The sequence below is a fragment of the Mytilus trossulus genome, chromosome 8 (assembly GCF_036588685.1).
Source record: "Mytilus trossulus isolate FHL-02 chromosome 8, PNRI_Mtr1.1.1.hap1, whole genome shotgun sequence".
In the NCBI taxonomy this organism is placed as follows: Eukaryota; Metazoa; Mollusca; class Bivalvia; order Mytilida; family Mytilidae; genus Mytilus; species Mytilus trossulus.
In genome coordinates, this window is record NC_086380.1 from 7,837,543 (window position 1) to 7,909,631 (window position 72,089).

Consider the following 72,089-nt stretch of genomic DNA (forward strand, 5'->3'; position numbering starts at 1 on the left):
ACAGCTTTTTCAAAAGCAATCATGTTAAACCCCGCCTCATTTTTTATATGAGAAATCAGTAATATAATGGTTGGAGTAGATTGCTGCGTGTCTCATATTTGTTTTTCGTTTATTGTTTTGTATATAAATCGCTTGAATTCTTTGATACTTATTATTTTGATTCCTTTGTCGAAGTGGCTAAACGTCTGCGTCAGTGGGTCTCTGGTGGGCAATTGTTTGGTCCGTATTCATAATATGCAAGACAACACTTCTTAAAACCAAATAGGGTAATAAAAAAACAATGACTTAAGTTGGAGACAAGGTTTTAGAACTCGTATTATCATAAACTGTTTCAACAACAAAATTTTTTATTTCAGTTATACACTTACAAAAATAACGAACTCCAAAGCAAATTAGAAAAGTCCATAAAGCCTGAACCACTTTATCAACCAATGATAAAAAGTAGAATCACAAAAATACCAAACTCGTAGGAAAATCCAAAATGGAAAGTCCATAATCAAAAGTAAAAATTTGAAAGATAAAACATATCAAACGAATGCATAACAACTTTCATATTCATGACTTGGTACATGTCTTTTATTAAGACGAAAATGGTGGATTAAACCTGGTTTTATAGGTAGCTAAACTTCTTACTTGTATTACAGTAGCACTAAATTCCATTATTTTGACAACGAAGTGTAAACAAAACGAACATACATAATAGGTAAAAATGTGACAAAAATAGAGATACAACATTCAACATTGTGTTATAATGTTAATCACTATAAAAACAAAGAGATGTGTGTATGAACGTTGCTTTACAACAAAAACTTGAATCTTGAATCTTCTAACAAAGAAACACAAAAAACAAAAAGACAAGGCACATTAGCAAGAATGAAAGACAAGGATACAATACTTTATCATAGCACAATAACACAATGACGGGATGTATAAGTACAGAGCTATGTGTAAAATAGACTTAACAGTAAAATAATTTTCAAATGGTAGACTAAAAATCAACTGGTTGAATAAAAAATCAGATGGTAGATGGAACATGTGGAAAATCAAATGATAGACGAACATCAAATGTTGATTATGAAAGATACATGACGTCTATATACTACATGAACTATGTTCTAACAGAACAGCCTTGCAAAAAAGAAGTAATGCCCTGATGTTACCTTATGTTCTTACGACGAAAACAACACCATATGTTATTCATGTAATTCATTTAGTTTAAACATATTTTTGTATAGTGGATTGGTAAACAAGTTTTTTCAACTTTTCGGGTGCGAGTGCTGCCTTGTAGCGGCATTAGCCTGCTCTTTTTAGAAATCTATAAGCTTGGGGTGTCTTTATCGTGCAAGAGATATGGCTCTCTCCTAACACGGGTCAGCCATTTATTGCGTAATTCAATTGTCGTTTTACATAAGACATTCACCTCTGACTCAGTAAATCATTAACTGTTGTTCAAATATATTTGTTTTGTATAATTTTGTATAAATCTCAAATACATATGTAGTTGAACGTTTTAGGCTTTGTCAATCACATAATTTACGTTGTCAATATGTTAATATTTAAAATTTTCATCAGTAGGGATAAATTGATTTAAATCACCTTTGACTATGTTGTTCTATCAACTAATAAACCTATTTGAAATAAACTCGCCTTCCTTGTCTACAATCGCTTCACACGTTTATAAACAAAAACAATTTTGAACATAAGCAATGGATTACAAGGAATATTGAACAAGCATACTTCGAAGAAAAACAGACAATGCCATTATCAAAGAACAACGTCGAAAAGAAAACCTGTCCATACAGCATTTAACACGACACTAAAGGTTGAAAGGTTGAGCAACATTATCCAAATCAAAAACCGGAAGTGATCGTATGTTTCAGAAGGTTCCGCAGTACCGGTTCTTTTAGTGATACTGGCCGGGTTGGTCATTCAAATTCGCTGATAATAGATATAGGAAGATGTGGTGTGAGTGCCAATGAGACAACTCTCCATCCAAATAACAATTTATAAACAAGTAAACCATTATAGGTCAATGTACGGCCTTCAACATTGAGCCCTGGATCACACCGAACAACAAGCTATAAAGGGCACCAAGATTACTAGTGTAAAACCATTCAAACGAGAAAACCAACGGTCTAATCTATATAAAAAAAAAGAGAAACTAGAAACGCGTATATATTACATAAACAAACGACTACTACTGTTCATCAGATTCCTGACTTAGGACAGGTGCAAACATTTGCAGCGGGATTAAACGTTTTAATGGGTCCAAACCTTCTCCCTTTTTCTGAAACAATAGCATAACATCACAACATAGAAAACACACGATAAAATATCAATTGGCAGACTTAACTCAATCAAAAATGTAATTTAACACTCTTTTGTATATGTCACAATTGATTTTGATCCTGGTATCTATGATGAGTTTACTCAGAAAATGAAAGTCGTATATGGTTAGAGTAAGTGTAACATATCCGAGGTCATATATGGCACTAATATTTCATTATTCATGTAATGGTAAATCAAAAAAATTTATGCGTCTGTTAAACTTTCAAAGGGATGTCCATTAGGTTCTCGGAAGCCCTGGAATATTAAATAAACTTGGAGATATATACATAGCATACAGACACTGCGTATATTTTGCTACACAAAATTTAACGTTGTAACGTTTGCAATGAGAAAATTGAAATCATTTCGTGTCTCCTAATGCTGAAGATCTCAACCTACTTCAATAACATGTCAATTTATTTACTCTGTTGGTTTTTATGGGCTGTCTTTGCCTAATATTACCGTATGTTGGTGTCAGATGATGTTACATCATTGGTAGTTACAGTGGTATCAAGGCATGTAAATGTGTCAGCATGCCGTATTTGTTTCCATTCGGTTAGCTCATCCTGAGCTGTTTATATTTACCGTCATGATACTAGTTTTCTATGTGTTGATTTTCAGTCAAATGTGTTCTGTATAGTTTTGTAGCTTTGTGTACTGAACTTAAATATGTTTAGTGTGTGGAACATTGATGCTAAATTAATTCATGTGCTGTAGATATCCAAATATCACAGCAGATGTGTGTCTCATTACCCGGGCTATGCATTGTTGTGATAAAAAGTGTCAATGACATGGTAAATTCTTGCCTTATGGTGCTGCGTGTCTCATATTCATTTTTCGTTTATTGTTTTGTTTATAAGTTGGGTCGTTAGTTTTTTTGCTTGAATTGTTTGGCATTTGTTATATCGATGCCTCTGTTTAAATATATGCGGTAAGAGTTTTGCTTAATAATAAAGGCCTTATTGTAAGGTTGTGTTAACCTTCTGCGTCATTTGGTCACTGGTGGACAATTGTGTCATTGGAAATCGTACCTCATTGTTTTTATGTAAGACGTTAATCTCATAAAATCAAACCTTAAACCCCAAACAGACTTTTGTTTAGTCGGTAAACATAGTATGCAATACATTACTTCTTAAAACCTAATAGGGTAAAAATAACGAAAGAACAATGACTTAAGATTGAGACAAAGTTTTAGAACTAGTGTAATACTATACTGTTTCAGAAAAACTTTTCAATTAAATATTTACAAAAATAACGATAGAAAAAAACCAAACTCAAGAGAAAATTAGAAAATGGGGACGTCCTTAAAACCTGATTTAGGCAACCACTGATAAGAAGTAGAATCACAAAAATACTGAACTCCTAGGAAAATTCAAAAAGAAAAGTCCATAATCATATGTAAAATTCAACAGCTTAAACACATCAAACGAATGAATGGATAACAATTGTCACATTGCTGACATAATAGTTATCAAAAGTACCAGGATTATAATTTCATACGCCAGACGCGCGTTTCGTCTACATAAGACTCATCAGTGACGCTCAGATCAAAATAGTGAAAAAGCCAAAACATATACAAAGTTGAAGAGCATTGAGGACCAAAAATTCCAAAAAGTTGTGCCAAATACATAAAAGAGGCATTTTCTGATGTAGAAAAGAACATGATGGATTAAACCTGGTTTTATATCTAGCTAGACTTCTCATTTGTATGACCGTCGCATCAATTTCCATTATTTTGACAACGAAGTGTAAACAAAACAAACATATGCAAACAACAGTCAACATTGTGTTATAATCTTCATCTCTATAAAAACAAACAAATGTGTGCCTGAGCATTGCTATACAATAAAGCTTGAATCTTGAAACACAAAAAGCCATACAGCCAAGGCACTTAAGCAAAATGAAAGACAAGAAAAAAACCGGGATGTATAAGTATAGAGCCGCTTCAAATGAAAACAACCAAATTTAGACTAAACTGTAAAAATTATATTCAAATGGTAGATGAAAAATGTAATGTTGATTATGAAAGATGGATGAAGTCTATACTACATGAAATATGCGTTACATGTAACAGAACAGCCTTGCAAAGAGTAAGTAATGCCCTGATGTTACCTAAATTTTTAACAACAAGGAAGTACACCATATGTTATATATGTATTTCAATTGTCGTTTTACAGACGACATTCACCTCTAACTCAGTGAATCAATTAATGATGTTCAAATATATTTTTTTGTATAATTTTATTAATCGCAAATACATGTGTAGTATATAACCTTGAGGCTTCTACAATATGTCAATATCTAAATTTTTCTTCAGTTGAAATAAACTGATTTAAATAATCTTTGACTATGTTGTTCTATCAACTAATGAACGTATTTGAAATATAGTCATTTCACAAGTTCAAAACAACAAACTATTGTGAACAGAGGGGATATATTCAAAGTTAATATTGAACACTCATACTTCGGAAAAAAGCAGACATCACCATTGTCAAAGAACAACGTCGAAAAGAAAACCCGTCCATGTTTCACTTAACATGACACTAAAGGTTGAGCAACATTATGTCAATCAAAAACCGGAAGTGAGTGTGCTTCAGAAGGTAACACATTACCAGCTATTTTAGTGATACTCAGGTCGCGTTGGTCTCTTTTATATGTGTTGCAACTAATTTAAATCCTAACATATAAATATATTATGAGTTTACTCAGGTAATTAAAGTCGTATATGTTTAGAGTCAGTGCAACTTATCCGTGATCATATCTGGCACAAATATTTCATTATGCATGTTATCGTGAGTCAAATAATGAATGGGTGGGTCTGTTCAACTTTCAAAGGGGGCCCGAAAGATACCAAAGGGACAGTCAAACTCACAGATCGAAAATAAACTAATAACGCTATGGCTAAAAGAAAAGACAAAGAGTCAAATAACAGTACACAAGACACAACATAGAAAACTAATGACTAAGCCACACGAACCCCACCAAAATATTGGGGTGATATCATGTGCTCCGGAAGGGTAAGCAGATCCTGCGCCACATGTGCTATCCGTCGTGTTGCTTATGTTATTACAAATCCCGTAAATATTCTAATTCGGTAGGTCACATTCGTAAAAAGAGAAGGGGATTGAAAATATCCGATATCATCTTTGAAACGGTTCTTTCATCACGGTCAACCAAATCGTGATAGCATCCGTAAAATGTAGGGAGGGATGATTTCAAATTCACCATTTGGAACTCTTGGTTTAATAGCTTCCTTGTGAGCAGCGACCCTCTATCAAGGAAAGCATGATAGGAAATAGAAGTTCGGAAATATCGTATCAATTTGGAGTTATATACTCCGTATGCAGGCGCTGCTGGAGTGTTGCTACATAGAAATGGAAAGTTCACAATTGGGAAGCTGCCATCATCTCTTTTATCGGGATGTATAAACTTTACCATAAGGTTCTCAGTAGCCCTGTCATATTAAATTAAATAGGAGATATACACATCGCATACAAGTACTGCTGATATTTTGCTACACATCAATTGAACGTTCCAATGAGAAAATTGAAATCATCTTGTATGTCGTAATGCTAATGTCTCAACCTACCTCAATTAACAATATATTTACTGCATAATTCAAGATATGAAGACTTTACTCAATATGTGACCATTTATTTTATGCTTGATGTGAAAACGTTCAAATAATCACAAAACTTTGCATTATTAATTGAGAGGACATCATCTATACAAAGCGGGAAGGTTTTTTTTTTATTACTTTTAGACTCATTCTCAAAAACAAATGGGACTGTTTAATGGAAACACTTCAAATAAACGTAACCATTGTCTTTCGTCTTTACTCAAACGAAAATCCGCTTCATACTGATTGTTTGTCTCTTTGGTAATCATTCCACATTTTCTTTGTTTTATATCAAATAGTTTTTGTATATCAAATGAAAACAAAAGCGGGTTTCAAGTAAAAGCATATGCAGCTAGAATGCCTACTTCGGAGAATGAATAGTTTAATGAATTTCAGACATTTCGTTTGGTGGAAATAATAAACGTCCGTCAATGTTGGTATCTTTAAATGTATATATATGTGTCCAAGTAATTTACATCCATCTGTTCAAATTTTCTTATTTCCTTACTTTTCTGCTCACTTACTTAAATGTTATGGATGTAGAAGTGAGATGTTGAACTCTTTAAAACCAGGTTCAATCTATCGAGGGTTATGGTTTGAGATTTATTGAGGATAGAAGATATAGGAGAATCCTTCTGATGCTTATTGGTATGGAATACAGACCAATCGGTCATTCTCCATACTTCACCTGTATACAAAAGTACAGGCAAGAAAAAGCTGCTGTTAAGTTTGTGTTTGGTTTAGATCGAATTTTGTCCAGATCTCATGATAGCCTGTTGGTTTTTATGAGCTGTCCTTGCCTAATATAACTGTCTTTTGGTATCAGATTCTGCTCCACCATTTGTAGTTACAGTGGTACCAAGGTATGTGAAAGTTTTAGCACACAGTATTTTTCCATCAAGTGAAATGTATCTTGAGCTGTTTACATTGAGCTATTTATCATGATACTAGTTTTCCAGATGTTGATTTTAACTCTAATTTGTTCTGTATTTTTTTAGCTCTGTGGTCTGAGCTTCACTTTGTTTTGTGTGTGAGACATTGGTGCGGAATCAGCAAAATATATGTCTTCCTACGTGGTGTAGATATCCCCATTTATGCCTCTTGCGTGGTGCATGTATCAGTAGTTGTGTGTCTCATTGTCCAAGCTATGCATTGACATGAGAAATCCGTGTCTTACCCCTGTTTTAACTAGGAAATATATACTACTAAACCCAATTTTGCACTTGAAGCTGTTGTAAAATGTTCTTATGAGTTTTATAAGATGTTGTGGAATGCAACATGATCGTAATACTTTCCAAGGACAATCCTTGTGGATACTGCTTAACGCTTTCTAAAAGTCGTTGCCGTTCTAAATATTGTTCTACAATATTTCTTTATATAAAGATTTGTTCAATGCAATCTCTCCTTGTTCTTTACGTAGGAGGTCATCAGTTGATTCTACAATTCGTCTTATAATAATGTTTGCCGTGATCTTACTTTGGATGGAAAGTAGTGAAATGCCTCGCCAGTTGTTACGGTTTCAGTGCTTATACATCCTAAAATTTCAAATGTTTGGCTTTAAGCGTTCCTGATGAAGGTAAATCTAGAAAAGCGCTTCGGAAGCATGAAATTGTTTAACGTGTTGTTTTCAATTTTTACATCACTGGGTCGATACCTCTGCTGGTGGACTATCAGTCCCAGAGGGTATTATCAGCTCAGTAGCTGACTACTGAGCTGAACAAACTTTACTAAAATTTTCCGTTGATAAATTTTGAAATTACTAAGAAACTATGGTTTCAACTGCCTCAGCCAAAGTTTACTTAAGATGAATTTGGCTATTTATTTTATGTATTTTTGTCATATAGCTCTGCAACGGTTTCGGTGCTTATACATCCTCGGATTTCATTTTTTCTGGCTATCTAGAAATCTAGAAAATCGCTTCAGACGCATGAAATTACTAAACGTGTTGTTTTCGATTTGTTACAATCATTTAATGTTCGCATCTTTCATAGTACTATTATGTCCGTGGCATGGCATTCGATCTTTCTTCTCGGTGTTTTTAAGATACAAAAGAGCAGGGTGGTAGATAACATTGATAAATCCAAGTCCGTTCCAAAAAGTACGGCATTTAGATTGTCATGTCCATGTGTTTTTCCATGTTTACACTTTAATTTTCCGACATTATCCCATGCTTTTAATGTATGTCTATGTTGATTTATGGTTCATTGTTATTCTCTTCTATGAAAGGCATTTCAGTTGATTTAGTAGAATACTGAAATGATCTGTTAACATAATCACTAGTTTGTCTTTTACAAAGTTATGAGATGGTGCTGTGTTTTTGCCACAACACATTTTGGTCAGTTAATAGAGGTTGCTTTGTTCGTGTTTGCCAGTCGCTTCTTCTGTATTCAGCAGGAATGTCCATGTATGTATTTTGTCATGACATACCGCTATGATCACATTTCTGTGTAAAGTATTTGGCTGTATTCATGTTGGTATCTCTCCTTCAGACGTTGTGATTTATATCATCATTCGATTTCTTCCAACGATAAAATTGCACAAGGTTCCTGGTGTAATTCAAACAATTTCTAGTTTTTTTTGTTTTGTTTTCTTTACTCCATTAGTTTCTTCAGCACTTTTAGTGAATTTTTCAAAAACAAAAGATGCAATCCCGTTGTATATTTATGTCCCTGTCCCACGTCAATACCCATGAAAACCTTAGTGTAGTGCTATAAATCAAATTGCTGTTAAAAACTGTGTTTTGCAATAAAGTTATTTATAAATGTTTATTGAAATCCTTAAATTGTATGATTATGATACACTAACAGGTTTATTTTTAATTGTTATACAATGACTAAGCTTACAAGTATAAAGTTAGTCTCCAATAAAAAAAAAATATAATGAATTTTCTTTATTGTAACAAATAGACTAGCACAATATGTATGAACAAGGGTATAAAGAATGGCATTTTCACACAAAAGAAGTATTAAATAATAAAACAACAATTGAATATATATGATGGTGCAATAATAGGTTGAAAATAAATAAATATCTTATAACATTGAAATCTTATGTGTTCTTGCAATATATATCAGTGGTGTTTCAATCAAATTTTAACATTTATTATTTTTCTATGATAGGGGCCCAGGGACTCCAGTATTTGTTATATTCCTCTATAGAGAGGTTTTTAAATGAAATGTGTTTTTCTAAGTTTAAGTGTTCCTTTATATATTTTTTTAAAGCATTTAAATATAGCAAAACTTCTTGTAGTTTTGTTCGGTAAATGTAGTATTTTGAAAGTAGAATAATCTTATTTTTAACAAAATTCAATTTAACATTTTCGTAGATACCAAATAAAATAATCATAATATTCAAAGGCAGTTCAATCATTGTCATTTCAAAAATCCAGATGTTTAGTGCATGCCAGAGACTGGCGACCATCGGACAGCTCCAAAATAAATGTTCTATGGTCTCTGGTCCTTCTTTACAAAATGTGCATATGTTGTTACTATTTATTTTCATCTTGTAAAGTAGTGAATTAGTTCCCAAAATTCTATGGATAATTCTATATTGGAACCAGCAAAGCTTAGTGCTTTTGCTATATTTTGTACACGAAGTGTGTATTTTTTTCCAGTTAATACCAGTCATATTAAGAAAGTTCTCCCATTTTTCCTTTGCAGCAAATGTAACATATTTTTCATTCAATATTTTGTACATTTCGTTTGCTGAACCTTTTTTTATTAAAAAAAAAGATACTTATGTTAAAAGGTAGTATTACATGTCTGCAATCATGATACGAAAATGTATTTGCTATTATATTTTAAGAATGTTTAAAGGCTTTTTAAAATAAATTTCGGGTTTTTATAATAAGTGGGGTTGAGTTGACAGGGGGGAATGAACTGGATTTAACCCTTTTTACAAGTGAGGCGATTTTTTAAAAAGTGGGGCGAGTTGGTTAACCAGTTTGGGCCGATTTTTTTAATAGTGGGGCGAGTTGGTTAACCAGTTTGAATTGGTAAAAAAGTGGGGCGATTTGGTGTGGTGCGTTTTGCCAGTGGTACGATTTGTCCTGCTTCCCAGTATAGTATTTTAGGTAATACTTAAACTTAAAATTGCATGTGTTATTTTCTTCTTTTTTTTCTTCTTTAATATTCGAAAAAAACCGCAATAAAGCTTTGATCTATATTTAAATAATCTTGCTTTACTCTTAGTTTTCGTTTTCTTATCCTTTTCCGGATTGTTTTCATGTTTATGACGGTCAATTGTTTAAAATTTATTCGTCCAGGAAACGGAAATCTGCATCTTTACTTCGCGGACAGGTCAAAACAAAGCTGACGTCATTTCTGCAACAAGTACATTTGTTTACATTTGTAAAAATTGAAAAAATGTCCGCAGAATCGCCCCGAAAGCACCTTAAATTTGTAAATAATGTTGTTCGACCACAGGGCTTCAGGTAAATGTTCATCACATAGCAAGATTATAACTTAAGAGTACATGTACCAGGTAATTTGGGACCACTTTATTATGAAGGATACTGAGCCAAAAATGGGATATGATCGCCAGTTTGGATACACATTGTTGTCACAACTGGACGCATGGATCTGTACAAAATTAATCAACAATATATTTCATGAAAATATCTCAATCGGGTTATGATCAGAATAAATTTCTCAAGCTTGATCTGTTTCGTCCTGATCTTTGAATACACCTTATTGCGATTAACTGAGTACTAGGCATCACAAATTTCGTGAAGTCACAAGAGAAAATGTCTGGAGTACCAAAACGAAAGTCTATTGTTGTATGATCCACAGGGTCCCACTTATAGTTTAGTCAGAATTCTGTATTCGCTTCTCTCCATAACAGTGCATGTAATTTCCTGTGTCTCGCTCTTCATTACCTGTCGTCATGCGTAATAATTAAACTTTCGCCTGTCATTCTAAAAAAAATCGACCAATCTGGCATCACGCTTACACCCCATTGAGACCCACTTGTATGGCATCAATACAAATAATTGTTTAAGTGTGGTGGATTCCCAAATAGCAATAAGTTTTATTGATCTTTATATTATTTCATGCATACATGTGCATTTTATAGCCTCTTTTTATTTCATTTGCTTTTGGTTGATAAGAGTACTAGTCATGACAGTAAACCTGTATCCATTTTGATATGCTGGCCTAGTCAAAATGATAAAGATACATGTATCTTTCAGGCTGTTTAAATTTAAGCTGTGATATCGTAGGAATCTGTGAGACTAAAATCTTTTAATAGAATTTCAAGACACCATAATAATAAGGACTAATGTAGGTCCTGCAATACTCTAGGTTTATGAAAAATTAAGGAATATCTTGCATAGTATGTTTGTCTCACTTATGATAAAGGATTATCATATTGTCCATTTATTGACGACACAATCATATCTCTTTTCCAGTATTTCATCAGTTTAACAAATTATAAATGAAATATCTGCTTACTTTTACATTTATCAATTTATACAAGTAAATGTTCACATTCATCATGTATATGCTGACTTCATTTTTCAGTGACAAAACAGTTATGGAAAACGTAGTTGATTTCATATCAGATGTTGTACCACAGGTGAGCAATAGACATACATTCATACAATGATTGTGTTTGCACTTGTATGCAAATTTGTTCGCCAAATTTACAGTCAAACAAGTGCCCACAAAATTAAACATCACAGTTATATTCCAAATTTCATCATTTAGACTTGGTTATAATATGTTACATTATGTCATAAGGTTAATCATTCAGAGGCATATCTTCAGGTATTTTTATTCTGAGCAAAATTCAGCTGAACACCTGAAAGTAAAACTATATCTATATTTCAGTATAATTATGAAAATTAAAAAAGTATGAAAAATATTTGAATGAAATGACAGCTTTCTACAAATTATTAATTTTACAATTTAATGAATGCTCACAGCTCAGTGTGTATGGCTGTTTGAATAAAATGCATAACTGACAAATTAACTTGATTGATAATATGATATACATGTACATGTATCCAGATAACTAAAAGGTCTAAATTAAAATTTGTAGAATATTTTAAACATTGTAAGATAAAAGAATTAAGATCTTGTATAGATTAGACAGTAATGTAAAAACCAATTGTGTTTGATCATGATGATAGAAAAAAAAGTTTAAAGCAAGTATATATACACAAGGATAATTTTTTTAACAAGTATATTTACACAAGGACAACTTTTAAAACAGGAAAACACAAAAAAAACATTAATGTTGTAAGAACAACTGCAGTCATGAAAATAATAATTTCAGTTCTAAAAATATTCTGTGTATATACATTTTCGTAAGAAAAAAGAAATTTTTGTTAATAACTGATATTAGATTGCAAAATACCACTAGTAAATATGCAATGTTCTTTTAAATTAATATATATACTGAATTTTGATAGTTTTAGTACTTTGTTTTGATTTCAGGCCTATAGTGGAAACCAAAAAGTTGATGACAAAGAGAAAATTTTGTGGATGAGATTTGAAAGGAGTGATATAAATGGTAATGAGAAAGAAATAATTAATTATTTTGTATTCCCCTTTAATATACTAGTAACATATTAGAGTCACCCCTAATGAAGGTTTGGGTTTGGATTTATGTTATGAAAAATTATTGACCAATACTACAAAAAAATGAGCCAACAAAAAAAAAAGAAAAGAGAAAAATAGGTCAAAAAGATGAAGTACAAAGAACAATGGGCAATAAGGTGCTTAATATAAACAAAAATTGTAGAATACAGAAATTAAGGCCTCTCATTGTTTCCAGACCCTCTCTTATTAACCACCAATGGTATGCTTGAAAACTGAATCAGTACAATATAGAAATGGAATCATAGGTGTTTGAAAAATCTATGTCAGAAAATAAAATAGTATTCCATAAAACAAATGCATTTACAGATTGATTATAAATGTACAAGAATTTTTACCTAGTATCCATAATCATCCATTACCTTTTGGTTTTAACATTTTGAATTGACAATCTTGTCATTCGATTACAGACTTTCCTTTTTGAATGTTCCTCAGAGTTCGCTAATTTTGTTTTTTTAACTTATACATGCAAAGTTATTTATTTTTCATCAAATTAAAAACTTAAAAAATACTAGATTTTTCTTGTTGTTGAAATCAGTACTACAGTGACCATGGTGACCTAGCTAATAAGTGCTTTAAAAAATTCTTTAGTGTATAACTGTTTGATTGGCAATAATACCTAATCTACTAATTCTCTAAGAATTTTCATTCATATTCAGATATATCAAGGAATCCAGACTTTACTGTTGGAGAAAACAAAGGCATTCCATTATTACTGATATTGGGTTATAGTAATGGAGTTCAAATCTGGAATATAATGGTAGGTTCAATCATTGCTAAGGTTAAGATTGTAACTGTTACTTGGTTCATACTTTCAGTTGTATCAATTTAAGCTGTGCGTCCACAGAGCATTTTATTACACTTAGTTAGATTTAGATTTTCTTTTGACTTTTAAGAGGTTTTTCAAAGAGACAAATACATTTACAAGAAACAAAATTTTGTCATATATGTTGGATTTGTTTGTCTTGTATTCTAGTTATAACACTCTTCTGTTGCTTCATAAAGAAAACCACTTTCTAATTCCTATAAAACACGGAATGCACATGCAATCAGTCTGCACCAACTTTGGGATGTACATGCAATCAGTCTGCACCAACTGTGGGATGCACATACAAGCTTAAATTCTCAATTGAATTTGGAAATGACAGTAGTCTTTTGAATGATGTTGGAGAACAAAATGTCAGATTGTATGTTAAGTTGAAGCAAGTATACTTTAGTTGACTGAAACTAATGAAATAAAATAAGGTAAATCAGACATTAACCTAATGACACTAAGACATTAGAGCATTATCTCATATACTGTGGATTTAATTATTTTCTTTGATTCTTATTTTCATGGACTCCTGAAAAATAGTATTTTTGTTGATATATGATTTCATAGTTATTGTAAAATTTGCATACAAAAAATTGTACTTTGTTTGAATTCATTGTTAACTTTCATTCATGATATCAAAGACATGTTTAATAGTTTAATTTTTACCTTGTAGCCAAATGGTGAAGCACAGGAGGTATATTCTGTAAGACAGGGACCAGTAAGGATACTCAGGGTATTACCTACACCTTCTCCAGGTAAAAAAGGGGACAGTACTAAGTGTTGTAAACCTTCAACAATCAGCAGAACCTTTACTTTATAGCAAGCTATAAAAGCCTTGAAAACAAATGATATACACAAGATGCCAGATACATGTATACTGTGTCTGCACACAGTCGCCTGAAGATTTCATAATTATAGGGAAAAAATGGGGGAAATAAAATATTTTTGGTAGTATAATATAGAATAATCACAGTCACCTGAAGATTTTCTATTATTCTATATAATACTACTAAAAATATTTTATTTCCCCTATTTTTTCACTATAATTAGGAAATCTTCCAGCAACTGTCGTCTGTATATATTGTGCATGCTTTACTTAGTTTAATACATTCCATGAAATAATATAGTTTAGTTAAAGTTCAGGCCTTTGAACCTACTCAAAAAGGTTATCATTATTGTTTCCCTATATAGAAAAAAAGACATAAAAAAGGATGGTTATTAACAAACAATAATGAAACAGTAATTTGCATTGAAACCACATTTTTGTATTCCCAGGAAATATCTATTGTACAAGTTTGCTACTTCAGTGGCAGTTATATCACTGCTTATAATTGATAGAATACTAGGTGAAATTCTCCCTTAATCACTGAAGATGTATTTTACTTTTCAGCCTATGGTGAAAATGATAAATTTGCCAGTAAAAGACCTTTAGTAGCTGTCTGTGATACTTCAAGGTTTGATATCATAATACCTTTATAATTGTTTTAAAAACTTTAACAAACATGCCATTTTAATGACACCTGTACAAGTAGTAAAAGCTGTTCTGCACATGTAATGATGTGCTGTGAAACAGACAAAAAAAGATGACTTAGAAATCACATTGTTTTGTGCAGGTGAATAAGGTAATGAGTTATTCTGTTCTTAACACATAACAAATCTTCAATATGCATATTCTGATCTTTTTAGGATGTAATGAAATTATAGATTGTTTAATTTATTTTCAGTGCTGGCCAGCCCTATTGTGCAGTAAAGTTTGTGTCTCTGAAGACAGGAGATGAAGTTCACAACATTAGTTTTAAAACATATCCCGTCATTAATATAGAGTGCAATAAAAGGTGGGTTATTAAACAACGAAAAAATCAAATCTTTCTTATTTACTTGTTCTAGTGTGTTTCAATTTTATTTATTTTTAAATTGAAAGTAGAAAAATTTAAAGTCTAAATATGGTTACCAATTGAATTATTTTTATGCCCACCTACAATAGTAGAGGGGCATTATGTTTTCTGGTCTGTGGGTCCATTTGTTCTTTTGTCTGTCTAGTTTCAGGTTAAAGTTTTTGGTTGAGATAGTTTTTGATGAAGTTGAAGTCTAATCAACCTGAAACATAGTATATATGTTTCTTATGATATGATCTTTCTAATTTTAATGTTAAATTAGAGTTCTGACCCCGATTTCACAGTCCACCGAACATAGAAAAATAATAGTGCAAAGTGGCATCTGTGTACTGGGGACACATTCTTGTTTATTAAATGTTTAAAGGGAAAATTCACGATTTTTCACTTATGGTTTAAATATGTTCATTATGACATAATATATATATTCACAAAGTTTTATTGCTATATGTGCAGTAATAAAGGGGAAATTCAATATTTAATGAAAAAATATTAACTACTTCCTGTAGGTCGTGACGTTTTCTCCTGGTTTTTGCATGCCGGGATTTAAAATACAATCATTAAAAGTCTTGGTTTTTAATCATATTTTAACGTAATCGTAAGCGCGCCGATGACTTACGCTTTATCTAAATAACCATCCGATAATAAGAAGATAAAACGCACAGACGTTCAATTGTACATATTCATGAGATAAATTTCCTATGTTAAACGTATATATTCGAATTATTTTTGTAGACAAAACAAAAAGTTATAAATTTATTTTTAATTAATATATTTTCGGACTGATAAGGTGAACAAAGTACAAAAATAATATGTTGGTGTACTCTTATTGACCTTTACTATCTCTGCTATGACTTGGTTGATACGTTGTGTGTATTCATGGTTCTGTGGCAATACTCGTAGATGGCTTGTTGAAAGGTAAATTGTTATTTGCACTTCGGTATTTAACCACGCCTCTCGGGCACATCTTGCCAGGTGTGACTGTCTATTCGGATCAGTGAATTATAAGACAAGGGAGCATTCAATATACATATTTAAAATATATATTCAAGTTGGTGACAAATAAAAATTGATCGCCGTGGAATTATTTAATTATGTTTGGTGCTATTATTTATTTTAATTCAAATAAGTTAATTTACTAAGAAATACACAATTTTCGGTTAAAGACGGGAAACTTAAATCATATGTCCGATTGAAATGATTTACACCTTTTGTCCTTGATTGATGTCTAATAAAAAGGAGAACTTAGAAATTATAAATAGCTTTACCAAAGTATTTTTTTTTTTTATTAGGCAAATAAATGAATGAGAACACTTAGATTTAGACTTTTTAAAAGCCACGTATAAATTAATAACTGGAACTCACTGAAGATAACTCTACCGAAGCGGAATATAATATGAACGAATAAAGAAAAAATATTTTTTCTACTCGAGAAGTTTTTAAAAATTGACAGCAAATTTAAGGTCTTCTTGGAATGGAATCGAAAAATTACGAATAGATATTCTTTATCAAGTTTGAAAAACGTCAACCAAATTTAATCATAATCGGGGACGTCCTTATTAAAATAGTCTTCGTCTCACAACGTATAATACTTAATAACTATTTGACCAAAGATGTTTAAAAACAAAAGACAACGAATTTAATGTCATCTTTCCCTATTTTTGAATGTAATTATAAGTCTGTTCAACTGGCAAGAATACCCCTAAAGCGGACAAATATCTGAAAAGCAGTTTATTCTTTAAATTTGCTGTCATTGAATATCAAGAAAGAAAATAAATCCCGAAAATGATTTGAAACTTTAATACGCAATAGCTTTCCTAGAAAATATTCACATCCCTCGGGGATTATTAGTGTACGTCCAGTTGCATATGTCAGAACAATTGTGGTGATGACGAATTTCTTTCTTTATTCGAGAACAATCTAATTGATATATAAATCTGTGATTTTACTATGTTCATAACTTCGATGAACCAAAGCAAGTTATAGATCGACCTGTATTTAAATCAAATTGGTCCTCTTCTTCTTCTTCTTTTGGTATACAATAGTCTATCGAATTGGATGATTACATACTGTTAGTATACGCAAGGATTTGTATAGTTAGTATACGTGGACTAGTCTATTTACAAAACTTTTACCCCAATTTGCACAAAATGTATGTTTCTTTCTTATGTTCAATGTATACATGTATATATTTTAAATTGCGCTGTAGTTCCGTAACTTTCTATCCGGGCGTATAAATGATACGTCGACAAGTGCGCACATTTTTTTAATCAACATTTCTGGAATGATCCAACGAATGTAGGACAGAATGTCACAGGACGAAAAGTCACAGACAAAAAGTCACGGACAAAAAGTCACAGGACAAAAAGTCACAATTCAGTTTTTAGAGTATTTTTCTTTAAACAAGAAAAAATAGTTTTAAAAACAAAGTTTTTGTTTTTTTCTTGAACTCTTATATATAAAGCAACTTTGTAATTAAAATTTATTCAATAAATATCAATGATGAACAAATAATTGTTCTGAAAACAAAATGTCAAAGTGACTTTGTACTTAAATGGCTTCATGGTGCCAAGAAATGTCCCCTTTGCATGATTAAAATTTGATAACTTTTCATTTAACAAAGCTTATGAACAATGTCCTACTCTGAAAAATAAATAGATGTAATAAAAAGAAAATATTTCAAGATCTTTCTCTTATATATTCAAACAATTGTCAAAAAAATAATTGTGACTTTTTGTCCTGTGACTTTTCGTCCTATCAAATTTGTAACTTTATGTCCTGTGACTTTCTGTCCGTTTACCGATCCAACTATGTCCTTTACTATTGACAACGAGTAAATATTACATTTTCCCAGAGACATATAATACAATTATATGTCTCTGATTTTCCCAAATTTACCCTTGGAAAAAATACGTATATTTGTATATATCTTCAATTTTTTTTTTTTTTTTTTTTTTGTATCATTTTTTTTTTTATAAATAATATTCTTTACACCAGAAATTTTATTTATAAACAAGCGTATGAGTTGAGTAATGACTAGTATATTATATCACTTTCGGACACGCAAGACAGAGATGTATATTATACATGCACCTGATAGTTCAGTTATAAGTTATCGGCCGTGTACACTGATCAATACCTACAGAAGTGAAACGATGCATGAACTTGCAAGCCCGACAGGAAATCGCTTGAATACCTGGACTTGTCACCTTACACCCCTCACAATACCTTTGGGAGTAATACCTTAAGCCATGCGGGTGATCAGTGGAGCGAAGGTCCTAATTTATTTGAATAAAGTATATTACTTTAAAGAATTATGAACGAATTAGATTTTCGAAAACAATTTTCACGGAACACTTATTTATGATTTGAACTTTGACTTTTTAACCGATTCCAATATTAACAGTTTAAAAATAACAGACTATATGGTTATCAAAAAAATAAGAACATTGTCCGTATCAAGTTAGTTAGTCAGATAAAACAACCGTACGATTGACAAGATATCGACACGTAATTAAGACTACATCGGTTACTGTAGTTTTGTTTCTTTGTGGTTTATAGACATATCGTGATTTTTATTTGGACAAGATAACAAAATGGCGGAAGGCCGAGACCTGATACTCAAAATTTAAAATCGATGGTGATCTCTTATCTAGCGGAATAAAACTTTAATATTTATAAATTTGAGCATTTTTATACAGAATGGACATAATATCAATTTTTGATTTTTTTGCGAAGTTTCCCTTTAATTCAGTTTTCTGTGATATTATTGTTGCCTTGGTTACCCTCTTGTGTTATTACAACTGCTAGTTAGGACAAAGAATAAAAGGTAAAATTGAGAAAGGAAATGGGGAATGTTTCAAAGGAACACCAACCTGACCATAGAGAGGACAACAAATTGGATAGAAAACAAACTACACAACAAAAACTAAAGACATCACTCCTTTTCTGATTCATTATTTAAATCTGTATGAAAATTTACCTGAAGTTATCTTGCAGTTCAGTCAAATTCTTCAAAAATGTGCAATAAGTAATGCAGGAAATAATTGTGCCTTTTAAAGATCTTTGTTCTTTTTTATTCCCCACCTGCGATAGTAGAGGGGCATTATGTTTTCTGGTCTGTGCATCCGTCTGTTCGTTTGTCTGTGTGTCCGTTCGCAAGTTTTTGGTCAAAGAAGATAGTTTTTGATGAAGCTGAATTCCAATCAACCTAAAACTTAGTACACATGTTCCTTATGATAAGCTCTTTCTAATTTTAGAGCCAAATTAGACTTTTGACCCCAATTTCACAGTCCACTGAACATAGAAAATGAAAGTGCGAGTTTCAGGTTTAAGTTTTTGGTCAAGGTAGGTTTTGATGAATTTGAAGTCCAATCAACTTGAAACTTAGTACACATGTTCCCTATGGTATGATTTTTCTAACTTAAATGCCAAATTAGATTTTTCCCCCCATTTTAGTGCATTGAACATGGAAAATGGTTGTTCCAGTGGGGCATCCGTTGTACTTTGGACACATTCTTATTTAAATAAATATTATATTTTGGAAAAAAAACAAAGAACAATAAAAATGTAAAACCATACCAGATGCAAATATACTCTGACAGTTAAAAATAACAATAAATGTATTTCATGAGTGCTGAGCTTATTTAATAATATTTTACAGAGTGATTGTAGTTGTATTTAAGGAGAAACTTTGTGTATTTGATGCTGCCACCTTAAAACAGAAGTTCTGGATAACAGGTAACTATTTTAATTGCCTTACAGCTAATTTCCTAATGCATGTAAGGCAAAACTTTGGTTGGCTTGCTTGCTTTGTTTGTATAATTGTCTATACAAGCTTTGTAAATAAGATTGAAATCTTTAAACAATATATATTGGCATAGTTTAACCTGAATATATAATATTTGAATTTAATTGGGTGTTTTCCTAATGATTGTACAATATAAAAACAAAGCAAGCAAGCTAACCAAAGTCTTGCTTTACATGCATTAGGAAATAAGCTGTAATGAAATTGATTTTGTAACTTCCTGGTTCAACACAATAACTTGAATAAAATGTAATAAATGAATTTTGCAAGCAATCATTTTCATAGATTATATTTATTTGGTGGGTTACAGAATTATTTATAAAAAAAAAAATATGAAAAAAGAATATTATATTGCAAGGAAATTTTGAATCCTTGAAATATCAACCTTTATAAACTGTGAAAGTCAAACTTGTAAAAACAAATAGTAACTCTTCTTTATACCTTTAGTTTTGGTTCAATAAAGACACTATTAGGTTTATATTCTACAATTGAAAAAAAAATCTTTTTGACTCCATTATGACATGTTTTTGATTTGAAAGTGTGGTCTCCACTGTATGAGGAAAACATTATAAGAAGTATGTAGAATTTTGATGTTATTAATTTTAATGTTTGACTGTGGATTCGTTACACTTCATTGATTATGATTTTATGTGGATATAAAAAAAACTCGAAATTAAAGAATCCACGAAGAACAAATATTCTGTAAGCTTGAATGCAAGATTTTGTAAAATTCTGAAATCCATAAAAATACATTTTCCCTAATCCATGAAAATCTCTACTCTTGAAAATTGATGAATCCACAGTCGTTGAATTTGCATCAATTTTAAGGTGGTACCTAACACTACAGATGTCAACGTATATTTGTTCCACCTAACAGAAGTTCCAATGGAAACTTTATTATAAACATTGCCATGATATCTATTCCTGATGGAACAAATATTCTATACCATTTATTCTTTTGGAACTTCTATTCTGAAGGAACTTCTATTCTGTGACACAGGGAGATAACTCTGTAATGTCAGCCAAACGTTTTAATTGCATTGTGTTGTAAAGGGAATATTAAGAATTCAGTGATCAAAATTGGTGTTTGTCAAATTGTTATATAACCAATGTAATTTTTCTGACAAAACAGTTGGTTCCACATTTTTTAAATTTTTATATTTTTGTTAAAGGGTCAAAGTAAATACTTTGTCAAAAATTTATGAAAATTAAAAAAGATAAATTAATTTTAAGAGTGAAAGTGTTTGGTACCACCTTAATTAAATTTCATTTAGCATTACTTTCATATGTTATTTCAAAACATTTCAGCAACATATCATGTGTATATTAATACATTACTTTTAATCCGGAAATTATTGTGATGTTTTTGTTAATGCTAAATAACAGTATCAGATTTGTAATAATAAAAGAAATGCAATCATAATTTTATTTTGCATAACAAAATTTCAATGGTAATAAATGGATCTAGCATTTTATTAAGTAATCAGTGTTTACGTTATTTTGTTTCTTTTTCCTTTGATCTTGTTTTGTGATAATTTTCATATCATGCTTCTCGCTTGAGATGGAAAAATTATTGCTAAAAACTAAGGAGGCCATGTGGCGTTGCTAACGAAATTGACATTGAAATTGACAACGTCGTCACAGGTAAAATAGCGATAAACAGATTATTATTGGTCATCTCAACTCGATTGCTTTCCTCACTTTCGCTGTTCCAGCTCAAGCGAGAAAATCAATCTCATTGAGATAATCAACGATAATCTATAATTACGCAATAATAAATGCACACATTGATTTCTGTATTTACAGTATATGCACCCTGGTTTCTATTTTTTTTCTCGAAAACATTAAAGTTAACATATAAAAAGTAATACATGTATATATGACTTCCCTGACACATAGAAATTTAACTGGTGTAGGCCATCAACTTTGTGGTTCTTATAATTATTGTCTGGTATAACCACAAAACAGCATTGTCACTTAACAAAATATATACAGTTCTCTTTTAAATTAAGAAACAGTTTATTGTAAGATATTTAGTAATCATTAAATTTCTGACATCACCTATTGTTATTTATGCATATTGTTAATACTGTTTGTTATATTCCATATGTATACACGGTATTTAAATACAGGGATGAGCTGTAAGGCGTAATGTTAATAAAGACTTTGAATTTTACAGTGCTACATGTGATTTCTTTTTATTATATTTTTAGTATTAATTAATACAGTTTATAATTTGACACATTTGAGTTTGATAAAATTTTAAATCAGATTCATATATATCTATATATATTTGTATGTTTTAGACTGTTTTCCTTGTACTGGTCCAAGTGAAAATCCAGTGGCTCTTGGTAGTAGATGGCTAGCATATGCTGATAAAAGAGTAATTACTTTTATAAATTACGAAAAATGTTGCTGTTTTTTCACCACAGTTTTACTTGTTTTGAGATGTGTATTTCTATAATTTATTTAAGGAATGACTGTAATATTTTTTCTGTCTATGAAGAAATAACATAAAAAATGTGGTGCACACTGAATAATGCGCGTAGCGGGTTATTTAACAGTGGGCACCACATTTTTTATGTTATTTCGAATAGACAGAAAAAATATTACAGTCATTTCTTAAAATTTAATTCTAAATTCTTTTTAAACCGTAGAAAACCATGAAAAAACGTTGATGACATCATGCTCACATGACTAAATTATGTCTATGGGCTCATAACAAAATAACATCAGCCAATCAGAAGACGTGTTACATGTACATCCAAAATTAAATTATTACCTGATAACCAATGATTCAGAAAAGAACAAAAATACAAACATCTTGACTTGTTTAAATATAAAACTTTAGATGAAAAATTTATTTGTTTACACCTGTATTCATTAAATTGTAAGTCATGAATTCTTTCATTCTTGTAATTAAGTTTGATTCAACATCAAATTTACTGTGAATTCATTATTATTCATTGGATACCAATTTTTGTGGCTTTCGTTGGGACAGGTGAACCACGTAATTAAATTTTCAATGAATAACAAATTTTCTATAGGCTTGTATGCAGACTTTATCAAAACCACGAAATTAAATATCCACGATCATGCAAGTTTTCCTTAATCCACGAAAATTGGTACCCACGAAAATAAATGAATTCACAGTAGGACTAAGCTCAGCAACCTTTGAAATGGGTTACTGTTAATTGATTATTGTTGTACATATTACAGTTGGTACCATTACATCAGTCGTTTGGGGGGATGTCAGGAGACGGGGCACAGTCATATGCTGCAACAGTCATCAGTGCAGCTAAGGTGTGGTATCTTATAAAATTAAGAATGGAAATGGGGAATGTGTCAAAGAGACAACAACCGAACCATAGAAAAAACAACAGCAGAAGGTCACCAACAGGTCTTCAAAGTAGCTAGAACTTCCCGCACCCAGAGGCATCCTTCATCTGGCCCATAAACACATATATACTAGTTTAATGATAATGAACGCCATACTAAACTCCAAATTGTACACAAGAAACTTGAATTAAAATAATACAAGACTAATAAAGACCAGAGGCTTATGTTTTTATGTTATACTGGATTGACATTTGATTGGTTACCTTGACAAGATATATGATATATAAAACAGAAGTTGTGGTGTGATCACAACTGACCAAAAGAGACCAAATGACACAGAAATTAACAACTATAGGTTACCATACTGCCTTTAACAATGACCAAAGTTCATTCAAAATAGTCAGCTATAAAGGCCATGAAATGACAATTGAAAAACAAAACAAACAAAAAAGCTCATGGCCTTGTAATTTATGCACAAAAAAATGAATGTAAAACAAATATGTAACAGCAACAAACAACAACCACTAAATTACAGGCTCTTGACTTGGGACATGCACATACATGATACAGAATATATATTCCTCTGTGGTTGTATCAGGCTGTACTCAGCGAAGCATTTTATCATATGTTGAAAAAACAACAAACAGGTCTAACAAAAAATAAATATATACATACATAAGGTGTAATTCATCTATCTTAATTATGAGATGTTTTAATTTATGTAAAAAACTTTTAAAGAAAATAATTCTTAAAATTCGATTTTGCATTTTAGTGTCAACAATATTTAACCACAATGTTGACAGGAATTACATTGATATATCTGATTGCATTTTTGTTGTTGTGGAAGATTAACCATAAATGCTTGATCCAAAACAGTTAATTAACAGAAAGATTCACCTGATCTTCTGTACACACAAACTACTAAATATAAACTCTGCATGACAATTTGTAAAAAATGAAATATATTAATAGAGATTATTTTACACATTTTACAGGGAGCATTTAAAGGTTTATCTGTATTTAGTGAGGCTGTGGTTAGTAACTTGACTGGCAGCAAGCCCTCAACACCACCCAAGAAATCTGATCTTAACCAGATAGATAATGGGAACAGACCCGGCATTATATCTATTGTTGATCTACAGAATATACATGGGGACCATGTAAGTTATAATAGTATTGTGTTAGTTAACAAATGGTGCATCAGCATGTTTTGACTTTATTATTCCACATTCATTTATTGTGCAGAAACTTGTTATTGTAGTTATTTAACCAATTTCTGAAAGCACATTATATTCAGAACTTTTTAATAAAAATTGGGATCACAGGGCTCATTCTCAAGCCACAAAACAAAATGTTAGAATTTACTACATTCTCTTTTATTTAATATGAATTTTTCGAGTTATTACCCCTCATTAGACTTAATTTATAGAAAAAACTTGAAGAAATCTTACGATATTCTGTAATTCTAAAATATTGTCAACACAATTTTCCTTTGTTTTCCAGTATTGTGTATCAGAAGACAATGAGGATGACAGTTTAGTGGCACATTTCCACGCTCATGCTAACGAACCTGTATCTCACATGTTGTTTGACCCTGCTGGGACATTGTTACTTACTGCCTGTAAATTAGGACATAATTTTCATGTGTTCAGGATTATGGCCCATCCCTGTAGCTCCTCACTTGGGGCTGTACATCATCTATATACATTACATAGAGGGGACACAACAGCTAAGGTAAGGTTACTGTAAATTAGGACATAATTTCCATGTGTTCAGGATTATGGCCCATCCGTGTAGCTCCTCACTTGGGGCTGTACATCATCTATATACATTACATAGAGGGGACACAACAGCTAAGGTAGGGTTACTGTAAATACTGATATGATTTTCATGCTTTCATTGATCTGGATAATGGCTTCCATGTAGCTCCCAACTAGGAGCTGTACATCACCTGTATACACTACACAGAGGGGACACAACAGCTAAGGTATGGTTACTGTAAATTCTGAAATTATTGTGACGTTTTTATTAAGGTTAATAGTGCAATAGTGGATGTTTTCTCTTCTGTTTTAAAAATAACAAACTTTTTAAAAAACTTTTGAAAGTATATAGATAACATATCTAAAAAGAAAAGAAAAGTGACAGATCCGTGGCCTAGATTTTGAATTACAACCAACTGCAAATTTCATGAGAAATGATTCCCTTGAGATTTTTTCCTTTGAAAACTATGGAAAAATATGTTTTTTTTCCCAAGATTTTCAAAAATGGCTTTTCAAATTATATGTAGTATACCGGTATATTAAATTATGAATAGATAAATAAGGTTAGAGGGCAAAATAGTTATTGGCACTTCATGGAAAACTAGAGGATTTCAAATAGCTGACAAAAAGTCAAAAACAAGAGTAGCAAACATCTTTCAGCAACAAATTGACCTATAAAAAAAAATTCTCTGTTGTAATTTGTTAAATTAAAAAATGTAAAAACTATAACAACTGAGAACTACAAGTATATAATTCACTAGATGATGTAAAGAAAAATATTTACTCCTTTGTTTAATTGTAGGTTATAGATATGGCGTTCAGTCAAGACAGTAGATGGGTTACAGTTAGTACACATAGAGGTACAACTCATGTGTTCCCTGTAACACCTTATGGCGGTAAGTTTAGGTTATAGATATGGCGTTCAGTCAAGACAGTAGATGGGTTACAGTTAGTACACATAGAGGTACAACTCATGTGTTCCCTGTAACACCTTATGGCGGTAAGTTTAGGTTATAGATATGGCGTTCAGTCAAGACAGTAGATGGGTTACAGTTAGTACACATAGAGGTACAACTCATGTGTTCCCTGTAACACCTTATGGCGGTAAGTTTAGGTTATAGATATGGCGTTCAGTCAAGACAGTAGATGGGTTACAGTTAGTACACATAGAGGTACAACTCATGTGTTCCCTGTAACACCTTATGGCGGTAAGTTTAGGTTATAGATATGGCGTTCAGTCAAGACAGTAGATGGGTTACAGTTAGTACACATAGAGGTACAACTCATGTGTTCCCTGTAACACCTTATGGCGGTAAGTTTAGGTTATAGATATGGCGTTCAGTCAAGACAGTAGATGGGTGACAGTTAGTACACATAGAGGTACAACTCATGTATTTCCTGTAACTCCTTATGGCGGTAAGTTTAGGTAGACAAAATTGGCCATAATTCTGTCAAAAAAATATTTCAACCTAAATAAGAAGATATGGTATGAATGCCAATGAGACAAATCTTCACAAGAGACCAAATTACAGAAATTTTATAGGTCACAGTACAGCCTTCAATAATGAGCAAAACCCATACTGCATAGTCAAATAAAAAAGGCTCAAAAATGAAGTCTTACAGTTAAATACATAAAAGCAATCTCAGAAAAGCTGTAGAAAAGTGTTGATTATAATTTGTCCTGCTGCAATTATCCAATCAAAGTAACATTTTGACATAGGAAGAATGTGCTGTCACGGAATAGAAGTTCCTTCATAATATAAGTTCCAAATGGAAAAACTATTCTGGAATATTATTTCCACAGGAATAAATATTACAGTAGATGTTCCTAACGGAATAAATAGTATAGAATATTTGTTCCGACAGGTACAGGTATTATGACATTGTTTATAATAAAGTTTCCACTGGAACTTCTGTTAGGTGGAACAAATATACTTTGACAGTGCAAACAACAACTTTTGCTAGATCTATAAAAAAAAAATTCACATGGAAAAAAATGTATAGAAAAAAAATAGAGATTTGATGATCTGATTTGTTATATTTGTAAAATGTTATGATGAATCAGTGGGATTTCCAGTGACATCAGAACAATGGAAAAGTCACTCTTCTTATGAAAGAGATAGAAAAGGTCTAAAAACAGGAGAGACAATTTACGCATAAAACCCGATATGCATAGGGATGAATATCTCTTAAAACACAAAACCATTATATAACTTTTATACAACCAATATAAATAAAGTATATGTTAAAGCTAAATTTGTTACTATATGATTTTTTAATTGCCAAACATGCTGTTAATTGAACAACCTATTGTTCAACATAGGGGTGTGTAAAAAACTGCCACATTAGACTGCATATTTTTCTTTTTTTTTGAAAAAAATATATATCAAACCTTAATAATGTAGCTCTCTGGGTATTCAATTATTAACGTGTTCCGAAATGTAGTTTGGTCACAAGAATTTCTCAAAGTTGTGTCATTTTGTCAATATGAATGTCGGTAAATTCTTATGATCGAGCACACCGACAAGTATATCGTTGGGACAACTCGATATAATGTAATCAATATACGATTACCTAATGTGAAGTTTATCAAAATCATCATAACATAATTGATCAACTTACACATTATGTTTGAACAACATGAGTCCTACAATATAAGATTTTAAAGGTGCATATCATTTACATTCAACGTTTTTATTGGATTTTTTTTTACTACAATGTTACCTCGAGGTTCAACGTTGATAGTAAAAAAAAATCCCAGAAATTTTTTGAATGATATTGTAAATGATATTAACCTTCAAATTCTTATAATATCGGAATATAAAATATGTGATCCGAATTAACCATGCACGTGTGTTACAGAAGATTATGATCTTTTATGATGAACAGGGGGTAAGGGTTTTTCTTAAACAATATTATTATCCCAAATTTAATGAATTTTGTTTGGCAATATTTTAATATAAACACTACATATAGCAAAGTATATATTAAATCTCAATGTATTATTATTAGGAAAAATGTTTGACTCGGTAACAAAAATCTTCCCCCCCCCTCCCCCCGTATTGCATGTAAAGGTTGAAACCTAAAGAATTCGCACTAACTGCCTAAAAGGGGTCCGCCCCAGTCTTGAATCATTAATTTTGTTTGTCATAAACAAAATATTGTCTCACACTGAAAGGGGCAGCCGGGCAACCTGTACATCCCAGCTTGCAAAACAACTAAGATTTACAAAACATTACAAACAAAAACCATCAGTTGGACAATCTTACTGGAATCTGATTATCTCTACTGATAAATTATGCAACACTTATGACACATTTAAGTTTTGGAATGATTTTATTCACAAAGAATGTTTCTCATTGGTATACATTTCTATGCTCTTGTCTTTTCGGAGTTTATATTGGAAATTAAAAATTGCTGCATGAAAGACACTAGCTCCACATTCCTATGCATATGATTGTCATATGTATGAGAATCATTCTATAAAATATCTGTTTGATATCCTTTCAATGCATGACACTGTCTAGTGGTTTTTCTGCCACAATTACAAGGAAAACCTGGCTAAACTTGTGCTAAATCAACCACTTGAAGGCATCGCTATTGATGTTAAGCAATTATTCAAAGGGCCTTCTGGAACTGCTAGGTTTTATGACAGTCTTCCTTCCATACAGACCATCGCTGCAAAATAATTTGAACATTTAATTAGATGATTATAATATTATTTGGCAATCCAAAGAGAACCTGAAAATATAAGACCACAATTAACAGACCCCCCAAAAAAAGCCAATTTTACTTTACAATGAAATTGAAAAAGTAGTTAGTTGCATGTCAAATCATCTTTTGGATAGCGACAACAAATAAATAAAATCTAAATTTCGTAGCATTTACCCCTCCCCCCCTTTTTTTTAACTGAATTTGTTCAAGGTATGATGGTTTTACCCATTTTCAAATTTCAGTATGTCATGTTGTATATCTTTTATAAATTAGATGAATTTCTAGCAAGTTTCTACGATATTCTTTATCATTTGACAAAATACTATGCATCTGAATAAAATTGTTTACTATTTGAAAAAGCCCGCCTTCTTTTACTTTAATTTACTTCCCTTTATTTCACATAGCAACACATATTAAAAACTGCCACATATGACTGCATATCAATTTTTTCCCCCAAAAAAAATATATGTCAAGCAGCATAATTAACTTTACAAATTGGGAGAAAATCAAGATGTTTCGACTATAGGTTAGTATTAAAAAAAAAAAATTAAAGGATGGCAATATTACAGGTTTGAGCCCTGACGACACTTAAAATCGAAAATTCACTTATTTACCTATCATATGAAAATACGATGATGTGATAAACTTAACAATTAATAATTTACCTGGTGCATTATCATATTCACATTACGTTGACACGCTTTAGTTCGTCTGTGTTAGCTCATTTCAAGCTCGTAAACAATGTACAACATTTCCGCTGATCTTTACCGATTACCTCTAGTCATAAGAGCGCACTGTTTACAGGGGAGGTAATATTTTGTCACCGTTTCACGCACTGGAATGGGGGACATAGGGTTGAAAAAGTTTGAAAGAGTGTATAGTCCATGCATAGTTTTAATATATGAATTATATGATTTTGATGCATTATTGCATATTGATGTTGAAGTTTCATTTTTGACTGAAAAACTGGAAATGAAATCCTCTCAATCTTGATACTTACACTTGGTAAAATATTTTAAAACTTATTTATGTAATAGGTAGTATAAATGTTAGAACCCACTGTAAAGCTAGAGTTGTCAACAGAGCCAGTCGATTTCATAAGAGTGCTGGTATAGATGATATGGACCATCCAAGGCCTGATAGAGATAGTCCAATTCTATCTGGTAGTCCAGGCTCCACAACAGGTACAAGGGTTTCACATATTTACTACAAAACCTGATTGTGTTAAATGTTTTTAATGTTGGGACAAACAATTGATGCATTAAACTAGATATAAAAATAAGAAGATATGTATGATTTCTAATGAGGCAACTATACATGAGACCAAATTATGTAAAAGTTAACAGAGATAGGACACTGTATTTCCTTCAATAATGAGCAAAACCCATACAACATACTAAGCTATAAATAGCCCAAAAATAAAAAAAAGTATTCCACACATATAAATCTAATCTTAACAAAATGTCTCGAATTTAAGGTTAGGCTTGATCAAAGTTTTTCATCACAACCAAAAGTAAACTTGACTTCACATAAGATGAAGATACATATAATTGTTATAGTAATGGCTTAAAAGTTCTCAGATTGCATGTCTTATATTCTAAATATTCTACTATAAAAGTTGTCAGTAAAGTAAAAGATTGATAGGTAGAAGAAAACCTTTTCTGTTAGAAATGTATTATTAGTGATCTTTTCAAAATGATCATGTAGTATATTGAGCAAACAATCATGGTGCACTAGAGAATTGCATAATATTAACAATATATGTGAATGACTCAAATCTATGGCGGGTTCCAAATCTATGGCAGATTCCTTATCTATGGCAAATGTGACGTTACAAATGCCAAACAACTCAAATCTATGACAGATTTTTGTTTTCTCCAAATCTATGGCAGATATTTTTCATCACAATTGAATAACGCCATATTACATCGTCGTCGCGGCTAACGATGGCGGAACCCATTTATTTGAACACAATTCCAAATGAAGGTATTTCTTTCGACAACAACATAACAATGTTTAAGGATGGTTTATAAAAAGCCATGATGTCACCTTTTATCTGAAAGAGAGGCAAAATGTGCTGTACCTACTGAAGCTAGCGATGAATAATGACACTGCGGCTGTTTTCAGTATCGGATATTTTTTGTCATAGATTTGGAAACAACAAAAATCCGCCATAGATTAGGAAATAACAAAACTTGCCATAGATTAGGGATGGCATGATGTCATATTTACCATAGATTAGGAATCTGTCATAGATTTGGAACCACCATAGATTTAAGTCCTACATATGTATCCAAAAAAATTATGGATACAATTCAAATTAACGGTATGAAATATATTTTAGGGCTAATTTTATATGGCATCATTTATTTTCAGGTGGAAACTATGACAACTATCCAAGCCTGCTAAGACAGAATGCTCTTAATAACAACATAGAGAATCCACGACTGCCACCATACCCCCATGCCACACAGATTTATCCCTTGTCACAGATCAAGCAGCCACTGATGCTGGCCACCAGTATAGGAGGAAAGACACAAAGCCCCACCCACACACCTAGTGGCAAAGATAATGTTGTGGTGGTAAATGCCTGTTTTTCTACCCCTCGTCTCTGGATTGGAGGGAATCCTAGTGTATCTGTAGAACATAGAGGTAGGTTACCAATTCATTAGGTCCAAGTGATTAAAACAATGGACCAATTCTTAAATTCAACTTCTGTCCTCAAAAAAATGTTTTGCAGACTCAATCTCCCTGTAAAGAATGAAAACAATACTTTATGATCTTTATGTGTCAGAAGTTGGTTTTTTATGGATTTTCCTTTATCGGGAATGCTCAAAGCCAAATATTTGAAAACCAAGGATTTATAAAAATTATAGCCAAGTTCAATTTTGCCTGAGGGAGTTGATTTTTGTAAAATCTGATTGTGTTACATTTGTTGACATATAATTAATACTGTAGAAGTGGGTTTGCCTATTTAGCCAAATTGAAAAGGGCTTCATTGTTGAAAACATGTATTAGAAGTATGTAAGAAAGGCATTATTTAGAAAAGATAAAAATTCAGGAATGCTTTCAAAATTTTTGAAGATCAGTTGGGGTATTATAAAAATATAAAGTCAGGAGCCTGTAATTCAGTGGTTGGCCTTTGTTTATGTGTTACATATTTGTTTTTCATTCATTTTTTGGGGAAAGACGGCTTCAAGCCGTCAATCCCCTATGGGGTTGACCAGAGTGACACTCCCTCACATCATTCATTTTGTTTTTATACATGTTATAGTGTGGAAAACCCCCAACAAATCTTACTTAGATTGAAGAGAAGGAGACCCAGAAATGAATAGTTTGACTTTAAACACTTTTTTACACATTTCCCTTCTGTTTCTCATGAAATTATCGTATCTTGAACTCTCCTTTACACTATAAACGTTTATTTTACAATCCGGAAAAATTAGTATGACGAGATATTCTTAATATATCCAACCTACATTGTATTTTATAGTGACGTCATTCTTGGAAGAAGCAGGGATATCCTTCACCAGTTCACTGGTTATTTAAATCATTCTTAGTGATCGTGCACTAATCACAAATTTGTATTTGTTAAATCTAAACAATATTTTTTACTGTAGATGATTTAAACATCAACATACAATACTTTAATTTTTAGGTCAACAACTTTCAAAATAAACAAAGATCGTGGGGTTACATGAGACAGGGGAAAGAAACGATTTTATTACTTTTTTCGGGTCTTACTAATTAGAGACAAGAAGCGCCAAAAAGTGACAAGAAGTGTCAAGAAGACTATTTAGCGACAAGAAAAAAAAAATTTCTTGACGCTTCTTGTCGCTAAAATTCTTCTTGTCGCTAATTAGTGAGACCACTTTTTTCTGTAAAAATTCTGAGAATCTTCCTCCAATTCAGGAGCATCTCAATTGATGAGTAATTATCCACTAAAATAAAAGTTAATGTATTTAAACACTTCAAATGTGACATTTCATTGGATTAGTAGTCTTCTATTAAAACTAAATTTTTGTGTACCTACATAATCATTGAAATGGTAAAAAAAAAAAATAATAAAAATTTTCATTTTGTAGTTTAAACATATTTATTATTTACAAATATTTCTAAATTAAGATTTGGAAACAAGCTTCACACAGTTTACATCACTCATATTGTTTTTTATTAGTACCTGTTTCCCTGTGATGAGAGTTGTAACTGGGAACTTTAACAATGGAAATTTAAAACTGAATAGATTTTTCAGTCCACACTTTCTAAAGAAAAAACTTAAAAATCCAAGAGAACTGTCACAAAAAATGGAAAATGGCCATAGCCTGCAGTTCAGTGGTACACAGAATTCAGCTGAGTTTTAGATAATTAGCTATCAACGTTAATCAAATGTTTAGATTGAGAAGATGCAGATCTCTTCCATTGGTTTAAATTGAATCCTAAACTAAGGAAATAAAATTACATAAACAATTGATTTCAATATTGTCAACCTTTCTACATGTTCTAGCTGTTCTCTTTTTCATTCTACATTTTAAAACTATCAAAAGATACCCCCCCCTTTCCAAAAACATAATTAAATACAAACAAGGGCCGTCTTTCCCCTCAGAGCTATTCAGCTCTTTGATTACATAAATGAGGCCGTTAGTTTTCTCATTTGAATTGTTTTACATTGTCTTATCAGGCCTTTTATAGTTGACTATGCGGTATGGGCTTTGCTCATTGTTGAAGGCTGTACGGTGACCTATAGTTGTTAATGTTTGTGTCATTTTGGTCTTTTGTGGATAGTTGTCTCATTGGCAATCATACCATATCTTCTTTTTTATATGTTGTAATTTGATTCTTCTTTTTCCTAATATAACTACAAAAATGTAAAATTCATGTAAATTTGCTCTAATCTTAAAATATATTTTTTTATAGATTTCACTTGTATACACAAGTACTACATATTTTTATGTGCTAAACTCCTTATGATATCAAGTCTACTTTGTTATTCAATTTCTATAATGGGACATATATGTTTTGTTTACAGAGGGTAAAAGGGTAGTAGATTCTCTGTTTGTGATGAGTCAGACTGGTATGTTATCAGAGTACATACTGGAACCTCGAGCTAAGCTAGGACTAGACAAGGTATCAGGAGATAGCCCCCTGGAGCTGGTAGTTACAGGATACACACAGTGGACCTTACAAAGGTATGGGATTTGAATTGTTTTCAATTTTTTTGGTTGATCTTCTTTTCTTGGAAATGAGGGCACATGTGTACAGATCTTTACCATTGCCAGCAATTTGGCCTACACATTCATGTTCTTGTCCTGAACATGCATAAAATATTCGCCACTGGACATTAAACATTTACCAATCAATAAATACCAATAAATACAAACCTTCAACACCAATTTAAAAGAGGAATCGTGACCACTTGTGAGGGGTAGGTATACAAATGTTACTACTGTTCTGTCAAAATATGAAGGTGGAAGAGTTTCTGTTAGAGCATCTTCTTAAAAGATTGGCTACTACAATTAACATATTTAAAACATTGACTGATTTGTTGTTTTTCAGATCCAAGACATCAGATGAGATCAAGCTACCCCTTACAAACAACAACCCACTTATACTGTCTTGTGAGGCTGTTCTTACTCAACAACCATCAGCATTGTGTGGTGGGTATTTATTATATAGGTTTAACTTCCCAGAATGCTTTGTAAACATGTACCTTATTCTCTGTTATTTGTCAGTTTAATTTGCTTGTATGTTTACTGGTATTTGTTTTATATGCAGCTCATTTGAAAATTTGGAGAAATTTGTTATATTATTTGCTTTTAAAACCCAAAATGATGCATTCCTTACAAATTGATTTTATTTTAAGACTTTTAATTTCTTGATTTCAAGAGCACAACTTATTTGGAGGTATGATTTCCAGTTTTGTATCTTGTTCCTGAACTTTAACTTCCTTTAAGATTTGGTGGCATTTTTTCTCGATTTTATTATGATTGACAAATAATCAATAAAAATTCCTACTAATGAGATAACTCTTTACCAGAAACCAAACAACATAGAAGTTAACAACTATAGGTCAATGTACAGCCTTCAATAATGAGCAAAACTCAAACTGCATAGTCAACTGTGAATTACAAATGTAAAACAATTCAAGAGAAAACTACCGGCCAGATTTATTGAAGAAAAAAAAATGTTGAGACTTATTTGACCCCATTTGCAATCTAAAATTGCAAATTTTCTGATTATTTATGAACTGTCTTGAACATAAACTCCAAAAATGACTGATATTTTATTATTTTTACAGATATGACAGGTTCGATATTCTTGGCACTATAATCTATACAATACCATTTACCACACAGCATGCACTACCTGATATCTTTTACAAATATAGCAAAAACTGTAGGCCATAGAATATCTGTTTTAAATTTTCATCTCTTTCTTGGGCATTCTTAAACCTGATGGATTGACTCTATTTTATTTTCTATATTATTTAAGGCATTTTGAAATTAAATTAAGAGGAATATTTTGATCTTGTATATTAGATTCAAATAAAAATTCATAAATTCAAGTTAAGGTGAGCAGTCTTGCTCTTTATTTCCAATACATGTGTCTTTTTTGTTATCTTTAAAAACAAATATAATGAACTGAGTTCCTGCATAATAACAAATCAATAATCCATTTGAAATCTTGATATAGAGCATTGAAAATTAGTTGAACACCCGTCACGCCCCCGCCTAAATCTGCCCCTGGAATTATATAGGTAAACTATCATGATGTGCACATATCTGTGGGGCCAATATATCTAATTAAAATTGGATACTGGGATTTCAAGATTTTACAGGTTCTGTCAAAAGTCTTAGATAGTTTCAGTGTAAGTGTCAGAATTTGTTCACAAGAATTATGTTTTTTCACCATTTTAATATTTTCAGGTGTGAATATTTGGCACACTTTAACTTACTAATTTGGGGGAGAAATGAAGGATATTTTAAATAATTTGAATTCAGATGAATAGTTATTTTTTGTCAAGTCTTTTCTGACGATGCAAAAAATAAAATGATAATGCCCTGCTGTGCTTGAATGAGAATCTAAAATAGAATTGTTTTTATGGCCTAAATTTCCTTATTTCAAATGAATACATGTGTATTCTGATATCTAGATAACTCATTTACATGCATAAGCTTTCAACTGTATGTAGCTAAACATATATCAACTTTTGGTGGGATTTTTATGTACATGGCTGTAGAATCTTGCTATATATATAAAGTAATAGGAGTTGTGTCCATTCTAATCCTCTGCTTTTTTGATAATTCAGCTTTTATTTACCACGTGGGAGACTTCATTAAGATCATTTGCTAGGGAGATATCACATAGTATAAAATATATCCTGTAAAATATTTTGTTTATGATTATCTATTCTAAATAGTTTGTAGAATTTTCTTGCTTTGCCAGATCTGTACTTCAATGTAATAATAGAAAAACAAAGGTTATGTGGTGTGTCTCATTGGGGTCTAAGCATGAAGCAGATTTTTTTGTAAGCGTGAAATGTGAAAGTCAAATTATTGTGTCGTGAAAACGGGAAATGAGGTCCAGTGGGATCTGGGAAATGACCAAAAAAATGAGAATTGCTTACGTATATAGTGTAAGCGGGAAACGGGAATGTGACAAAACAGTAAGCGGGATCTGGGATTGGCACCCCCAAAGAGACCCCCTATGTGGTATCCATCTATTACACAAAATCAGTACATGCACAGCAAATAACACACAAAGCATAGGTTCTTCATCTCAAGGTCACAGTGAGGCTGTATTTAATGTTTTTGTACAAAAACAAACTTCAAACATGGATTTCAAAATAAATCTTGTTTGATAATCCAAATTATTCTAGGATATATATTCAAAACAGTGAATAACAAGAAAACAACATATGGGATATATCAGTGTTTATCATTCCAAAATTCAAATTTCAAAACTCTTTTTCAAGTTACAAAGACACATTGTCTAACACCAGCATCAAAATATTTTCTTTAAGTAATAGCTTAACATGTTATGTAATAGTTTTGGATTTATTATTATGTCAGGGGAACCAATTTTTGTGGATTCCATGGTTATAGGTAAAAGTCAAATTGAAATCATTTAATTAAGATGTACACAATTTCTATAGGCTTGAATCCCGGCTGACTTTTGCAAAAGTATGAAAGGATAGCCCCATTCTAGTACAACTTGAACTCAATCCACAAAAAATAAAACAATCTACAATATTGTTAATTTGGTTTTCATAGCAGATCCTTATAATCTCTGTTTTATTTATTTGCAAATGTTCTAGATTTTTGACAATATTCTCTTTTCATGAAGTCAATATTTTAAACCACACATGTTTTATTCATGAGAAATATGATATATTTCCAGATGAGATATCAGCTGTACCCCGCCATGACTCTAAGGAAAGTCTATCGTCAGATCATGGTGTTAAAGATATGGATATAGAAGACCAGTGGTTATCCCAGGTTAGTAATAAGATTTGTTCCCTATGCTCTGCAAGCAAATAGACATCCACCCTTTTATGCCTGTCTTTCATGCACTATTTTATAGTCAACAATTTCAACTATTGGTGGAACTTTGACATACCGGTTTGAACTCACAAATCTTGTTTTATTCTACTTTTTCAGGGAAAATTATGTGTCCAAACATTACACTAATTTTGTTTCCAAATTTTATTTTGTTGACAAAGGGAAACAAATGCTTGCTAGGGTAGATTGTTTTCCCTTTTTATAATGAACTTTATGGAAATAATCTGTTTGTGACATGCAATATTATGAATTTACAATTTTTAACACCTTTTTTTGTAATCCTATTTTTACCACGATTTATTGTAAGATCTGGCACAATACACCATGCTTCATTACTATTCTTTCGACTTGTACAGGAACCACATATATTAATCTGGCAGAGCTTTTGAAGATTAACAATAAAATATAGAATTGGTTATGTGAATTTAATTGCCAGCCAGACAATTCCAGCTAATTACCAGTTGGTTGTTTTCCTTTTCCACCTCTGTAATTAATTATATACTTTAATTTATAGGTTGAGATTATAACCCACATTGGACCACATAGAAGACTTTGGATGGGACCACAATTTTCCTTCAAGACTTATCAGAATGTACAGAACACCACAGTCCTGTCAGCTCAGTCCTCAGCCCTTCTATCACAGACCCCTGAAACCAATGTACAGGCCATGGATGTCATCAGTCATAGTGATGATGTTAATCTAGAAAGTTTAAAGTAGGTTCCATTAAAACTTATCTTTATGATGGACAGAACACCACTGTCCTGTCAGCTCAGTCCTCAGCCCTTCTATCACAGACCCCTGAAACCAATGTACAGGCCATGGATGTCATCAGTCATAGTGATGATGTTAATCTAGAAAGTTTAAAGTAGGTTCCATTAAAAATTATCTTTATGATGGACAGAACACCACAGTCCTGTCAGCTCAGTCCTCAGACCTACTATCACAGACCCCTGAAACCAATGTACAGGCCATGGATGTCATCAGTCATAGTGATGATGTTAATCTAGAAAGTTTTAAGTAGGTTCCATAAAGTAAAACGGTTTAGTTGATATTTAACAGAAAGTTATATCATAAGGACAGAATTTTAAGATATGGGACAAGTATCCAGAATTAGACTGCAATCAGGCAATGAAAAGCTTAAGAAATTATTACTTCATGTATTTACTCTTTTAATTCTTACCAGGATAAATCGTTGTATATGACGGATACTCCTTCATTCAAACAGTAGCTTTAATAATATAGTTAAAATTTAAATGCTGGATTAAATTCAATGCATATAAGTTAAAATTTAATTGTTTGGGATATGTTCACCCTTTTTGCCTTTTGCACAATCATCTATAGGCCTTAAAAAAACATTGAGTACTGTCATGCTATTTGTAGATCATCATGAGGGGGGTCATTTAAGATTACATTTTGTGGTTTTATTATTGTCGTTACTAATATCATAATTATGTTAAATTTTATTGCACTGTTAAATTATTTATTTCTCCACTATTGAAATTGTTTGTCATTTTACACAAAGCTATATTATACAATATATATTAGCTCATGAACTTATCTTTTTATAAAAATTGAAAAATATTTTGAATAGCAACTTTCATACTTTATTTATTTTGTCCTTTAGAATACACCCTGCTAGATCAAGTCCAGTGGCTATGCCTAATGCTAGGCCAGCATACAGAAGACTGTCAGGGAGTGATAGCACACCTCCTACAAGTAAAGGAGGACAACATATTAGTCCTCTGTTGATAGAGGCAGGTCAGTACACTTCCAAAATTTATGTGATTGGTTCAACACTCATTTTATCAGCTCACCTGGCCCGAAGGGCCAAGTGAGCTTTTCTCATCACTTGGCGTTGGCGTCCGGCGTCGTCCGTCGTCGTTAACTTTTAGAAAAATCTTCTCCTGAAACTACTGGGCCAAATGAAACCACACTTGGCCACAATCATCATTGGGGTATCTAGTTTAAAAAGTGTGTGGCGTGACCTGCCAAACAAAACAAGATGGCCGCCATGGCTAAAAATAGAACATAGGGGTAAAATGCAGTTTTTGGCTTATAACTCAAAAACCAAAGCATTTAGAGCAAATCTGACATGGGGTAAAATTGTTTATCAGGTCAAGATCTATCTGCCCTGAAATTTTCAGATGAATCAGACAACCAGTTGTTGGGTTGCTGCCCCTGAATTGGTAATTTTAGGGAAATTTTGCTGTTTTTTGTTATTATCTTGAATATTATTATAGATAGAGAGAAACTGTAAACAGCAATAATGTTCAGCAAAGTAAGATTTACAAATAAGTCATCAGGACCAAAATGGTCAGTTGACCCCTTTAGAAGTTATTGCCCTTTAAAGTCAATTTTTAACCATTTTTCATAAATTTTATATATCTTTTACAAAAATCTTCTCATCTGAAACTGTTGGGCCAACTTAATCCAAACTTGGCCACAATCATCTTTGGGGTATCTAGTTTAAAAAATGTGTGGTGTGACCCGCCAAACCAACCAAGATGGTCGCCATGGCTAAAAATAGAACATAGGGGTAAAACGCAGTTTTTAGCTTATAACTCAAAAACCAAAGCATTTAGAGCAAATCTGACATGGGGTTAAATTGTTCATCAGGTCAAGTCCTATCTGCCCTGAAATTTTCAGATGAATCAGAGAACCGGTTGTTGGGTTGCTGTCCCTGAATTGGTAATTTTAAGAGAATTTTGTTGTTAGGTTATTATCTTGAATATTATTATAGATAGAGTTAATCTGTAAACAGCAAAAATGTTCAGCATAGTAAGATTTACAAATAAGTCAACATGACCAAAATGGTCAATTGACCCCCTAAGGAGTTATTTTCCTTTACAGTCAATTTTTAACAATTTTCATAAAACTTGTAGATTTTTACTACCGGTTACATTTTCCACAGAAACTACTGGACCAAGTTTATTATAGATAGTGATAATTGTAAGCAGCAAGAATGTTCAGTAAAGTAAGATGTACAAACATATCACCATCACCAAAAACATAGTTTTGTCATGAATCCATCTGCTTCCTATGTTTAATATTCACATAGACCAAGGTGAGCGACACAGGCTCTTTAGAGCCTCTAGTTGTTAGATACTATTGATTTATAATTATTCATGTGGTACCTTAAGTTTTCTATATATATATTTGTATGTAGAATTTGTTAAGGTAAAAGAATAAATCTTCAGGAAGATACAATTGTTTCTCAATCCATAAAATATTTTGCTACAGTGATGGCGAATTGAATCGGAGTTGTCTTTCTTCATGCACATAAAAATAAAAGTAGTGAAAAAAATGAAAGTGTCATTTCAAGGCTCTTTGTCTATTTTGTTTTCCAGGAAGTTTTGACCAGTCTCCTAATCTATGTGATGTGTACAGTAGTTGGGCTGAGTCTACAGTAACCAAACCTCGAGGTAGTGAGGATGATGAGGACAGAATCAGAGAAACACTAGCAGAGGCCATGTTAGAATCTCCCGCTAAAGAAGCTGGACCATCTAGTATGATGAATGGTAAGGAGCTCAAGTCATAATATATTCACCCAAGATTCCCTGCATCCATTACTTAACTGTGGATTCATTATTATTCATTGGATACCAATTTTCGTAGTTTTCATGGGTATGGGTAATTCAAATTTTTAACTCATCGCCTATAGGCTTTGTATGCAGAAATTGACAAATCCACGAAATCAAATATCCTAGAAAATGCTTGCATTCCAGAATCCAGGAAAATTGATACCCACAAAAAAAATTAATCCACAGAAGAATTACTTTCTTTTGGTCAAGTGGATGGCAACTAACAACCTTTATCACATCAATTTTCTTATAAATGTTTTCATTGTTTAAATCCTGAATATTATTGTATTTTACACTTGAATGTTTTTTTGTTGTTGTTATATTAGGGCAATAAAGTGTTTGCTGAAGCATATTTTGAAATTTTTGAAATTTTAGATCATGCAGATAGTTTTCTGAGAATCAGTTAATGCCTCTAGAAAAATTCTTGTACAGGAGGAACATTTCCATGATTTTTAAGCAGAACTTGTGAAGTACATCTTGGTTTTAGAATTATTCCTCAAAAACTTAAATATATCAAATCTGGAGGGAGGAATAGCCATTGGTAAACATCTATAGTTTCAGTACAACAGAATGACAATAATCTGCCTAAATTTTCATTTGGATTACCTCCCTTTGTGTGTTATTTTTTTAACACAGATTTTTTTTTTTATAGCAACCAAGGATTTGTATAGTCTCCCTACACAAATCCTTGTTGCAACCTATGTAATAGTTACACACATAGCAAGCTTCAATTTCAAAGCTTGTATATGTCACTTGATCATAAAGGATTAGAATAAGATATTCTACAATTTTAGAGAGTGTCTTATTTAAAGTATTTTTACTAACACTGAAAATTTGATGTTTAATAACTGAGGGCTGGCATGTTTTGTATCGCTTACTTATCACATAGTATGATAAAACACAATGTGTAAGAGGAGATGTGAAGTTAATGTTTATGCAGCAGCAATCTAAAAACAAATACTTTGTATTCAGAAATTATTGCGTGCATTTAATTATTTTTGCGAATTTTTAAGAAAAAACAAAAATGCGAGATTTTTTATTGCAATTTCGAAAAAATAAGTGCATACATAGAGAATAATACATGGCAAAATCCGTATCATATGTCGTATCATCCCGAGACATCAATATCAGCCCGAGGGCCTTTAGGCCCGAGGGATGATATTGGTCGAGGGTGATACGCCATGTGATACGGATTTTGCCATGTATTATACGCTTTATCATATATTTCAACAGAAGAGTATTATAGTATATGAACTGTTTTCTGATCCAGAGCACTGGGTTACCTTCAGTTCTGCTTTTGTCTTGTTTCAAAGCTTTTAAATAACTGCTCGATTATTTATACGAAGCACCTAGGTTACCTTTCAATCTGTTGTTTTGAAAATATTTTGTTTATTATTGTATATATTTAAGTGTTTTGTATTTTTTATAGTTGCATTGAGTGTGCCAAAATATATGTTGTAAAAACTTGATGTTCGTGACGTCACATACAATATGAAAACTTGATGCACGTGACGTTACATACCAAACAATGACGTCATTCCAAAAAAATACCTATTTTTAGAAAAAAAATTCTTAAGCAAAAAAAAAACCTAAAAAACTGACTTTAGTTAAAAAAAAAAAAAAAAAAAAAAAAAGGTATGCGATACGGGTTTTACCATGCGATACGGGGTATGCGATACGGGTTTAGCCATGCGATACGGGGTATGCGATACAGGGTAGGTGATACAGACTGGAAAAAAGAACCTTTATTAGATATACAAAATAGCTGTATTTTGTACTAAATATATGATAAAAGTCTATATTTCAGTTATCAGAAAGTGATATATAGTATTGGGATACTCACCAAGTTGCATTATTGGCATTAAGGGGGAGATAACTCTGTAAAATCAGCTTAATGAAATTACGTTGTGTTGTTAGTGGAATATTGAGCTTCTCAATGATCAAAATTAGTGTTTGTCGAACTGATTTATAACCAGTGTAATTTTTCTGATAAAATGGTTGGTTCAATTTTTTTTGTCAAAGGGTCAAAGTAAGTACTTTGTAAAAAAATTATGAAAATTAAACGAGTCAAATTAATTAAAGTAAAGGTGTTAGGTACCACCTTAATAAAAAACCAACCTCACAATAATTTCTGATTTAACACTAAACAATTTCTTCGAATTGCCCTAAGTTTAAATTAGTTATGAAGAGATTTCATAATAACTGCCTTCATTGTCAGATTTAAAAAAAACATTGTTTAATTTGGAAAAATGTCTGATAATTATGAAGATATTTTGAAATTTAAAAGTGAAATAAACATAGTCTGGTATTTTAGGTTAAATTTCAACAGTTTTTGATTGCCTTTGATATTTCTTTAAAAAGCAGCTTATCAAAATGAAAACAATAAAAACAATAAAATCAATCCTATCCTATTTAAATGTTATGTCCACTTAATAAGACATTTCTTGCTTCACCAACATTTTTTTCACATGATAAGTTGACCTTTTAAACTTATTTGAACAAAATTTACCATACCACATGCATATGATATTTTAACTGATACATGTACAGTAGTCTTCAGAAAATGTTAATCTTTTTTTAGAGAATTCTATCATTGCATTGTATTTTAATGCAACCAAAACTAAATATATTTATGAAAGAAAATGCAGTAACCAATTGTTGAAGTAAAATTATCACTTTTTGTAGCAAAGTTTTTTTGATACAGTTATGAATTCTACAAGTCTAATATATGAATTTTTGAATTTAAACCATCTATTTTAGAGAAGAAAAAAAATAGAGAAGACTTCAGTAACTGATCAAAAAGATAATTTTGATACTATCTTTGTTATAATGGAAAGTTTAGCTTAGGTCATTAACAAAACCCACATGATAAAGAGCGAATTATTAGATGTTTTTTGTAATGTATGACATTATTACTAATTGGGAATTTCCATTATGGCCATAATCCTTGTAAAAAGTTAGTTAAAATTAAAAGCATTAAAGTCCATGTGCCCAGGTGTATTGGTAAGATTTGATGGTTATTAGATCAACTATGGATGGAAGAATAACAGATTTCGTTAACAATCTATTACATTTTAATACCCTGATTCAGAACTTCTCTGATTACAAAGTAACAATACGTAAGGAATTAACGGATCCGTCGGAATAAAAGAGATATAACTATGTGGAGAACTGCCACCCTGAGGTCTTATACCTACAATATATCGTTTATAACAAAGTCATTATCTGGAGGCCATCAAAAAGACTTTAAAATGAAGAATGAAACAGCAGTTTATTATCAACGCCAGTAATTAAAATTGGTATTACTATTATAACGGTAATTCTTTATATATCGGCTTACATTAGCATGCTACGGTTATTAAGGTAGGAAGCACAAGGGAAGAATAAATACGGGTTTAATACGGTATTATCAGAAAGGGATTCTATCTTGTTGATTTCAATCATTATAATTTAGAATTTAATGACTTCGGTGGTTATTTAAAAAAAATCATACTATACATGTAATATTTGAAGGCTGTCGATTAAGAGGAGTTATTACATCTTTGATGTGGGTATAAAAGTTTTGTAGTTGTAAGTATCAAGATCAGGTGTTCTTCTTTCTTTTGTTTGGAGAATATAAGGACAAAAGTACTCAATAAATACCACAAAACATCGTCTTTCTTTCACATCTTAATAGCGGGTTTTTACAAGTCTTTTTTCTTGTTTTTTTTTTCAAATGGAATTTACAAGAATGAAATCATTTTCTTTGTTCTTTAAAGTATTGTAGATGCCTATGGTGTAAATTAGAAAACCAAATAAAATTTGGATATGATTTCCATGAAATCATTGCCATACAATACATGATACAAAAACAGAAATACCAAAATCATCTAATTTTTATTCTTTTAGAAGGCAGATGTTAGATTTGGGCACATTGAGCATGCATACACTAAAATGCAACAAAAAGAACATCAAAAGCATACAATATTTCCTTGTTCAACCAATCATTAGTAAAAGCATCAATTTTAATCCAAGTAGTATGTTTAACTTCATTCAGAGTTATAAAAATAATCAATTTGAAAAAAATAATATGTTTTTAAGCTATTATTGCCTAGATGGAGCTCTAGTAATGTCAAGGTCATCTGAAGCAGGCTGTATGATATGAATAATTTAAATACCTAAATCTGTTTAAATAGCATTACATGTAGGTAAAATTCAAAATGAAAAGACCAGTTCCATGTTAATTAACATATGCCTGAGTTTTAGAGTAAAAAGTAAATATACTGTTTTTAAATTCTCAATTTTTCTGTGTCTAGTTCACAGCCCCTGAAGAAAATAATGGATCTGCTTGTTTTTAAAAAAAAAAAAAATGTTTCTCAAACCACAGAGTACTTTTTAAGAAATAGATTCTGGTAGATTAAACAATTTGTTAGAAACATATTACCTTGATATTGTGGTGAAATAACTTTGGTTGCTGTCACTTTGAAAATTACCTCATATTTCTTTTTACTCCAATTTATTTGTCATATATATGACAATGAATATTAAACTATTTTTGGTATAGGTAACTTTAATTTTAACCAATTTAGTTTTTTGAAAAATTAAGAATGGTTCAAACATTTCCTTAAAATTCTGTGAAATTTCGATAAGATAAATATCTCTTTTTAATTTTTCTTTAAAGAAGAATGCTGCTACATGATTGTGGTTTCTTTTTAGGTTTTCCCTAATTAAGTGTCAGTTTATTTTATTATTGCTCTAAAAACTATTTTGTGTGGGTATCCTGTGTTTTGAACTAAAAAAAAATCTAATAAAATTTGCATTATAGTTAAATGATTGCTGCATTGTCCCTATATACATTACAATGACTAGCAGTTATGAAATATGCACTTATAAATTTATTAAATCAAGACTAACAGTGACATTTGACCATTTTAGGGTTTATTATTAGAAATCATTCAAATTGATTTTTTGTAAATAAAAATGAAAACAACTTTCGCCAGATTATTGGCACCTAATCGGAAATCATAGATGACATTTCAGATAAGCGAAATAGCAGATCTTTTGATTGATTTATGAATTAAATGGACTCTTTCGTACTTGGTAACTCTCGTGTCGAGTTAATTTTAACTTAATTTTAGAATTACTGATACCCATAATTATTTGAATTATGAAATGTAGGTGACAAGTCTTTAAAATTTTGATTTAAAGTCTTAATAAATCACACCCATTATTTCAAATTTTTCATTCATAATTTTTGTGTAATAAGTTTAATTCTCCGATTCTCACACTTGATCAAGCTGTAGGTCCGACAGAGTAAACACATTTAACAAAAGAAGTCACTGGTCTTATGAATTATAATTATTTTGTCATACTTTTACTCTAATTTTCAGGTGTCAAAATGTGGTTTTCACATTAGAATGCATAATCATAATTAAAACCAATCCTAATTTGTTCAACAAAATGGAAAAATTGTTGGTTGGATCAATTTTATGTATAAATGATTTTTGAAAGTGCTTTGAGGGTTACATATATGACTCTGCAGGGAAAGTGCACTTTATTTCCAGCTTTTGTAATAATTTTTAATTAGATTTAAATTTCATTTTAATGGAAGCATGAAATTATAATTGAATTGGTTTCAAGGCCAGCACAACAAAACATAGTGCAAAAAATGTATTGGTCCTATTTATCTAAAGAAATGTTTGTTGTGTACATCCATATGTATGGAATTCTGTAATTTGTCAATTGTTATAGAATGATAGAAAAATTCTTGGAATTTATTTGTAACAGTTTTACAAAAATTGCAGTCATTACATTAAAATTTTAATTTAATTCTAAATATTAATGTGTATTTTGAAATTCAAAACATTTTTTAAGCTTTTAAATGCCTTCATTCCTAGTTTCAAATTGTTAAAATTTGGTATTCACTTTTAGTTTCAAACTCATTACCTTGAAAAGATTCTGTAATAATATTAAATATTCTTTTTTTTCACCCTTGCATTTGAATTATAAAAAAACATTAAAATAAGTCCTGAAAAGCATTATGATTTCTATTGCAACCAAGAGGTTGTCAACATACCAATGCTTACTAACAACAGGGTGGGAAATCCTAGTTTGTATCACCTTTACTAGTCTTTGATATACTGTACATATATATATTATCGTGCCTCTGTTTCAGAAGTATTTGATGGTAGCAATGAAAATCTGAGTACCAGTTCAAGTTCCAGTACAGGGATATCATTACCAAGAAGCGCTGAACAACATATACTAGATAATGTTTTCTCCATGGGCTCACAGGATTCATCAGGTTGACAAACAAACCTTGTTACATTGGTCATAAACTTTTAAGTTGTTTGGCTGCCAACTACAGAAGTCAGACATTTTGTGAAAGAAGTGAAATTTAAGCAGTTCTGAAAATACTGCAAGTTTTATTAAGACCAATGTTATGAACATCATTGAAATAACTTTATCATAATTTGGTTTGATAATAACAACAATATTATTTAATGTAACATTTTAAACAACTTTGTTATTTAATGTAACATTTTTAACATCATTGTTATTCAATGGAACATTTTCAACAACATAGTTATTGAATGCAATTTTTTTTTAACAATATTGTTATTAATGATACATTTTTAAACACATTGCTATTTAATGTAACACTGTGCTAAAAGTATAACTTAACTTAATGCTATTGTTAGAAGGACAGAGAATGGAGTCAGTGGACATTTCAATCTCCTCTAATATTGTTGGATTTTAAGTTATTTCAAGAAGAACATTGGCAATTATTTTTTATTTGTTTTTAACATTTTGAGGTTGGGCTTCATATGACATTCTAGTCCGAATATTTACTTTGTACATGAGGTAAAAGAGTACCATGTATTAGAAAGTTAAAATAAAAGAATTAAATGGCCAAACAGTAAAGTACTGTGGATTCATTTATTTTAGTGGGTACCAATTTTCATGGATAGAGTAAAAATTACAGGATAGTTGAAATTTAATTTCGTGGTTTTGGCAAAGTCTGCATACAAACCTATAGAAAATATGTTATTCGTTGAACAATTAATTTCGTGGTTCACCTGTACCCACAAAATCCACGAAAATTGGTATCCAACGAATAGTAATGAATCCATAGTATATAAGGATTAGATGAACAACATAGTAATGTGCTAAAATCTGCCATTACTGATACTCACTATAGAGTTTAAACATTGTTCTGAGAAAGTGCAATATATGATAATATGAAGAATGCAATATAATAATATCTACCAATTCTGCCAGTTAATACAAGTAATGTCTACAGACTTTTTGGCTTTAGGTCCAGATATTAAGTCGCCCCTTAAGGTGACCTGACTGATATCAAAATATCAAGATTTATTTTCTCAGACACAAGTCTTTTACAGCATTGCAGGCTGTAAAAAGCCTTGTGCCAAGTTCCTTCTTCTAAGTAACAAAACAAAGAGACAATAATAAGGAACAAAAATTACCATTTGACACCTGATGGTAAAGGGCATTCATACCCACATATATTGGTAAAAAAACTCTCGAATGAGGATAAAAAGACAGAGTTTTTTCCTTTCTTTGCATCCATGTCTCCATTAGTAAATATGTCTGTTTGTCTGTAAATCAATTATTATATAATTTATTAGATAAGTTTGGGATGGAGGTAGTTAGTTACCCATGAAGTTGTGGTCACATCATCTTTAAAACTTAGTACACATGTTGATGATAAAGTACAATCTGTTTGAACTATATGCCAAATTAGGGTTTAAACTTAAATTTTTCAGTTCACTTAACATTGAAATGTCAGAGTGTAAACATGGAATGGTGTCATGTATATATTGGATGTAAATATCTAATATTTAATTGTTCTACCAAAAAAACAACAAAATCTTATATTTGTTCTTGATTTTAAAGCTTTGTTTGTAAAGTGAACATTGGACCTAAGTCTTTTCAATAATAAATTATAGGTTTGATGTTTGAGTTTGTTAAGAAAAAGAAATATCTCAAAATGTTAAGACAGAGATGTAAAAAAAAATGCAGATTTAGGGTTTTTATATGTATAATAATTAAAAAAATGATGGACAAAAAAATATTTTATATTTTAGTTGATAAGTAACATTATTCAATTAAAGATTATAAAAAAAACCTTTAAATTATTTAAACCATAAACATTCAGTATCTTTTTTATATAAGAAAGGAATTTGACTGTGAATAGTAGTTTTGCTTATGTTTATTGTTATTGTTAAACCTTTCAAAAGGCCAGTCTCTGAGCAAGTGGAGATAACTCATGCATTAATTTTATGTATTATTTTTTATCAAATGTTTTTCTGTGATAAATATACATTTAAAAAACATATATATATTTGAATATATTGGTTAGGGAACTTTTTAAAAAATAATAGTTTGCATTATTCAATTTGCATAAGTTTGTTTGTTTCATAAAAATACTTAACACTATAAGAGGTGGACAGAAGTCTATTAAAAGATTAAAAGAAGTAATAAATTGTTTGTCAAACAGATTGTGTGAATATTCAGATTTTTATTGACTACGCCTCTTTAGATCAAATCATTAAAGTATTGAATTTGTTATAGTGACCGTATAATTGACTCCTCACTGACCATTTGATATTTGTGTCCATTTCATATGGTCATTATTAGAAATGATACTGGCCATAACAGACTTTTATATCTTGTTAAATATCAGATGATATGGTCATCAATATGTTATTTAATGTGAAATTTTGTTGTTGAATACAAATGATGGCTTGCTAATTTTCCTTTTTCGTGTGAATATTTGATGGTTTGAGATGTTTATGAGTGCAGTGGGTCGTATGAATGGAAATTGAAGTAAGAACAGATTGCCTAATTGTGTTGAGTTGTGAAATTTGATTGTCTGCTAAAATTTTATTTGTTGAGATATTATGATATAAAATTATTTATAAATTAAATGATACACCTTCAATTATTATGTTGTTGTTCTTTAATGTTCCCTCACACCATTAACTTTAAATCCAGAAATGTTTCTTGTCATCTATTATTACTATTATTAAGTAATAGGAAAACATGCACCATTCAGGAAAAGCTGCATATACACATGGAAATGTATATACTTAATATACAATTCCTTGATATGATTACTGTTATCATTTTTAAAGTTTTAGTTTTTTTATTATTTTTTTTTAACCCTATCTCTACAATTTCAGCAATAATAAATACATGTAAAAAAAATAATTTGCATGACATTTTTTATTTACAAATCTTTAAATATCTTTATATGAAACACTGGAATTCAGTTGTATTTGAAAAAAGGAAGATGTACGATAACCAATGAGACAATTCTCCACCAGAGACCAATAGAAGTTCTAGACAGCTCTCTCACAAGCAAAACATCCTATCTGTAAATAAAGACATACACCATCGGCATTGGAACACATTCTTCTGCATCAACACAGCACAGACAACAAACTCTGCAATCAATTCTGAAAAAAAGAAAAAGTTTTATGACTGCCAATGAGAACTCTCCTGTTCTAGTCTGGTGATTGATATTTGAGATACACTATAGCTTAACATACGGAAACTGAAGTTGAAGTCCAATCAACTTAAAACTTAGTAAACATCTTCCCTATGATATGATCTCTCTAATTCTAAAGCCAAATAATAATTTGGACCCCAATTTCACGGTACACCGAACATGGAAAATTATAGTGCAAGTGGGGCATCTGTGTTCTATGGACACATTCTTGTTTGTTTTACTGTTAAGTTGCTGTCTCATACTTTGATGTTTATCCACATCTTTTTGAACCATTTGATGCAGAGTTTGGTGTGAAGTCCTTTCTATCATTAAAAAGTGTTGCATGTCACTGTATATGTATGTTCTGATAGTATCTAATTAATATTATGCTAACAGCAGTGTTAATTTAGTGTCGACCTTAAGGTGTCTTGATTTTTTTGTTGCTTCATTTGTCTTCTCTTGGGTTTATTTTAAGTGAAAGAGGGTCATGGATTTGATCCCCTGGCGGATCGAACAAATGACTGGAAAGACTGCACCCGGAAGATGCATGAAATATTTACCACTGGACATTAAGCAACCAACCTCCTATATTCTTTGAATATATATTTGTACTCTGATTGATAGTTGCCTCGTTGGAAATCATACCACATCTCCTTATTCATATATACCATATCGTGTCTTAGTTGTTTGTATTTGTTGTATGTCTGTTTATTCAGTGTTGTCAGTTGTTTGTTGTGGTCTGTTGTACTGTTCCAATATTTTTGGTAATTCTTATACGTTGTATTTACCGCCTTTTCTTCAAATGCTTCAAGAACTAGCATTCTCGATGACCAAATCAACTAGACTAAGAAAAATTATGAACAAAACTGAATGAGAACATTATAGATTTTTGCTTCACTACTTTATATTTTATTGTCATTTTTCTCTAACAATATCGCATTTCTATTTTATTTATTTCATTGGAAAGACAAAAAAATAGTAATGTTCTATAAACTACTTTAAAAATATATACTCATTTGTACGAATGTTTTCGACAAACAGCACAGTAGATGATGAACTAAGTCATGCATGCATATTTATTGCTGTGAATTCAAATAAAACGTATATTAGTAATCTGTGTAGTCATAGTATAGAAAAATGTAAAGGACACATAGTGGACAAGCCTTGGTTTGTTAAAAAGATAAATGAGGCCGAATGGCTTTTTTTAATTATTTTGTCTCCTCTGCATATTTGTGAAGCGTTCTTTAAGAGGTAATTGTAAGTCACAGAAGTCTATGTCAATATCTGCACGTTGAACAACACCTTAGACACCTTAGAAAGGTCAGTAAAAGACCTTGTAAACGAAAATATCTGTCAGTACAATACACCATAATCATCTTAATCTGGGTTTGTTCATTTTCCAGAACCTTTTAGCGTTTAATATGTGATTTCCGTTAATATAATGCGGTTGACGTACCAAAAAAAAACCAATATCTATGTGGAAGTCACTTGAGAAATTTTATTTTTATGTATACTCTTACTTTATTAGAACTGTTAGGAGATTTGCTTTCTTAATCTATTTTTCTATATGCTTATTTTTCTTGTTTTATCTCTTGTTTTCTTTTGTTATCGTTTTTAATTTGTTCACGATGTAGTACATCCTGACAAAACATATACAAATCTAAGTGTGCACTAAACTTCTGTAGAGTGATCCAAAATCAAATTAAGTGAGCATTGTTAACTTTTATAGAAAATGAGTGTCGAATTGAAAATTTTGTCGGTTTATGAAAATAGTAGAATAAATTTCGTTTCGGAGCACTTTGCTAATTCTGTTTTGGTAGTCTAGATTTGTTTTGGGTGTTAAGATTGTATGAAATACTTCCATGGCCATATTTTCCCTGGTTTGAAGGCTGTATTTATGACTTTTGAAGCCCTCATACCTACCTTTGAGTGCACAAACAACATAGTACATTGACGTGATAAATTATTTTAATCTATATGGGATACACATAGGATTATATTTTTACTAATTCATTATGTATAATTCAATAAATAATACATTATACTGAGCATACAATTTAATATTTTTTCAGTCTGGATTTTAAGCGGTGTTTGTGTAGTGCAAATCTAGTTTTCTGTGAGAGTTTTCTTTTGATCGTTATGTTGTGTTTTTATTGCTTTATTGGTATCTTTTCCAAATATCTTATACTTTAACATTGTCATCAAGCGGGAAGTTTTGCAAGAATTAAACAAGGTTCAGCTCACTATTTCTTCTTAAATTGTGCGGTACCAAGTCAGGAATATGACAGTTGTTATCAAATAGTTCGTTTCTCATATGTTGGTGTTTATTTTTTGTTTCACTTCAGTGTTCCTGTTGTTCCTTTGTTTTCCTCTTATAGTTAATGTGTTTCCCTCGGTTTAAGTATGGAAGTCAGATTTTTTTTTAACGATTTATGAATTTTAAACACTGGTATTCTACTGTTGTCTTTATTTCTTATTTTCGATATAAAAGATTTAAAATACAGGTTTTGAGTGTTTCCAAAGACCATTTGTATTGCAGTAAATAAACTCATCATAGATACCAGGACTAAACTTTATATATACGCCAGACGCGCGTTTCGTCTACAAAAGACTTACCATGCAGTGACGCTTGAATCCAAAAAAGTTTTAAAAATCCAAATAAAGTTGAAGAGCATTGAGGACCAAAATTCCTAAAAGTTTTGCCAAAAACAGCTAAAGTAATATATCCCTGAGGTAGAAAAGCCTTAGTATTTCAAAACATTTAAAAATTTGTAAAATTTAGGTTTTGAGTGTTTCCAATAAACCATTTGTATTGCAGTAAAAGTATGTTTTACTTATGTTTAAACTGGTAATGACCTCCCAATCTGAATTGTTTCAGTTATAAGGTGTCTTTAATGACATCCAGACTAGTCTAAGACAGATAGCAATGCGATGAATACAGTACAAAACTCTTGGTTTTACTTGATTATTATAACATATTTGTCTAGCTTTACATTTTCGTAGATACCATTTGGTTTTCTATAATTGAATATGTTAAAATTCAAGTATAATGTCAGTTTCATAACTTCCGTTTTTTTCTTTAACTCATTATTTCTAAGAATAGATTACAATTTAACTAGAACTCATTGCTTCATTGTTACTGAGTGCATGTATAACATTATAATAGATCAGTAGACTGTAATAGTTTAAACTGCGGCAAATTTCATTATCGCATGTTAAAAAGTACAATGTCTTTGAAATTGAAAATTTCATGAATATAATCATGTTATGGTTGTTAAAAAAAACGGCGATGTCGAATTCACATCAATGTGGTAGCAACCCAACAAAATTTAACAAAAAACAAGATCTGTTTTTTTTTGGTGTAAATATCTGAGTGAGTTTAAACTTATATATTTGCATCTCAGTGGCCTAGTTAACTTCATCGATACTGCCACAAATCATCGATGTCAATTAAATTATCGAACATATTAACAGTTCAAACATTTTCGGGTGACATTTCAGGGATTGCGGTCTGACATTTACAAAAGATAATACACAGCCACTATGACCGACTGCAGATGCAATAGGCAACACAAGAGTGAAGATTGATGCGAGAAATGTTACAAGAAATTAAAAGATGGGATTATAAATATCAAAACTGATCAGCAGAATAATCAGCTGTAAACGATTGTAAAATCTATTGTATTCCAATAGGTACCGGAACAACTGACACCAATCTGCTATAAACGATACAGCGAAACAATTGTTTTAATATGGCAACAAGAAATGCGGATTTTATTACATATGCCCCTTTTAAAGCCAGGAATGGGGTGTGGTCAGTGGAATTGTAATAAAATGTTTTATATTTGTTCTGATACTATATGTAGGAAGATTCTTTTCATGTTGAAAAAAACTGTACATTAGCCGTCTTAATATGTCCAAAATAACAGGAAATAATGTCACAATGGGTAGTCACTTGCACTTTTGTTATGTAACTATATACAATACATGACATTTGTCGGTGTGGTTACCTGAATGTTACCTGAATCTTTGTACAGGTGAGCTAATCAACCTATCTCTCTGTACAGGTGAGCTAATCAACATATCATGCTCGTTATCGGTAGAACCATTACGGAAAATTAGTAGTTTATATACACGATGATGATTTGCGAGGTAGTTGTCAGTTTCTAGATGTAACCTGTCAATTGTTCTGCTATATTTAAAGAATTAAAGGGATAAGACAGGTAATTATTGACCGACAGGTGAGACATAATTATTCCCATATTGTCATAGATTGTCATACGATTCCTGTCTTGCTGAGCAAAGTCTTTATTCATGTCTTTCATTATTTCAAAACCGTAGGAGTGGAATCGTCACAGATCTTACAGAATTCAACGCAAATTGTGCCATTAGAAACGCTAGTTATAACGAATTACACACTTAGTCTTCAATGCTAGAGACAAGCCACTTCCGTTCCCGAGTCAGATTCTATCGTTTTGGTATACGTACGCTAGATCTAATTGCCTTTAATCAGCGTTTGATCAAAGAATATATTTTCTAATGGTATCGTTTCTTTATTTTGAAGCCATTTATTTGATGAATGGTCATTGGAAGTTGTGTTTTCTGAGACTCTAAGTTTAATTCGTAGGAAACGATCGAATTAAATACATTAATCGTTAATGTAGAAACGAAAAGTAGTTTGGCAGTGCCAATTTTAAGAGGACTTCATTATATTTTTCACTAAGATTTTCTTTATTTTTCCGTTTTGTACGTAAACTATGGTTACACACGCTAGAGTCTATTGATAAATCCCTGAAAGATAGCCCTTAATGCTCTTGCCGTGATTTGTGGTTATAGTCTAAATGTGATTACGACTTCGTAGCGCATCATTAAAAGCGAGGCATGGACCACTTCTAATGGAAAATAATACGGTAATTTTGACCCGACTAATGGAAGGAAAAACGCGCATCGCATTATTTCCAATTGAAATCCCACCGTATTTGATTAAGCACAGAACGTCTTATGTCATGTTCATTACGAGTCATTCTTTTGTGGGTATTAGGAATATTAGAGGCCCCCATAAGGTCAACATAAATGGAAATGGACGCTTAAATGGTATGCATATCGATATTAATATCAACATTAAGAAAAATATAATATCAGGTTTCATATTGATAATATATCTGGTAAAATCAAATGGATTATTATAAAGAAATAATTCAGAGTTTTGAAATGACTAAGTTTGTAACATAAATTCTCCTTGAACCTCGGGTGTAAGTTACCTTTTATGAAGGGTAATACCACAAAACGACGTTAAATCGAATTATTTTACTTTGTGTTCGTTAAATTTAATTGGAATTTCAGCTGATTTTGTGCTTAACTTTCTAGTCTCACTAATTGGTATCATGCTTCGGAAACGTTTATATGTAATTCTGTTATATTTGATGTGATTTGTACAAATGGAAACCTAATAGCTATAAAGAACTTCCTTTGTAATTTATGCGTGACTTCATTCCTTTTTCTTTTTTCTTCTTCTTTTTTTCTCTCTATCTTCTTAAAAGTTAAAGAGATGATGGTTTTATATTTTATGTGATTTGTACAAATGGAATCCTAAAAGCTATAAAGAACTTCCTCTGTATGCGTGGTTTCATTCCCTTTTCCTTTTTTTCTCTTTCTATTCTCTTAAAAGTTTAAAAAAGATGATGGTTTTGTTAACCTACTTTTGATATAATGCACAGTGGTAGACATAGGAGTGACTCAAATATATTTGATGTGATTTGTACAAATGGAAACCTATAGCTAATAGCTATAAAGAACTTCCTTTGTAATTTATGCGTAACTTCATTCCTTTTTCTTTTTTCTTCTCTTTTTCTTCTTTTTTTCTCTCTATCTTCTTAAAATTTAAAGAGATGATGGTTTTATATTTGATGTGATTTGTACAAATGGAATCCTAAAAGCTATAAAGAACTTCCTTTGTATTTGTTAAGTGACTTCGTTCCTTTTTCTTTTTTCTATTCTTTTTCTTCTTTTTCTTTCTATTTTCTAAAATGTTAAAAAAAAAGATGATAGTTATATTAACCTACTTATTGATATAATACACAGTGGTAGACATAGGATTGACTCGAATATATTTGATGTGATTTGTACAAATGGAAACCTAATAGCTATAAAGAACTTCCTCTGTAATTTATGCGTGACTTCATTCCTTTTTCCTTTTTTTCTTTTCTTTTCTTCTTTTTTTTCTTACTATCGATGGTTTTCTCAACGAACATACTTTTTGACGTAATAAACAGTGGAAGAAATGGGATTGACTAAAATCAGGGGTTAGGGTAAATGCATACATATCATTTTACATGTATTAATTATGTCTCTGATCTACTTTCCATGTAATGTAGGTGTAAGACAGGGAGAAAATTTATCTCCCATACTTTTTCTATTTATCTAAATGATTTAGAAAGCTTTTTTCAGAACAAAAATATAAGCGGTTTGAAATCTTTATCAGATCAGATAGAGAATGAGCTAAATATGTATTTAAAACTGTTTGTTGTATTGTACGCAGACGACACTGTACTTATGTCAGAAACACAAGCAGATCTACAAAAACAATTAGACGCTTTAAAGGAATATTGTGATACATGGAAATTAAAAGTCAATATCCCAAAAAGCAAAATAGTAATTTTTTCTAAAGGTAGACCACTACAAAATGTTAGTTTTAAATATGCTGATATTGTGTTAGAAATTGTTGAAGAATTTACATATCTTGGTGTATTATTTTCTAGAACAGGAAGTTTCACAAAAGCAAAAAAGGCACAAGCGGATAAAGCAACAAGGGCTATGTACGATATTCTGAAAAAGGGGAGATTACATAATTTAGATATTAAAAGCCAGCTAGAACTATTTGATAAAGTAGTTAAGCCTATATTATTATACGGGTGTGAAGTCTGGGGAATGGGTAACACCTCTGTTATAGAACGTGTTCATCTAAAATTTTGTAAATTACTGCTTAATCTTAAAAAGTCCACGCCTGATTTTATGATATATGGGGAACTTGGACGATTCCCATTGGATATCTTTATTAAATTACGTACTATAAGTTATTGGGAAAAGCTTGTAACTGGGGAAAATAAGAAACTTCCTGTTATTCTATACAATCTTGTTACTGGTAGTTATAATGGAAATATAGCTTGGTTCAAGAATGTAAAATCTGTGCTTGATAATTGTGGACTATCAAATATATGGAACACTAAATATTTTATAAGTAAAAACTGGTTGTATGATACTATTAAATTAAGACTAACTGACCAGTTCAGACAGACATGGTATGCTACTGTACAGTATTCTCCAAAAGCTCTAAATTATAAGTTATTCAAAAATAGTTTAAATTTCGAAACTTACTTTGATATTTTAGATGACAAAAACATTGCTTCTTTTTGTAGATTTAGAACTTTGAACACAAAAATTCCTATCGAAATTGGTAGATGGCAAAACATTCAGAGAGAAAATCGTATTTGTACTTTGTGCAATAACGGTGATATTGGCGACGAGTTCCATTACATTTTAGAATGCTCAGCAATAGACGATAGTAGACAATTGCTACTAAAGAAACCTTTTATAAACAGACCAAATATTCTAAAATTTCAAGGTCTCATGAATAGTAGCAACCCGTCTGAACTAAATAATTTGTGCAAGTTTATAAGAATTATTATTAAATGCCTAGAATCTCCTGGGTAATCACTTTATGTCTCTATTTTTACATTTGTATTTAAAATTTATACTATGTTAATTTATTTGTATATGTCTCTGTACCATTGTACTTTGGTTTACGAGAATAAAGATATATATATAATAATAATGATCCAGGGTAGATGAAGCAGCGCCATGAAAATTTCGTTGTTATACTTATTGAAAAATGAAAAATAAATGGCAAATATAACATGTATAAGAATAAAAATGAGATGACAGATTTATTTCCTAAAAAGGACTATTTATAAAGAAACAATTCACATTTTTAAATGATTTCTACATATAAAATAATGTTCGTGCACTTTTTGGACCTTTGGGATTATAGCTCTTCGTCGTTGATATAAGCTTTGGATTTCAAATATTTTGTCCACGAGCATCCCTGAAGAAACATGTATTGTCGAAATTCGCATCTGGTGCGCTAAAATTGGTACCGTTAATTTTATTACAGAACAAAAACTGAAACCTTAATGTGTAAAACAAATTTCATTTTTAGTGAAAAGAAAAAAATGATAAATTCCATATACAAAATATCAAAACATTATTTTCAAAGGGGCTGAATCATCAAACAAACTTAACCTAACTTATACAACGTTCTTTGTGTCTGGTTCACACATTACGACACACATACATGTATTAGTTTAATTATTTTTTACAGTGAAAAAGAATGTTCCTGTCGTTTTTGGTATGACAAAATATTATTCATCAGAAGACCTGAATATATATTTTTCATATAGAAAGGTGTAAGTTTGACACCATAGGGTAGACATACAGTACCAAAATACATGTACACTATTTGTTTATTTTTCTAATAAATGTCACGTATAAACCACATTTATCAACAAAAAAGCTCTAAAGGTGCAAATATATTTCAGTGTCAAAACTCTGCACTCCTTTTCTCCAAACATGGCATGTGAAGTTGTTATAGGTGTGCACTTTTGACCAGTGGTCATTAAATTGTTGTTTTCTCTTATTTATATATTTTACAGGTTTTTACAAACTAGTGCTAAAAACAAAACAATTTCCAGCTGTCATAATGAAGAGTGTTTGTCATTTCACAGTATTTACATTAAATATGCTCTGTAAATCATAGTAAGGGCGTTAAAAATTGTCCAAAGTAGCTCCAAGGTAGCGATTGTAAGTCGCCAAATGTTTCAAATGTAGAAATAACATGGTCAGTTTTTGTGGTTTTATGTCTGCCATTATGTCTGATTATATGTAAATTATATCAAAATGATACGATATAGATTAAACTTATTAAACGAGACAAAATGATATAGCAACTTTTTAATACGTTTAACGTTGAAGTGATTGATCTGTACGGTTGGCTTTTTACTCTACTTGTGAAATCAAAATAAAGTTATTGGCAGATTGGTGAAGGTGTCCGTTAAGTATGTGGTCATTTATATATGTTAAACTTAAAATTCATTTTGTTTAAAAGCAGACATCTTTTCTTACTTAAGTATAAATATACTCTTCTCAAATATTCGGTATTGGCTTTTGCTCATTGTTTAAGACCGTACGGTGACCTATAGTTGTTTCATTTTGGTCTCTTATGGAGAATTGTCTCAATGACAATAATACCACAGCTCCTTTTTTTATCTAATATTATATAATATCATATATTATTTAATGATAAACCCACATTCTTCCTCTTCTTAACAAGAGATACAAGAAATGCTGCAAATCATAGTTACATTGTTTTTTGCTTACATGAGTCTGTATTTTAACAGCTTTTGCAAGTGGATAGACAGTCTCTAGGGGTAACATGCAATCGCATGAAAGACATAATAGATTCGGCACATATAGAACCCAAATAACACATATATATCTAACTGTAAATTATAAGTTTAAAAATTATACATGTTAATAATCCTTTTAGAACTAAAAATGCAACCCGTCAAGCAGAGCTGACAATGAACGACTTGCTTGTAAAGTTATACTGTTAACATATGATTCTTCACAGGAGTTTTGAGTAAAATAAAAAGGCAGGATGAGACACTTGCAAAAAAAGTCAGGACGACAATTTAGGTAAAAAAAAGCCATGATAAACTAAAAAAAAATGCAGGACCGAACAGAGTGATAAAGATAAAATGGTAGCTCCCTAACTGTTTAACGGGCTCTCATATTTTTTGGTGTTGGTCCTTTCTTATGAATGTTGTTTGTTGTTTCTCTGAAACTGACATCGTCATTGTATTTCATACTGTCCTACATAATAACTCACACTATGCGATATGTCAGGTCTACTGGCACCCTAGTCATAATACTTACATGGCCATGTCGTCCAGGTTATCTAACTCTTTGCTTACATAAAAATGTCCCATTGACCACTGACCAGATAAAATCTCTACCTAAAATAACACTTATAGATTTATTTTCATACCTATATAATAAGATTTGAGTACTTAAGTAAAAGTATTTACACGATAGTAAGGGCATTCTCGCCCTCATTGTGTAAACCTTTAATCCGTATGTCGACGTAAAACTCAGTATTGTTGTCTCCTAACTAATGTCTTTATCACCTTTTGTCATCAGTTTATTAGTAAGGCATGAAAATCATCAGTATTTCAATTTTTATAAATCTTGAAAGTGGCTTTTAATGAAAAGATTAGATTATCTGAGCTTTTCAGGTGTAATTGTGACGAATTGAGGCGTAAAGCGAACATGGCCGAATGTATAAACCTGCCCATGGGCTACCGATGGATGTCGCTAAAAGACGGTTTTTGTCCCGTCACCTGCTTTAGCCGGGGACTGCTGGTCTACAGTATGCCATCAGAACTCACATCACTACCATTAAACATACTGTAGCTTTATCATGAATGAGTAAGCAGATTTATCCAATACTTTAATTGCAATTTACTTTTTTAAACTAGATGTTTGGGATGGCCAAGCGTGCGGTTGGTCATTAATAAAAAGAAAAGTTCATCTCTTGTATCAGCAATAAAAGTTTTTATGGAAAAAAAAATATGACTAATCCATATTTAGAAAAGGTTATTGACATATTCCCCTTAATTGTGTATTCGAGGCAAATGACCGTTAAAAATTAATCAGGAATTCAATTGACAAAAATCAATGGGCTACATCAGGGGTTGAAGTCATAAAACTTTGCTCAGTGCTCGGAGCACAAAAATCTTGCTCGAAACATGAAATCAAGCATTTTGATTGGTGATTTTGGAGTATGAGTACAAAAACCTGACCCGAAAGTTTTATGACTTCGAGGCTTTATGTCCGGAGCATATCCAAATAAGGCATTATACTTAATAGGTAAGCAACTAATGCAAATGAAAAGATGGGGTGCGATTGCCAATGAGATCTTTCGTCTCAACTCAGCCTATTCCGTACCCTCATCTGATAGATAGATTGAGTGTGGCGGATTCTACCGAGGAATGCCGAATGCCAATGAGATTACTCTCCATCATAGACAAAAGTACCGAAGATTGCCGAATGACTATGAGATTACTCTCCATCATAGACAAAAGTACCGAAGATTGCCGAATGCCTATGAGATTACTCTCCATCATAGACAAAAGTACCGAAGATTGCCGAATGCCTATGAGATTACTCTCCATCATAGACAAAACCGCTTACAAGTGAGAAACTATAGGTCACCGTACACCCTTTAACAATCAGCAAAACTCGTACTAGATTACAAGCTATTTAAAAGACTGGGAAACCAGTACCTATACAAAAGACAAAATTATAGATTTGCCCTTTAGAAAGAACTTTTAAACTATAAGAGTAGAAAGAAGACAAAATATACAGTTGTCCTTCTAAGAACATTGCAACCTTAAAACAATATAATGTTTTGCCAGAATAGAAACTTATACTGTATAGATATTCAATGCAAGCATTGAAACTAAAACTATAAGAATTTAAGACAATCATAGAAACTTTAATATTATGTATGAATTTAATGAAACCAATGAATAGAAACCTATATTTAAGTTGTCAGCGACCATATAAACTAAAACTAAAGGAATTTGATGCAAGCATAAAAACTAAAACTGCAAGCATTGAAACTATTTATATAGGAATTTAATACAAACATATGTAGTAACTAAAACTATATATATATATAGAGAGAGAGAGAGAGAGAGAGAGAGAGAGAGAGAGAGAGAGAGAGAGAGAGAGAGAGAGAGAGAGAGAGAGAGAGAGAGAGAGAGAGAGAGGGAAATTTAATGCAACCATAGAAACTAAAACATTTAGAATTTAATGCAATTATAGAAATGTAAAGTCTTTAGCTAAAAAGCCTAACATTTGTATTGGAAACATAGAAATCATCAAACGTATATCGAAAAATGAAAGCATATGGATTTATATTGTAAATAGATCATTGAAAAACAAGCTTGAAAATGCAGACTTTGTTCAAAATTTTGTAAAGAATGATATTGTTTTCTTATCTGAATGTTGGATTGATGAAAATACTGATATAAATGATGAAATATTTGGTGATAAATTTTTAATCAATTGTTATCCAAGAAAAAAAGGTAAAGGTGGTGGAATGGTACTCTTGTACAACAAATCATTGCAAAAGCATATAGAAATATTGAAAGTTTCTCATGATACTGTTATATGGGTAAAGGTGGACAAAACTTTATTTTTTGATAAAAGCAATGATGTTTATATATGTTTTGTATATGTACCCCATGAAAATAACATTTTTTATGACAAATATGATGTTGATATTTATGACTGTCTTACTGAAGACATAGCAAGTTACAGTAGTTTAGGCCCTGTTGCTGCTATTGGTGATTGGAACAGTAGAATAGGTGTTAAACCAGATTTTATAAAAGACGATGAACTTAACATCACGGTTAAAAATACCATTGATAATTTTATCAGCTATGACAGTGATGACGAAGAACAGGTTCGATTTTCTGAGGATAAAACAGTAAACAATTTCGGAAGGAAATTATTACGTCTTTGCCAATCTACTGGACTCCGGGTATGTAATGGTCGATCAATTAGTGACAAAATAGGAAAATTAACATTTTATAACCATTTGGGATCTAGTGTTATTGATTATGCATTGATACATAAAAACTATTTAAATCTTGTAAATGAATTTGTTGTTATGGACTTTAATATGTGGTCTGATCATGCACCGGTTCGTTTGACGCTTGAAATAGCCGATTCTGGTATAAAAACATTCAATTCAAGTGATGATAATATTTTTCACAGCACATACAGATGGGATCCGGACAAAATTACGGAAATGCAAACTAGTTTGATTAGTCATATGGACACAATGAACAGTGATGTTGAACAAATGGTGTGTACAGAACAAAGTATTGAGAATACTGTTATAAAACTTACTGAAACATTGAATACTGTCTTCAAACCATTTTGTGAAAAACGTTATTGTATTAAAAGGAACAATACGAACAGTAAAAGCAATAAAAACTCACTACCAGATAAACCATGGTTCGACGATAGATGCAAAGAACTGTATTATATATATCAACGTAATATTAGGCGTTTCAATAGGAACAGAAATAATTTGAATCGCCAAATTCTGATCGAGTCAAAGAAGAACTACAAATCGTATGAAAATCGCGTTAAACGAAATTACTTGAGATATGAAGGAAACCAAATTGACTATTGGCGAAAACATAATCCAAAACAGTTTTTTAATGTATTTAAAAAAGGAAAAAAGAACACTAATTGTAATTTAAAGTCGTCAGATTTTTATAATCATTTCAAAAACCTAACTACTGAAACCAGTCCTAATAAAACTGATGATGTTGAAGCAGATAACCAAGAATGTGTGTATAATGAACTTGATGCGTCTATTACTCAAGAAGAAGTATGTAAAGTTTTGTTGAAGTTAAAATGTAACAAATCGCCTGGTACTGACAATTTGTTAAATGAGTATTTTATACATTTTAAAGACATTCTCGTACCTTTAATTGTGCAATTGTTTAATGTGATTTTTGAAACTGGATATATGCCGAAACAGTGGTGTAAAGGAATACTTATTCCTGTGCATAAAAAAAATAATGTAAATGTTACTGATAATTATAGAGGTATAACACTAAGCAGTTGTTTCTGCAAACTTTTTACTACTATTATTAATGAAAGGCTTACATTGTGGGCTAATGAAAATGACATTTTAACTGATGCTCAGTTTGGGTTTCGACCCGGTCATGGCACAACTGATGCTATTTTTGCCTTACAATCAATTATTACTAAATATTTGGGACTGAAGAAAAAACTTTATTGCTGTTTTATAGATTATAAAAGTGCTTTTGATAACTTGAATAGAAATTTTTTATATTATAAGCTTGCCAAATGTGGTATTAGTGGTAAGCTTTTTTCAATTATTAAATCTTTATATGACAATTCTATGAGCTGTGTAAAATTTAAAGGTGAATTTTCTGACATTTTTTCTGTAGAAAAAGGAGTATTGCAAGGGGAACCATTATCACCTATTCTATTCTCAATGTTTTTAAATGATTTTGAAAATGAGTTTATCAATAGCTTATGTTTACCAGTAGACATAAAAGAACTTTCATTGTTTTTATTGATGTATGCAGATGACACTGTTATATTTTCTGAAACTATTGATGGGTTGCAAAATATGTTGAATTCATTACATAATTATTGTAAAAAGTGGAAACTTATTGTAAACACAAGCAAAACTAAGGTGGTTGTTTTCAGAAACGGGGGTAAATTAAGAAGCGAGGAAAAATGGTTTTATAATGGTGAAATTATTGAAGTTGCTGATCATTATTTGTATCTGGGTGTTATGTTATATTACAATGCAAAGTTTAATCAAACTCAGTTAAATATTGCTGCCAAAGGCAGAAAATGTTTATCAATGTTGTATGGTAAAATAAAACATATGTGTTTAAATGTACAAACAAAATTGTATTTATTTGATGTCTATGTATCACCTGTTTTATTATATGGAAGTGAAATATGGGGTTTTCATAATGCATCTGATATAGAAAAACTTCATATAGAATTTTGTAAAATCATTTTGACTGTTAAAAAATCCACTGCTACCGCAATGGTTTATTCTGAGTTGGGAAGATTTCCTTTATTGATATCTCGGAAAGTGAAAATATTAAAATATTGGGTTCGTCTATTACGGACGAGAAATTGTATTCTTAGTGCTATATATAATGATATGTATGACGAGTGTGAATCAGGCAATAAGTCATCATGGGTTAATAATGTTAAATGTATGTTACTTAGCCTAGGTTTTGGACATGTGTGGTATGCACAGAATGTTGTATGCGAAGAAGCATTCATTATTTTATTCAAACAAAGACTTATTGACCATTTTATTCAAGAAAGAAATATGTTTTTCGATTCATCATCAAAATGTACTATCTATAAACACCTTGTGGATAATGTTCAATTGCAGTTTTACTTGACAAAAAATTTAAGTCCACAATGTATTAGATTTTTAACTAAGTATAGAATGTGTTCACACAAATTAAATATTGAATATGGTAGATTCATTAAAAAAGCAAGAAATGAAAGATTATGCATCTTATGTAACCAGGGTGACATCGAGGATGAGTTTCATTTTATTTTAAAATGTCCAAAATATGACATTATTAGAAAAATGTATATAAAAAGGTATTATTATACAAATGCATCTGTTTTTAAATTAGTTCAATTATTGTCAACAAAGAATGTATCAGAGTTATCAAATTTAGGAAAATATCTGAAATACGCCACAGATATAAAATTTTCATGACATTCTTCTGAACGAATTATACTATGTAGTCTTGCCTCCGATTGTATTTAAAATGTTCTGTTATGATATTTATGTACATATTTATGATATACCTATAAGCTGTATTGCTTTTGGTTTGAAATAAACTATAAACTATATTCCATTTTGCGACAATAGACATAAAAACCGAAATATTGCATTCTAAGTACGGCTATATAAATCCAAAATAGTTATGGAACAAAATCTTGAATTTGGTGACCTCTAGTTGTCTTCGTTGTATCATTCTTCATTTTTTTATTGCCTTGATGCTGTTATCTTACGGACATATACCATACACCTTCATATATTCATATGAACTTAGAATATGATAGGTAATATTAGAGATCATAGTTGCAATCTTGTACTTCATTTTGTCTCTGATTGGAGGTTAACAATATTACCACATCTTCTTATTTTTATAAAGAAATCAAATGCATTTTCATGCCAACATAAAAAATCAAAAAATTACTGCGCAGAAAAATAAAGCATTTTGAGACCATAGGTTATGTGAAACGTTTTAATTAGGCATCTAAAATGCGATATTATAAGCCACAATTATAGTAAGAGGAACATATAAAATTATTATCAGAAAAGAAACCAAAAATACAGAGACATCACACATTTAAAGAATTTTATGACATGATGTCAACCAAAGCTTTAGAACCAAGCTTTAATTGTATTGATATAATTCTCGAAATAATTAAAGCAAGGAACAAAAAGCAAAAGTATAATATATGTATGCCCGATATATTTTTTTATCGGTACACACACATTTAGTTTTAATTTCAAGGGGGAAAAAATCAAAATAAATAAGATGAGATTAAGACAATTTTTTCTTAACTTTTTACTGAACATATTTTCCAATAGAATCACGTATGATTGCATGGTTAAAAAATCATAGTAATCAAATTTTGAAAATAATATTTTCCATTTCCTAATGGTAAAAATCATCTTCACTAATTATAGGATTTTGTATTTCCTCTGACTTTTTGCAGTATGAAAGTTGATCTCGACGTTTTGTATTTTGAAGTTACCAGTATTTCTTTTAAATCTTGAAAAAAACATCATCTACAAAATATTGGTGACAGACAATTTAATGAGGTAAAACTAAGTGCCACTGTAAATCAACTATAACATATAATAATAACAGGTAATTTTTTGTCAACTGCCTGCTTTTCATTGATGGAAACCACGTGCAGTCGAAACACATCATTATTGGCGGAAATAATATTTTTACTATGTCATAAAAGTGCATACGGAACATTTTTTCTTTAAACAATAGTAAATTATAAACGAACTTAAAATGCACTAGGAATCATGATGTATAACTCTTGTTAAAGTTTCTGTTTAATTTGACAAATTAAGACAGAAGCTTGAACCAGACATATTGAAGTGACAATGGCGCCAACTGGGAAAGCAGCCGTACTTTCAACCTTATCATTTTATAAGTTTTAAAAAATCGTCGGCGCTTACTTTGACGCTTGTTTACTACAAAGACGGTATAAAACAATAAATTGTAAAGAAGGTTTGACATTGTACACTACTATAGATCACGAAGGTACTTGTATTTTGTCAAACAAATCTAGTTTAACATGGATGATAAAACATAAGTTGTCACATGAACACGGTCAGGATAAATAATTACCCGTGAACCGTAAACAATGCTATAATGAGGTAAATACACAATATATATCATGGTGGCTTGTAATGTCCAGAGTTTTTGTCCGATTGACCATATTTTTTTCCGCCATTGACGTGCGATATTAACGCTCTTTGGTTAATAATTAGACAAGCAAAATTAATAATGTTATTTCTTTGTCCTTATAGTGTAATAGTGTACCTCTATAAGATGATCAAACGAAGAAAGAAAAACACATTTTCTGTTTTTCGTGTTAAACAACAAAATCACAATCGTCGTGACGAATTTTCTGTGATATTTCAACATGTCTGATATGTTTTTGTGTATAACCACTGATGAGAATATATATGCTTTAGCCAACAACATAAAAACTTCAACAAACAAGTGTCCCTTACATGACATTGATAAAGCAAAGTAATACATTAGATGATATTATGCTTGTTTCCATACACTATCGCCAACTTTGATGTACGCAAGTATATGTTTGAGCTTATTTTTCCTTATACATTATGTTAACACTTAGGTTACATCACAGTAATGGTCTGAAATATAAATTAAGCAACTGTGTGACTTTGTCCATTTAAAATAAAACTTGTTCTCAAAATGACGATATGCGTTAGCACAATATAGTAATCACCAAAAACACCAACGATCTTGAATGATTGTACGTGTGTTTCGTCTTCATATGACGATTAAGATGATTCAGTAATCCTCGAATCGAAATGGTAAAAAGGCCAAATAAAATCCGAAGTTGAAAAGCAACAATTGATTATTCCGAAAAGGATAGAAAGGACATATAAACTGAAAATTATTTGTACTGAGAGTTGTATATATACCAAACAGTTAGGAATACTGGAATACTACAGTAAGATAATGTTATAAGTATATGTAATTTACCACCATGCTAATACTAACCCATAGGCTTCTGGAAGTTATACAAAGGACCATAATAAATTGAATTGAAATGAATGTATGAATATGTATTCGCTAGCGTCCTAACTCCAACTCAGAAATTGATTGTATTGCAGTCTACGTATAAAATGTTATGGTAAATTCAATTTTTAGTTTATTATTCTAAAGATACACTGGAAATCAAATACAGTAAACCAACCTTTTTTCGCGAATACACTAGTTCGCGTTTAGTCTTTTATAACCCATTTCGCGGCGATTTTAATTGGGGATTCTGGAATTAACTTTATCATGTTGATGACGATAGATAAAGAAAAATCCACGTTTTTCGTATTTGCAACAATTTAAATTCGCCTTATTTTTCTACTCGCGAAAGTCGCAAAAATAAATCGCTCGCAAAAATTAGTTGGTCTACAGTATCAGTTTGCCACGGAGACATTTAAAGTTGTGGTAATAGATATAATCTGACAGCATAATGACATATTTTTTCATAAAGGTGAGGTGCTGCAATTGTATCACGTTAACTCATAATTGTCACCTCCTTGGAGAGAAAAAGTTCAAACTATACTCGTGTAGGAGGGCATGATAGATACAAAGATGATGGTTAATATTGAGGTTGAATAAACTGTTTTAATCAAGCCAAATATGCATTGGCTTGTCTCAATTAAGAATCTTCACCGTTGGTTGTTTTAAGTTTATTTGTTTGTTCATACGAAGTTTTACGTTCTATACAATAAACCGTTAGTGTTTATGATAATAATATATTTAGAAAATGGTGCGCTTTTGTTTTCACAATCTCCTACCCGGCAAATGTACTATTTTTATTTTATTTTTTATTACTATGATTAAGTACGTTTGTCTAAACTGAATATTACATTTTGATTCATAACTTGCATTTGCGTACTAATGAAAATTGTTTTTGTTCATGCAGATTTGTGTTTGTTTTTTCCTGCTTACAGTGGCTGAGGTATACAGTTTCCGTTGAATTTTATTTTGCATATATGTTTAATTTAATTAAAGCCAGGCGAACTGATTCCATACACAGGTGTCGAATTTATTTTCGTTTGAAGCTATGAATTAGAACAAAAGTTGTGTTATATAGACATTCCATCGACGTTCGTTCTTTTGCTGTTGTTGTTCTGCTAGAGTTGTCAATTCCTTTTCGACATGTCCGTCTTAAATCACGGTTCCCTTGGTATTTTTCGACTTGTCCGTTTTAAATCACGGTCTCCTTGGTATTTTTCGCCTTAATATTATGTAGACGAAACGTGTGTCTGGAGTGATAAATCAAAAGAATGGTTTTATCTAATAAATGAATGAAAACTGTTACAAACCGTAAGGCATATTTTTTATGTGACTGTCATACAAATAAAGGCAACAGTAGTATACCGGTGTTCAAAAGTCTTAAAGCGATTGAGAGAAAACAAATCCGGGTTGCAAAGCAAAACCAAGGGAAACACATCAACTATAAGGACCACTGAAGTGCACCAAAAAAAACCGCCAACATAGAAACAAAATATTTGGCAACAACTGCTATGTTCCTGAATTGGTACAGGACGTTTTAAGAAAAAAAAAGTGGATTGCACCTTGTTTTAACGCTAGCCAAACCTCCCACTTTAATGACAATGTTAAATAATATCGCTAGGTGACAACACTACGTGACGTAAATATAGCACAAACACACATCATCGAGAAACGCCCAAATAAACGATATAATAGTAGATTCAAACTGTAGAACAACAACGTACGTCTTCCAACATCGACAGATAGCACAAACAGTAACGCACTCACTTACGTAACGACCATAAAATATTTAAGTAAGAGGTTGAGTTAGGTATAAAACCAGGTCTTATCCACCATTTTCCACATTAGGAAATGCATGTACTAAGTCAGGAATGTGACAGTTGTTTTCCATTCGTTTGATCGTTCAGTTTTTGTTTTTTGCCATTTGATAAGAGACTCTATGGTTTGAATTTTCCGTTTTCTTCGGTATTTTTGCTATTTTACTTTTTTCAAGCGAGAATTTTTTTTTTAATATACATTTGATGATAACGGATGATGATGATAAAAACAAAGAAAAAACGTTAAATGATTAACATTAACATTCTTGATGTATTAACCTCATTTGTGGCATTGTATTTAAAACGAGAGAAAAAGTCACATATTCTCACAGTGTATACAAATATTCAGATACAGATCTAACATTGTTGGGTTGATGTTTAGACGAGTTGTATATACATTATGTACACAGCCATGTATCACCATCATTGATGGCGATCCGATGGATACATCTGTTGTAGGGTTGTCACTGACTCAGACGTACTTACAAATATTCAGATATATATATAAATATCATTTACTCCAAAAAGTTTAATTTTAATGTATTAATTGCCTGTTAAGCTGTTGTAAAAATCAAGGTACTCATCTTATCAAAAACTTTTAACGGGTTTAAATTCGTGCGATTTACAAATTTGTCACAAAACTTGAAAAAAGTGAAAGTGAAACTTCCATTAGAGTTTACATCCATAACGTGTTTGACATTTTACATAAACATATTTCTCAAAAAATGTTTTAAAATGGTCTGAACTCTATCATTAAGCTACGTGGTCAACTATTTATAAAATGGTTAGGTGGTATTGTTGAACGTTTTGTGTGCGTCTTTATCTTTATTTTTTGTCGCCAGTTAAGTGTATATAATGATTTTTAAACTGTTTCCAGCTCTACATCGGTTAACATTCATAAATGATACGAGTTGAATGATATAATGTGTAAAAGTCGATTACACAAGACATTGGCACACACTACCAAAAGACAACTCTATATAGCTCAATATAATGGAATTGTATGCGACGGTCGTACAAGTGAGAGGTTTAAACAGCTATAAAACCAGGTTTACACCATCATTGTGTACATTTGAAAAAGCTTGTACATAGTCAGGAATATGACAGTTGTCATACATTCGGTTGATGTGTTTGAGCTTTCGATTGTGCGGTGGTTGGACTTAAAATGGATAACGAAAAACACAATTGCAGCCATGCAAATATTAATGAAACAGTATAACATGAGTTCCCTACTACTTAGTAATCACTACTGTCACATCTGGTAACTTGTATAACAAACCCCCAGCATACCATGTCTGTGAAAGAAGCATAGCATTATTATTGCGCATAAAACGCATTTTGAAAATTTTACAATGAAGTGAAACAACGTTACTCCGAAAAAGATATACCATAGAAGATAATTTTTTCCTGTTTTCCAACTTTTGACACGTTCTGTAAGATTTTTAGGTATATAGGCAGAGTAGATAACAAGACATATTAAAACTCATAAACCCTATGCTCATAAAGATCTAGATTGGTTTTATCTACTTTACCTAGTTGGTGCTGTATACACAAATAGAGGCTGTCTATGTGCCCTGGTTTTTTTTAATTTTTTGAATAATTCAATACAGTTCTGCGCCTTGTATATAGCAAATTTATGGACAACTGAGTGAGATATATATCTCAGGTTTAACTACGTGGGGATAATTATTACCTCTTCATTTGATTCAGAGACTGCGAAATTAAATCATGCATTGAATATTTTACA

The 72,089-nt window shown here is 31.3% G+C and overlaps 1 protein-coding gene and 1 long non-coding RNA gene across 2 annotated transcripts; one reads left to right on the forward strand and one right to left on the reverse strand.

Annotated features, from left to right (window-relative positions):
* The first annotated feature begins 10,221 nt into the window (after nt 1–10,221).
* Nucleotides 10,222–49,956, forward strand: LOC134728220 (BCAS3 microtubule associated cell migration factor-like). Its single transcript, XM_063592749.1, has 22 exons — nt 10,222–10,379; nt 11,467–11,521; nt 12,385–12,460; nt 13,206–13,306; nt 14,034–14,115; nt 14,751–14,814; nt 15,085–15,195; nt 19,916–19,992; nt 22,366–22,442; nt 23,279–23,362; nt 24,394–24,558; nt 24,902–25,132; nt 25,961–26,054; nt 29,910–30,056; nt 31,249–31,524; nt 33,899–34,058; nt 34,426–34,526; nt 37,270–37,367; nt 37,945–38,144; nt 39,056–39,189; nt 40,779–40,949; nt 47,167–49,956. The coding sequence occupies exons 1-22, from the start codon at nt 10,312–10,314 to the stop codon at nt 47,298–47,300; spliced, it is 2,706 nt and encodes a 901-aa protein (XP_063448819.1). The 5' UTR covers nt 10,222–10,311; the 3' UTR covers nt 47,301–49,956.
* On the reverse strand, nt 28,476–29,670 carry LOC134681624 (uncharacterized). Its single transcript, XR_010100646.1, has 2 exons — nt 29,538–29,670; nt 28,476–28,836 (listed from the first exon to the last, which is right to left on the reverse strand). It is a non-coding gene; the product is annotated as an uncharacterized LOC134681624 (long non-coding RNA).
* Nucleotides 49,957–72,089: the final 22,133 nt, after the last annotated feature.

Bases quoted from the DNA above. Each gene is read 5' to 3' on its own strand.
- LOC134728220 (XM_063592749.1), top strand. From the start codon at position 10,312: ATGTCCGCAGAATCGCCCCGAAAGCACCTTAAATTTGTAAATAATGTT. The intron at 10,380-11,466 runs GTAAATGTTCAT...TTCATTTTTCAG, and splicing joins GTTCGACCACAGGGCTTCAG to TGACAAAACAGTTATGGAAA. The intron at 30,057-31,248 runs GTACAAGGGTTT...ATTTATTTTCAG, and splicing joins TAGTCCAGGCTCCACAACAG to GTGGAAACTATGACAACTAT.